General features: G+C 40.2%; 1 protein-coding gene and 1 long non-coding RNA gene across 2 annotated transcripts in view; one reads left to right on the top strand and one right to left on the bottom strand.

Moving 5' to 3' along the window:
- Positions 1–28,372: 28,372 nt before the first annotated feature.
- On the top strand, positions 28,373–52,276 carry LOC138150507 (uncharacterized). The gene is made up of 3 exons (XR_011165575.1): positions 28,373–28,608; positions 32,255–32,343; positions 52,146–52,276. It is a non-coding gene; the product is annotated as an uncharacterized lncRNA (long non-coding RNA).
- An 11,366-nt stretch (positions 52,277–63,642) lies between these two features.
- The window catches only part of NDUFA8 (NADH:ubiquinone oxidoreductase subunit A8), a 13,276-nt gene continuing 4,829 nt past the window's right edge, over positions 63,643–72,089 (bottom strand). Inside the window, exons 3-4 of the mRNA XM_069073754.1 lie at positions 66,925–67,090; positions 63,643–63,912 (exon numbers count right to left, since the gene is read on the bottom strand). Of these exons, the coding sequence (XP_068929855.1) occupies positions 63,775–63,912; positions 66,925–67,090 (304 nt within the window). The 3' untranslated portion in view covers positions 63,643–63,774. The remainder of the gene's footprint in view (positions 63,913–66,924; positions 67,091–72,089) is intronic.

The following is a 72,089-nucleotide window of genomic DNA, read 5'->3' as shown; positions in this document are numbered from 1 at the left end:
CACAGGGCCTGGGCTTCTGACACCCTGTCCTGTCCTACACAAACAGATGCACTCTGTTACAGTTAAACCATATTATTCCCATTCCTGTGGTCTCATCCCACCCCACCCCTTTTTTTTTATTTTTGGAGGGCAATTTGGGGTTAAGTGACTTGCCCAAACTCGCACGGCTAGTCTGTGTGTGTGTGTGTGTGTGTGTGTGTGTGTGTGTGTTAACTGTCTGAGGCCGAATTTGAACTCAGGTCCTCCTGACTCTAGGGCCAGTGCTCTATTCACTGTGCCACCTAGCCTCCCCTATCCCACCCTTTCTTAAAACCCTTTCTTTGCTTATAGCATCACATATAAAGTACATGAAATGGATTCCCCTCATATCACTTTCTATTCAAATCCTTTCATTTAAGGTCTGGTTCAGGTACCACCTCCTCCATGAAGCTTTCCTACTTACTTACACCCACATCCAATGGAAGGATTCTCTCTAAACAAATTTAATCAGAACATTTTATCTATTTTTCTCCTATTCTCCCATTATATTTTTCCTTATATGTATCTGGCACACAACCATATGCCCCCTGGTGGAGTATAAGCTCATTGAAGGCAAGAACTGTATCATTTTTTATCTCTGTATAGCACCTAATATGTATTTGTTAGATTGAATTGATAGAAATATTATGATACAAGTTAGACTGTAAGAGTAAGGAGAAGGCAGACATTGCCATGAGAACCCAGAGAAAGTCAAGATCACTTGGAGCTGGGGACAAGTTGGGGATGGGTGATGGGGGAAGACTGAGTAGGAGGAGTTACTTAGCTGGGCCTTGAAGGAAGGGATGGATTGTCAGCAGGCAGTGATGTCTAAAAAAAACCATTGCAGGCATGGGAGACGTCACAAGCAAAGACAAAGGAAGGACACAGGCAGTGTGCTGGAAGGGACCTCAGAGTCTGGCTAGTCCAAACCCCTTATCTTACAGATGAAGAAATCGAAGGGCAGATATCCAGGAACAACTTGTTTCAATGGAAAGTAAAGTGTGTGTGTGTGTGTGTGTGTGTGTGTGTGTGTGTGTGTGAAAGGGAATTAAGTTAATGATAGGTTGGAGCCATATTTAAAGAGCCTTGAATGCCAAGCTATTTTATTTGCCAGACCCCTAAAGCAGCTAGGTGGTGCCATTAACCCTATTTGCCTCAGTTTCCTCATCTGTAAAATGAGCTGGAGAAGGAAATGGCTAACCACTGCAATGTCTTTGCCAGGAAAACCCCAAATGGGGTCAGGGAGAGTTGGAGATGACTGAAATAGCGAGAAAAAGCTGCTGAAGGCTTCTGCTCAGAGGAGTACTGCTGTCAGATCTATGTAATACAAAGTTAGCATGGCATGGTACCACACAGATTCAGAATCCAAAGCCCTGGGTTCGATTTCAGCTTTACTACTTATTACATATTGTTACACCTTGTACAAGTTACAACTTCTCTGTTCCACAGTTTTCTCATCTATACGATGGACAAACTGAACCAGACAATTTCTAAGATCTCTCCAAGCTTTAAGATCATAAGATAACTCGGCCTTGTGAGATAGACTGTCAGGGGAGACGCTGCAGGCAAGGGCTAGCATGTGCATACACAGATGCTCGTGTAGGGGTGGGGAAGGATAGAGTGCACCTGTGGCTGGAGCTGAATATCCAGCACCTGCTGGTTCCTACCCTTCGATGCTTTCACAATCCAGGAAGCCGTGGGAGAGAAAGAGAGGGGAATGGGGTGGTGCCAGGCCCCAGGGAGAGGAGTCCCGCCTTCTACAGAGAGCCAGTCTTGTTTCCCACAAGGAAAAGTGACCACTGGGCAGGATGCTCCCCCCACCCCCAACCCTATCCAACAATCCTGGGCCTATTTCCCCTTGGATCTCACTGTGTCTCCCCAAAAGGTGGGGAATGATCTGGAAGGCCAGCTGACTGTATTGTGACCCCTGATCCTCCTTCCTACCCATTGCTTTCTTGGTTTCTCTCCAGGTGGGCCCACTGTGAATGGGGCGCTAACATGAGCTGAACCTTCAAGTGAATCAAACTAACATAAAGTATTAGAATGTTACAACATAGAACATAGCATGTTAGCCCTGGAAGGGACTTTAGAACATAAAATTATAGAACAAAGAATATTAGAACATAGAATGTTAGAACTGAAAGGAATCTTAGAACAAAGAACATTCGACATTGAATGTAAAGGACACTAGATTTAGATCAAAAATCCTGGATTTGAATCCTGACTCTGGTACTATTTACATAACTTTCCCTGAGCCACTCAGACTGTTTGGACCTCAGTTTCCTTCCCTGTAAAATGGGGGGATTAAACTAAGTGGTCTCTGCAGTGCCTTTCACATGTAAGTCCTATAATCCTAGAGATGATCTAATTTGACTCCATCATTTTACAGGGAGGATCCAAAGGTCAGAGAAGTCTATGTTGTTTGTCCTTTGTTTTGAAGAGGACCAATGACATCACAGGGTAATGTCTCGTCTTACTCCTGAATGGGATTTAAATGAGGCAGAATTGCACAAAACCATCAGTTTCACTCTCTTTTTTTGATGACTCCCGAGTCATCAAAGTCCAGTGGCTTGTTGTTATTTGTCCTTCATTCCCAAAGAGGACCATGACATCAGGGGGGTGATGCCATGACACGCAAGTGAATTGGATTTAAGTGAGGGAGGGCTGTGCAAAGTCACCAGCCTCACTTTCTCCTAGAGACATCTGGGTTCAATGGCCAGATATAGATCAGGACAACCAGAGGTGACTCTAGATGCAGTGGAAAACCTTGACCTTTTTAAGCTAAGGTCTTTCACAGAGAGGCAATACCCATTCAGTGATTAAGGCTAGGTAAGAAATGAGGCAGAGAATGGCCTCTTTACCTAGTTTAAAAAAAAAAAGTCCGTCTAGGAGGGGAAGACCATCAGGGTTTCTGGTCAAAAGAGAAACAACTGCTATTTACATTCACTCTGAGCCAATCAGGACCCAAACAGTGAACAAGTGGGACTTGGCCTGGGACCTGTTGTTGGCCAATCATTACCAGGATGCAACTGCTGTACATTCTATAGCTTCTTGGAGTCATAGATGAGAGTTGGATGACAGGTGGACATCAAAGGTGGAAGAGTAGCCCTGAGAAGGGCTTAGCAAGCCCCCACACCAGAAGCACTAGTCCTCTCTGAACACCCCATCCATCCCAAAGAAGTATAGTGATTTGCCCAAGGTCACATAGAAAGTTAATAGCATCACTAGGATTTGGACAGAGGTCTTCTGACCACCAGACCAGGACTCTTTCTAATAATAACTGACCTTTTTATACAGCACTTTAAAATTTGTGAAATGTTTCGTATGCTCTCTCTTGTGGTCCTCACAAAAACCCCTGAGAGGTAAGTAGTACAAGCATTACTGTCCTCAGTCTACAGAGGAAGATACTGAAGCTCAGGGAGGTTGACTTGTCCATGGTTATATAGCTAGAAAGTAAGTGTTGGAAGCCATATTTGGACTGAGTTCTTCCTGACTGCAGTCTTAGGGTTTTTTTTTTCTTAAAGCAATCGAGGTTAAGTAACTTGCTCAAGTTTACATGGCCAGTTATTTCTGGGTGTGGTGCTAAGTGTCTGAGCCTGGATTCGATCCCAGGTCATCCCGACTCTGGGGCAGGTGCTCTTACTCACTGTACTACCTGGCCACCCCCAGTCTTAGGGTTCTTTTCTGGTATGACACACTCCTTGCTTTAAGTCCCCACCAAAATCCCCCTTTTTACAGGAAATCTTTCCCAACCTCTCAACTCCTGAGTGCCTTTTCTCTGTTAATCATTTCCTATTTATCCTGTAAATAGCTTGCTTTGTCTATATTTGTTTGCTTGTTATATCCCCCTTTAAATTGTAAGCTCCTTCACTGTCTTCTCCCTCTTAGCACTGTTCCTGACACATAGTAGGCATTTAAGAAATGTTTATTGATTAATTGAGTGCCTTAGTCCCCTTTTAGCTGCCAACCTGTTTTTCTGGAGTACTGATAATGGGCCAGAACCTGGGCAAGCTTCAGTGAGAGACAGGGAAGGCATTCCTTGGTTCAGGAGCTCAGAGTCTAGTGAAGGACATAAGATTCTCACAGGGCCTGGGAGGGATCCCACCTTAACCAGACCCCCAGGAGCCAAATCTGAGATTGATGGAAATGGCAATGGTGTCATACTCAAATGAAAAAGGATCCCCTCCCTGATGGCTACGTGTTGATTTAGAAAACCATAAATTAGCATTATCTACATTGAAGATTTGCTGCAACAAGTTTGGTACCTCTGGTGTAGTGGAAACAATACTGATTTGCAGTCCAAAGACCTGCTTTCAATTCCCCATTCTGCCCCTTGGTGTCTGGTTTTCCCTTCTTTGGGCCTCAGTTTCTCTAGCAATAAAACAAAGAGAGTCGGAGTAAAAGTACAGTCCAGTTCTAACACAAATTAAAGTCCCTGGGATATTATTTCATTTCCACAAATAGCAGGCCCATTTTTCAGTTATAGGTAGTATCTGTAGGCAAGCCCCTCCCAGCCTCTGGAACTTCTCCACCTGATTGTCTCCAGCTCCCATACTCCTGCATTCTTTCCCCCTCAGTCTGCAAACCCCCAGTGATTTCAGCTCCATCCTTCTACACTGGGCAATAACAGACTAAAGGCCAAGTGATCTATTTTTAAGGCCCCTGAAAAGGATTTTATATTATGCAACCTCTTCATTTCACATATCGGGAAACTGAGGCTAGGTCTACTTGGTGTGAGGCCTTGGGACTCCAGTGATCAGACTCTGATAATGAGTCCAGCCCAGACAGGGGCAGTCACTTTAGGGACTACAGCCTCCTCTGGGTTGAATAAGACACTCCCCAGACAGCTCCAGCCTGCAGCTGGCCAGCAAACAGCCCTCAGCTTAATTATTTCCTGCTTGACTGCCTGGGCCACCCACAGGGTGAGTGCACAGGGCTCAGCTTGAGCAGGGGCCCTCTGAGCAGAAATGCCCTCCCAGGCCATCCTGAGGGGACCTTCCTGGGATCCAGGACAGGACTTAGCTGAGGGGGGCAATCCCATGCTCCAACCAGGCCAGCAATCTTAACAGTATTCTAATCAAGAGGTTGTTTTCGTCACAGAATTAGCACGGGAGCTGTCACTAGGAATTTTTGTGCCCAGGGCAAGTACCACAAACCATGTCCAGGGTAAGTGGTATGATGCATGCCTTCAATGGAGTGAAGGGACACTACCCTGTGGGAAACTGGCACAAAGTTACTGCTGGGAAAAGTGTGGGGGGTGCTATTTACTACCTCTCACCACCTGGTAGCTTCCTTGGTTTTTCTTGCTAAGTGCTAAGCTCTGTTGTTTCTAGGCTACTAAAGAATTACAAGTGTTTGTCTCAGTTTGGCACTTTAGGGCAAAGCCCTAGTTATACTCTAATTATAGTACCAGGGAGCATCACAGAAGAGCACACATTTACTTCTATCTAACTCCAACCCCAGCTTGTCAAGTCTTGATGCTAAATATTAGGGGAAGCAACATGATGTAATGGGAAAAACTGTGCTGGACTTTAAGGGCCCAGAGCACGGTTCAAGTCTTTCCTCTGCTTTTTCATAAGTTGTATGACTATAAACAGGTCACTATTGCTCAAGATCTGTTTCCTCATTAATAAAACTGAGATAAAAATAATTATGCGACCTACCTAACAGGGTTATAGGGAGAATGCTTTGTAACCTTTAAAGCCCTAAAGGAATGGGAAATATGATTGGGGGCTCAAGTCATTGAGAAGGTCCTCATGGCCCACCCTGTCCTGAACCCATGTAAGTCTTAATACCTGTAACTGCTACTTTTAAGAGCATTTTGGAGTTTACAGAATACTTTCCTTTTAATAGTCCTATAAGGTCAATAATAAAGAAAATGAGATTCTGAATCAGAAGGGACCTTAGAAATAGTCTAATCAAATCTCTTCACTTTGGAGATGAAGAAACTGAGGCCCCGAAAAGTCAAGTGACTGACCTCACTAAGGTCACAAGCAGCAGAACCAAGCTATGAACCCTATTTCCTGACTTTAAATCCAGCCTTATTTCCACCACATCATACTGAATAATAATAATGTAATGTTATAATCCTATAGTTCACAAAGTGCTCTATCACAACAATCCTATGAAGAAAGGTAGCACAAATAGTATTTTTGTTGTTCAGTCATTTTCAGTCATGTCTGACTTTATATGACCCCATTTGGGATTTTTTTTGGCAAAGATACTAGAATGGTTTACCATTTCCTTCCCCAGCTCATTTTACAGATGAGGAAACTGAGGCAAATAGGGTTAAGTGACTTGCCCAGGGTCACACAGTTTGTATCTGAGACAGGATTTGAGATCATGAAAATGAGTCTTTCTAGCTCCAGTGCTCAATCTATGTAGCTGCACAAATATTATTATTATTATCTCTATTTGACAGATAGACCAGAGAGTTTAAACAACTTGCCCAATATCCCCAAAGTAGTAGTTGCACAGGCAGAACTCAAACCCATGTTGACTCTGGATTCAAGATTTTCCATTTCAAGGCTTCAATGGCTTTATGATCTCATAGATGTGGGCACCCCTTCTCTCGAGGAAGATGGCAACAACCCTGCCCTTTCTCATCCTGTGTGATTCTCATCCATGCCTTTCCATCAATACTCTATCAAAGATCCATTCCACTCTCTGAAGGTCTTCCTCAGCACCTGTTAACCTTCTGTGGGGCCAGTTTATCTGTTGGCCCATCTACAAGTTATCTTTTATGAGTAGTACGTGACCAGTTACCTTTTCCAGATAATATCCCATTGGGAATATGCCATAATCTACTTAGAGCCCCCTTGGTGACTCCATTGTCTTTTCATTGACCAGAAAACCTTTGTGTGTAGAAGTCTCCACCCCACACCGAAAAAAATGCCAATAATAACAATGCTAATAAAAGCTCAGAAAGGGAAAGTGACTTAGTATAAATCTCGGATCCAGTTGAGCCAAGACTGGAGCCCAATTCTTCTGACTCTTCTGTACTTTCTATCATTCATGATGAAACAAAGGGAGAGAGATAACCCAGAAGATGGAAAGATAGAAAATCTGTCTCTTGCTCTATAGGGGAAAATAGGGACCATCAGAGCTCTAAGTTTCCCAGGAATACTCAGTCCTGAAGCCAAAGCTCTTAGAGCTGGCCTGGGTAGCTGATCATAGAGATGAGGGGCCTGACCAGCTTGCCTAGAAGGGCCCTGACCTTGGCGCCTGCCCAGCCAAACTCTGAATGACTGATCCCCACCCCTGCACTCCACAAACCCACTCGACTGTTAAATGTGTCAGGAAGGACTTAGTGATGAGGAGATAAAGGCCGGAGGCTCGTTAAACGTGTGTCCCATGTCCCATTAACTTCCCCAGCAGGGTCCCTGGAGGCCCAGGGAGAAGAGACAAAGAATATGTGGATGTTCCTGGAGCTCTGGCCTCCTGTCCCCAGGCCAGCCGGCCCTCCTTTCCACTCTCCCCAGCAGCTATCAATCTTCTCCCGGACACCCACTTCACAACTTGCTTCCCTGCCCGGATGCCCAACCGCCCACTGATTACCCCCCAGCGCCCTCAGCCAGGAAGGGAGGGGGCCTGAGGAAGAGGTGCTGATAACAAGAAAGGTTTTTTGTTTTGTTTTGTTTTTTAATGTAGTAAAGTACAGTGTGGACTAGAGAACAGGAGAAATACTTTATAGCCTGGAGACCCACAGCTCCCCGTGGGTTTGGCCTCTCCTTTGGAAAGGGCAATAAGCCCACAGCAAATCCTTTTGCTCCAGAGTCCAAACAATGCCCCAGGCCAGAATCCCCATCAGGATGGAGGATACAAAATTAGACAGGGCCCTTCATGGCCAATAAGACTTTAAGGTAGAAAAGCTCTTAGAAACTCTTACAATTCAAACCACTCATTTTACAAATGAAGAAACGAAAGTCAGAGAGAAGTGACTTGTCCAGAGTCACACAGGTAGAAAAGAGCAGATCCAGGACTTGAACCAAGGCTCCTAATTTGAAAGCCAGGGCTCTTTTTAACATCCCATCCTGCCTAAAGATGGGCCCCAGACAGAATAACTTCTAATTCAACCCTGATAGTTGAGGTCTCTGTTCTTAAAAGTTCTTTTTTTTTTAAGGTAATCTAAGTTAAGTGACTTGGCCAGGGTCACACAGCTAAGTAAGTATCTGAGGTCAGATTTTAATTTAGGTCCTCCTGACTCTAGGGCTGGTGCTCCATCCACTGTGTCACCTAGATGCTCCTCTTAAAAGTCTTAAAGTCTCTCTTCAGGACCATCTAAGGAGGTCTAACATAGAGATGCAGAATCCTAGAGGAGACCATGAAAGCATCATATTCTGGGCCTAGCTGCCAAAGTAGAAAATAAAAGTTCAACATTCTCCCTCAGTTTCCTACCTCAGTGTTCAATCCCACCAAAGATTAAGAAATTATTCTTTTTTCTCTAACTCAGATGTCTCCATTTTTAAAGCCCATTCCTTCAGTAGGCTGTCATGTCCTAAAACAGGGGTGGGGAACCTGTGACCTCAAGGCCACATATGACCTTCTAGGTCTTTGGGTGTGGCCTTTTGACTGAGTCTAAGTTTTACAGAACAAGTCTTTTTATTTAAGGGGATTTGTTCTGTCAAGTTTGGAGTCACTCAAAGGGCTGAACGCGAGGACCTAGAGGGCCACATGTGGCCTGGAGGCCGCAGGTTCCCCTGCTAAAATAATAGCAGCAACAACAAGAAGACGCTTAGACTCACAGACCATAGAATCACCTTGCTGAAAGGAGCTCTGAAGTCACCCAGTGCCACCTCCCAGCTGTGACGGGGCCCTCTCTACAGCATTCCTGACAGGGCACCCTTCCCTGACACCAAGAAAACAGCCAGCTCGCTAAGGACCCCTCCTCTCTTCTCCAACCCCTTCATCCCAGTCACAGCCCATCTCATGTATCAGGGCCAGTTTTGAGCTCACGTTTTTGGAGGAGTGTCTTCCATTATGAACAACATGTATAAACTAGAATTTATCCAGAGGATGTGTTTGTTCCTTAGCATTGGAGAGACTTTTTTTCCCAACTTGGTCTACCTATCCAAAGGGACTCTGGATTTATTATCAGGAGACTTGGGTTCAAATGAGAGCTTTGCTACTTTCTGATGTTTCTTCACTGCTTAACTGAGAGATAATAGAAATAGGATGAGAGTGTTGGACTTACCTACCTCGTAAGGCTATTGTGAGTATAAAGGGAGGCAGCGTATTTAAAATGCTTTGCAAACCCTAAAGAACTACAATGAATAGAAATATTAGCTACTATTGTGAATAGAGAAAAAAATGACCCTTTCACCTCCAGAAGAATGTTAGCCTCTTGAAGGCAGGGACTGGTCTTCATTTTGTCTTTGTGTCTCTGCCCAGCAGAGGTCCTTCCACCTAGTGGGTGTCCAATAAGAGCTGATTGAACAGAAATGGAACTGAATCAGTCAAAGAGTGATAATAACACTAACACTAAGTAAGTTGTTCTGAAGAAGGCCCTGTTGGGTTTCTTTCTCTGCCCTAGATCTGCCATTCATCAGCACCCCCCTTCCCAGGGCTCCTGCCTGTCTCCAAGGGCCCTCCAGCCCCACACAGTGGTTAATGAATAAATGGCCCCTTTTGCAGTGTTGCAAAACTTATTGTTTGGATAATACAGAGACTGAGGCAGCCTAATTACAGGTTAATCAGGAAATATTTGTTTTAGTGCAAAATGATTGTTCATGCTCATAGGAGATATTTTCATAAGAAGATGGGGTGGGGGTAGAAATGGGAAGGGTGGGAGAGTAGGGCTCAGGCTGGCAAGTCAGGAGACTTGGGTTCTACTCCTGGCTCAGCCTCAGTATGTGTGTCGCCTTGGACAAGTCACTTCCCTTCCTTGGGTCTGTTTTCTCACTTGTAAAATGTTAAACTAAAGGATTTTTAAAGGTCTCTCCAAGCTTTTACACTCTCCATTGCAGCCTAATATTCTTTGTTTGAGGGCTCCTTCCAGTTCTACCAAAAAATTTATATTCTTTTTTATTTTAAATATAAATGTCATAACTCCCATTGACAAATGCAGGTACTATAATTAAATACATACAAAAGCGTAAGAAAAGAAGAATGAACATATAAAATGAAATATTTTAAGCCCTAAGAGATTGTAAATGCCTATACATGTATCTGTGAACTGTTATTTGCCAGCTCTTAAGTTCACCCCAAAATGTGTATTATTGTCTTTAACCTAATAGTGCCCACATCACCTTTGTTTTGTGTTCTTTTCTGATCTCCCGTTCTGTGTAGTTAATGTCAGTCTATATTCTAAGCTCTCATCCAGCTCCAACCAACTCTAAGGTTCTAACATTATATATCCTTCGTTCTCATCTGAACCAGCTAGGTAGCAAAGTGGATAAAATACTAGGACTGGAGTTAGGAAAACCCAAGTTCAAATCCTGCCTCTGATACTAACCGTATGACCCTGGGCAAGTCACTTAACCTTTATCTGTCTCCGTTTTCTCAGTTGTACAACGGTGTTAAATAATAGCACCTACCTCTCGGGATTGTTGTGACGATCAAATTAAATAATATTTGTAAAGTGCTGGGCACATAGTAGGTGTTTAATGAGTGCTTGTTTCCTTCCTTCTGGCTCTGATGCTCTATGTCCAAACATTCTAAGGTCCCTTCCAGATTTAACATCCCATCCATTTAGTCATGAAATATTTTTCAAGTACCTACTATGTGAAAACCACTTCAACAAGCACTGGGTAGAGGAAAGATAGTTCAGATAAAAATAGTTCCTATTCCCATGGAAATTGCAGTATCCTAGGGAAATAAGATTAAGACATGGCAATACATAATATTTCATGACTAATACATCTGAGAAATACAAAACAAAATAACATATGAGGTTCATGGGGAAAAATCACTGCTGGAGACAGTGAAGGAAGAATCAGAGAAGGCTTCATGGAGGAGGAAGTACTGGTGTTACGATTTTAAAGATGGTTAGGCCTTTGACTCCATGCGGCTAGAGAAAGTCACATTTTACTACTATATGTACTGGGTACACTACAAGCTCATGGTATCCAGTCTCACTGGACCCTCCACTGCAGGGAAAAATATTTATCCTTCCTTGACTCTCTCCTCCATTCCCTTCTGTAGTTTCTCTCTTCAATTCCAGAATGCTTCCTCCACCCCCACTCTATCTCTCTTAACAGATGCCCCAGCCTTCTACTTTACTGAGAAAAGACAATCCATCTATTGGGAGTTCCAGCTTCTTTCCCCCTTCCCCCTCCCTCTAAATCTTCCTTCATGGGTAACTAAAGAAGTAGCTTTTCTCTTTGTCAAGGCTACTCCCTTTCTCTATCTGTGGTCTTCATCCCAGCCCTTCTGGTCTTTTAGGATAATAGATCCTGATCTGGAAGGGACCTCAGAGGCCATTTAATCTAACCTCTTCATTTTATAGATGAGGATACTGGGGCCAGAGAGGTTTAATCATTTGCCCAAGGTCACACGGGAAGTAAAAGATTACTCCACTAATTATTCCCTCCCTCTCATCTTCAATCTTTCCCAGCAACCTACAAATATGTTAATGTCCCCTCCATCCTTTAAAAACAAAAATAAAACCTCATTCTACCCTGCCTTCTTCTCAAGCTTTTGCCTTATATTTTTCTTCCTTTTCATTGCCAGACTCCTAGAAAGAGTCATTGAAACGTGTTTCTCTCACTTCCTCACCACCTGGTCACTTCTCATTCCTTTGTAAGCTGGCTTGATACCATTTCACTCAATTGAAACTACTCTCTCCAAAGTTATGAATTTTTTTCACATCAAAAAATGTATGTCCTATACTGTACCTTGAGTCTATTGCCCTTCTGGAAGAGGAAGTGTCGCATTCTTCATCACTGGTCCTCTGGAGTTATTAATGATTTCTTAACTGCTGAATGTAATGACCTTTTCCCAGTCCTCATCTTCCTTCATCACTCTGGAGTTTTTCTTTTTTTTTTTCATTTTTCATTTTCATTTTTGACCAGCCCCTAGTTTGGACAAATTTTCTTCACTTATTTCCATGACCCTGCTCTCCTGGTTCTTCTTCTTTCTATGCAAACCCTTCCCTCCTTCTTAGTCTCCATTGTGGTATCAGAGTCCCTCTCATACCCTATTAGTGTGGGTGTTCCCAAAATTCTGTTCAAGGTCCCTTTCTCTTTTATCTCTGAAACCTCTAGTTTGAATACCTCATCAGCTCCTATAGGTTCAAATGTGATTTCTAAGCAGATGAATCCCTGATCTATCTTTTTAGCCCTAATTTTTCTCAACTGAACCACAAATTCAGCAAGAAAGGAAGAAAGAGAGAGAGAGAGAAAGAAGGAAGGAAATAAAGAAAAAGAAAGGAAGTAAGGGAAAAATAAAGATGGAAAGAAGAAAGAAGGGAGGAAAGAAGGAAGGAAGGAAGGTTCATTCCTGTCCTCAGTTTGTTTATAGTCTTTTAAAGGTCTTACATTCTATGAGAAGTCTGAAGGTCTCCTCTTCTTTGAGCAGTAATTTTTCTCTACCAATTGTAGAGGCTTAGCTCAGGGGTATATAGGAGTCAGGGGGAAGGGGGGACCAGTTCTCTCTATAAGCCATAGAAACCTGTAGAACTAGCTCCCTACTCCAGTCAGGGGAATCCAAACTGCAGCTTCTCCTCCTCTTTACAGATCACCCACAGCCCAGTGTAGCTTATACATACACCACACAAAAGATACATATACAAACATGTTACATGCATAAGCACACATTGACACACATAATCATATTTACAAAGACACAAGAAACTCACATTCACATATACTGGCAACACAGTCACACAATATGGATATATGTCACATTCATATACACACATACTAGCACAAATTCAAGCATCTAAACATACACAATTACACTCATACACAATTTATTTACAATATACACTAAAATAGTTATACACAATTGCACACAGAAACACACAGAAAACACATACACATACAGGTACTGATCCCTGACCCACTGATGTGTACATGCTCCCACATATGCATATACTTTTTAAAAAATTATTTCCCCCAATTATATGTAAAAATAATTTTAATCTTTTTTTTAAATTTTGGATTCTAATACACATATACTTTTTTAAAAGCACATGTACACACACACAGGTTCTTTTTCTCCCCTTCCCCAGAGTCCCTGAATGTTTCCCTTGACCCCATTCTCCCCTCCAAATTATTTATTCGCCTGAAAGTCTGGACTCAACTACTACCCTTCATGCATACCCCTAACAGTCAGATTCATACTTTCATCTCCACTGAAAATAATTTCCAAATAATTCAAAGTAAAGCTGCCTGATTATACTTCAGAGCTCTAGAAACTTTCCCCTAACTTTCCTCCAGTACTTTATTTTTCTGGATTTCTTCTATACTTCCTCCCAGCCCCAGACTCCCCAGCTCTGTCCTTCCAGAGTGGGAGGGCCATCCAGATCTGAGCATGGTTGACCAGTTGGCCTTTCCCCACCCCTCACCCCCAAGGGAAACCTAGCAAAAGATAAAAGGCTTCCATTGGAGATCTAGAGTTAAAGGTGAGAGCATAACAAGAATTTTATAGCATAGTAGAAAGAACACTGCACTTGGAATCAGAAGAACTGGGTTTGAATCCTGGCTCTGCCACTGACTGCCTTTATGATCTTGGGCAAGTTGTTTTGACCTTTCTAGGTTTCAGTTTCCTTCTAAGTAAAATAAGGGACTTGAACTAGATAACATCCACCTACAAATCCTATAAAACTAGAGAAGGCTGTGGGATTCAGAAAGTCTTTTTGAAGGCATAAGGACTCATATCTTTAGATTAGGACCCAGTTTAGAAAGAGATCAACTTTTGGACAAGATAAATCCTCCAGAAGGTGGGTTAGGAGGGATGGTGAAAGGGATTCTGATGAGAAATGAGAAGAGATCATTCATGGAGAAGCCTGAAGTGTAAGAGGAAGGTTAAAATCAGAGACTTTTGAGAACTCCTACCGATCATTTTATCTGTCCTCTGCTTAGGGTTTCCTCTAATCACCAAGCTACATGGGTGGAAACCTAATGGTAATGATAATAAAAATGTTTTCAATTTCTATAGTACTTTAAGATACATGAATTTTTTTTTGCAACAATCATATGAGGCAACTATTATTAACTCTATTTTACAGATGAGGAAACTGAGGTTCAGAGAAGTGAAGTAATTTAGGATCATAGGACCTAGAGCCAAAAGAGATTTTAGAGATCATCTAATCCAATACATCCATTTTACAGATGATGAAACTGAGTTCACCATGGTGAAACGATTTACCTGAGGTCTCACAATTTATGAGTGTTAGAGCCAGGGCTTGAACTAAGGTCTTTTGATTTCAAATCCAATGTTCTTTCCACTACAACATGCCATGTGAATATCTCCATAATGCATGCCCATGTTATTGTGCAAACTACAACATGCCATGTGAATATCTCCATAATGCATGCCCATGTTATTGTGCAAATGCTTACCTTTGCAAATATTCATACAGACACACAGATACATGTCTGTATTTTGAGATCCATTGCCTTCTCTGCATTTTGTGTACCTATACAATTGATACATATGTACCCCTAAATAAACGTGTTTCCACCTACTTAGAAAAGTCATTCCCCCTCCTTGGATTTCAATGACCTCATTTATGAAATAGGTAGACTGGATTGAGGTCCTTTCTAGGTTAACATTTAGTGTCCTATGACTTTATGCCTGGACATATGCAATATCCTGACAGGTATGTGGGTGACCACATGAATATACTTACATATGTACTTAACCTCTAACCCCAAATTCTCATGGAATCTGTATTAAACCCATATTGCATAAGCCCACTTATATCATCAATTCATACTTTCCTCCCACCCCCAACCAGCTAGTTGGCATAGTAGAATGCTACTTGAATTCAAATCCTTCCTCAGACATTAACTAAATGTGTGACCATAGGAATCTTAACCTCTCTCAGTAGCAGCTTCCTCATCTGTAAAATGGGGCTAATAGCAGCCACCTCCTAGGCTTATTATGAGGATAAAAAAATAATATATGCAAACTTTAACAGGCTATTCTATGTTAGCTATTTTATTATGTGTCCACATTATTTATGCCCACATGTGTGGAATCATTTCATATGTACTCAAATCACTGGTATACATCTATGCTCTGACCACTCATGTGCATACACTCACAGATTAGATTTAGTTACATCTTTGCAAGCATACAGTGATAAGAGGATAGACTGGGATCATAGATGTAGAACCGAAAGGGACCACAGAAGCCATCTGGCCATAGGAAAGATTTTACAAATGAGGAAAATGGGCTTCAGAGAGCATGCACAATTTGTCCAAGGTCACAAAGGTAGTACAGTGCAAAGTCAAAGTTCCACTCTATTTTCAGACTCCAAATCTTGAGCTTTTTCCATTGCACTGCTCAGTACTGGAGGATTAATGTATATATGTGTCATGTTTGTGCATCCCACACAAATGTGCACATAACACAAAAGTCTGTATCTAGTCACTGATGCTTGCACATGTTATACCCACACATAATGCATGCCCTCCCATACATGCCTGTGTATGCCCAGCCACACATGTGTGGTCACCTATAGGTGCTAGCCCACTCCTACGGGCACGGTGCCCCCCACGGACATGGACAGACACGTGCCCCGCACAAGCCATCAGGGGAAGGCTGCTTCTGCAGTCCGGGGTGGTTGGAGTGGAGTGGGAAGGCAGCACACGCTGACCCCAGGTATGTTTTGCCTTTTAGAATCAGATGTAACAGGAGCAGCAATTCATGGAGTTACCATGGCAACGGCCGGAGCCGCATTTACATATTCCTCTTCCCGTAATCAGCAGCAGGGACAGCGCCGCCGACTCTCAGCCCGCCTTGTACATAATTCTTTGTTTAGTTTGCTAAACAAGAGCCCTAATTCCGGACTGCTTCCTACTGTCATTATCTCCCCGGGGCTGGCTCCCAGCGGCTCTCTAATTGGAATCCTCAGCTCCTCCCCCCAAGGAGCGGGAGGGAGGGAAATAGGCCTAGAGGAGGGGGCTCCCACCTCCCTTTCCTCCTCTTTTCCTCCAAACCGAACTTCACAAACTTCCCCCCTGGCTCCTTCCCCTTTCCATTCCCCCTCGCTTGCCACCCACTCTTCCAGGGCGACATAAGAATCAAAGGGATCAGATAACAGTCGTAGAATGTCGGGATTTAAAGAGACTCCAATTTCGAACATAGATCCTCGGAAATGCAAGGGGCCGTTAGGGATTACTGAATCCAGCGCTCTCATTTTGGAGCTGCGGACCTGAACCTAGATCTCCTGGCTCTTGGTCCCCCAGTCATTCCACTATGCAACATTTCAGAAATGAAATTACAGAAATATAAGACCATTTTTGGTTATAGATAAATCAAAAGTGGACAAAAATGAGATCTCTCTAGCATTGATTTAGGAAGTTCTACCAATTACCAGGTTTACAAGAGCCCTGCTAACCCTACTATCACCAGGGAACAGTGGCCCTGTTCTCCCCAAAACTCCTGAGTTAGCAGTAGGGACCACCCAACTGGGCACCCTGAATAAAGGCCATATAACCCCACCAACTTTCAGCCTTCTGCTCTCTGACTGGGAACAGGGACCCAATTCACACATTCCCATGAATCACTAATTCACTGCAGTCCAGCTGCAAGAAAGAGATGCAAGAACCAAACCAGAATATGTAACACAAGGCAATATGCTGAAAAGGGTACTGAGTCTGGAGTAGAGGTTCAAAACCCAGCTCTGATGCTTCCTATCTCTGTGACCTTCTTTTGGCTTCAGTTTCCTCATCTGTAAAATGAAGTGGTTGGACTCAATGATCTCTATAGTCCCATGTAGTATTTCAATAAAGCCTCATCTCATCTCATGTGGTTATTCCCTTGAAATGGTGATAATATCCCACCCACGCCTTCTCATCTCCAGTGATTCTTGTCCACATCCTCTCCTAAACTCTACCTAAAGGACCCACGGAACATTCTGAGGACCTTCCTGTAGGCCTTTCAGTGTTACCTGGGGACCAGGGCTGTGCTCAGATTATCTAGCTTGTATAAGACCTGAGTTCATCCTGTGGCTGGGTTTTCTTTTCAGGGTATGACTATATAATTATTTTCCTCTCAAAAATATCTCATTTGGGAGGTGTGACTTATATTTGGACCAGTATGGTACAGTTTTTGCATCACCTTAAAACATGAACAATAATAAGAGGTGACAGGAGTCACAGGAGTTTTAAGGCTTATAAGGTATTATTTCCCTTCATGTTCACAACAACCTTGAGAGGAAAGCAGTTTAAATATTATTGTCCCATTTTACAAATGAAGAAACTGAGCTCTAGATAGATTAGATGACTTCTTCAAGGCCATATAACTTATGAGTTAGAGAAGTAAGATTTGAATATTGAGTTTGTGATGACAAGTTCAATGCTTTTTCCAGTATACTTTGCTGCCTTCTCAAATGGGAGAGAGCAGAAAGGCCAGAGGGAAACTCTCCAGGGGACAGGGTATATATGTGTGTGTGTGTGTGTGTGTGTGTGTGTGTGTGCGCGCGCGCGTGCACACGCGAATGCACTCGTGTGTCTGTCTGTCTATCTGCCTGTCTAGCCACCCTCTACATACATAGCCAAATAAGAGTGCTTACCATTTCTTGAATGCAGACTGGGCTGCCTGGCTTCCCTACTTTTTTCCTTTCTCTGTGCCTGACACATTCTTCTCCCAAATTATATCCATCTACTCAACTTTTAGAAACCTAAGCATCCATCCTTTAAGGTTAGTTCTAATGACAGCTAATCATCAGATCATAGGGTCATAGATTTAGAGCTAGAAAGAACTCTAAAGGCCATCAAGTCTATCCCTTTCATTTTACAGATGAGGAAACTGAGGCATGGAGAGATTAAGTGACTTAATGCCTCATACCGATAGTAAGGGTCATACAACCAGTAAGTGTCTGAGACATTATTTGAATTCAGGTTGTTCTGACTCTAAATCCAGTACTCTGTCTTCTACTTACTAGCTATTCCAAGAAGTTTTCCCTGAAAAGCAATGTTTAAAAAAGATGCTCTAGAAACGATAACCAAAATTATTCTCTCTCTCTTCTCTGAACTTTTGTTCAAAAACACTTTGTTTCTTTCTTTTGGCATGGCCCTCCTTTTCTGCCATCATCGTGGAGAAAGAATGTGGAGGGAGGAAGAGAAGAAGAAGAGAGAGGCAACTGAAGGATAGAGAATGGAAGAGGAAAGAAAAGAGGAACAGAAGTGGGGAAGAGAAGGAAGACTAAGAAAAGGAGAGGGAGAGAAGGAGAGAAAGAAAAGGAGAGGAATCGAAAAAGGAATAGAAGGAGAGGAGAAGGAACAGGGAAAAGAGAAAAGGAAGGAAGAAAAGTGAAAGAAGGAAGAAAAATGAAGAAAGAAGGGAATAGGCAAAAGAGAGTGAATATAAATAAAGAGTAGAAGAAGGGGAAGAGAAAAAGAAAGAAGAGGGGAAAAGGAGGAAAAGGAAGAGGAAGGAGGAGGAGGAAGAACCAACCTCAGTTACTGACTTCCATTTCATGAAGATAGATGGGTTAAAAAATATGCTTGGAGATAACTCATTCACATTTCTATATTGTTCTTAGTATTTATGATAATATGTTATCTAATTTGATTCTCACAACAACCTTGGAAGATACATGCTTAAAGAGGTTAAGTGACTTGCCCAAGGTCACACAGCTAGCAAGTATTCAAAGTCAAATTTTAAATCCTGACCACGCCCAGTGCTCCAAGCACTGCTTCACGTAATTGCCTCTACATTTGAATATCTCACAGTAATCCTGTGAAATGTTGTTATCCTCATTTTACAGACTGGAGAAAGTGAGTCACAGAGTGTCTATACAAAGCTAGTAACAGAGCCAGGATTCAAGTCTATATCCTCTGGTTCCAAATCTGGTGCTCTACCTCTAGATCAAAGAGAACTGTTTTTTCCTCTATGTGATACTGCTCCTTTAATCCTGCCTATCACTTCCTCTCTGGTCTTCAATTTTTCCATCCCTACCTAGAATCCCTACCTTCTCCCTGGTCAGGCCAGGTGGATTGGAAGATGTGCTTGGAGATCCTCCAAAGAGAAGAAGCTCATCGGAAGGATTCTGGGCAAGAACCTTCAGGAAACATATCTACACATGGGTGATTTGAAAGAAGGACTCAAAGGATGGGAAACCCAGGGCCCTCTCTCCCAGGGGGCCACTTCCCCCCACAGCTGGAAGGTGAGCCCACCAGAGACCAGCTCGGCTGGAGCACAGGGCATATCAGCTGAAAGCAATTTACTCTGAACCCCAGCTGCCAGCAGGATAAGGTTTTCCTACGTCCATCCGTTTATTCCAAAATGCTTTGCTAAAAGCCAAAATACACAAGGCGGCCAAATTGCTGACATGTGTGTCTGCTTGTTGCTCAAAGCCCCCTGCATTCTTCTCTGCTCTCCTGGGCTGAGCTCCATGGCTGTTTATTTAGAGTACGGAGAACACTTTAGCGGGATCAAGAAAGCCCAGTTAAGAGTCCATGGAAAAAAAAATGCTTGGTGGGGGAAGGAAAGAAGAAATAATAGCTTGGATCCATTCTTGTTCATAAATGTGTTTTGCCTACAGTCTCCTGCCCACCAGCCCACACCCTCTCTTCCACTGCTTGACGACCCCACATGGGGTTAATGAGCCCTGGGACTTAAGCTGGCCTGTGGACCCCACAGAGTGGAGGGGGGGAGCACAGACCCCACGCAATGGTGGGGCTGCTTTCTCAAATCCCAGACCCTGATCTGTAACTAGGTACAGTCCCACTATTCTCTCAGAACAGGTCCCTACACTCATTCCTCTCTCTGGTCCCTTGAGATCTAGGGACTGTAATGTTAGAACTGGAAAGAATCTTAGAACATGGAATGTTAGAAGATAGAATGTTAGCATTAGAAAGGACCTGAGAACAATCTAGCACAATTTAAAACAAACAGCTATTAAGTATCTGTTGCTGGACTTGGTGTTAGTGACAAAAAAGAAAAATGAAAAAAATAAAACTTAGCTATTGACCTGAAGAGGCTTGAATCGGGTAGAGGGATGGTAGAGAGGAAGGAGAGGGAGATACAACATGTGAATTTATCCTATATGTGATGATGTAGGGAGAGAGAGAATGATCACTGACAACCATAGGAAACATAAAATTCAATTTTAATTTGGGCATTATTGAAAATCTACTATGTTCAAAGCACGGCACTATAGGCACTGAGTATGCAAAAAAAAAAAAAGGACAAATGCCTACCTTCAAAGAGCTTACTGTATCATATCTAAGGGATATGGGATTCACACAGATAAGCATAATATTCGACAGAGTGTGACATGAGCAAAAGAGAGATTCAGACTAAAAGCTGTTTCTATAATTCTTTATGTACATTATTCCATTTTCTGCTCACAACAATTATGTAAGGCCTTAGCAGTTATTATTATCCCCATTTAACAGAAGTAGAGTCTGAGATGGTGAAGTTAAATAGTTCACTCATGATCACACAGTTGAAGCAGAATTCAGACCTAAGGCTTCCTAACTTCAAGGCTAGTCACTCTGTCCATTTGGATGCATTGTCTCCAGGGATTTCAGGTAAATTTAAGGAGGAAGATAATATTATATTGAGCTGGAGGGATTAGGGAAGGCTTCATAAAGTAGGTGGCAAGGAAGCTGAGCTTTAAAGAAAGATAGTCTAAAAAGTAGAGATGAAAAAAGCGTTCAAGACATAGGGAAGAGCCTGTACAGGTACTTGTAAGGTGGAAGATGACATGTTGAGTTTGGTGAATAGCTTGTAGTTTAGTTAGGATGGAACATAAAATGCACAAAGGGATAGAATGAAATTGATTTGGAAAGGCTGGGGGAGAGTATGAAATAAGGCTAATTGGATCCAGGGCATGACAGACTTTAAATACTAAGTTAGGGAGTTTCCATCTTATCTTGGAGGCAATAGGGAGCCACTGAAGGTTTTTGAGCAGAAGAATAACAGACTTGGTACATTAGGAAGTTTCTTTCATGAAAAATGTGTTCAAAAAGGGAGAAAGCGAAGACAAGAATACCAACTAGAAAATTCTTAGTCCAGATGAAAGGTGAGGAGGACCTGAACTAGGATGGTTGTAGAGTAAGTGGACAGTGATGGATGCACAAGAAATTATAGAGGAGGGGCAGCTAGGTGGCGCAGTGAGTAAGAGCGCAGGCCCCAGAGTCGGGAGGACCCAGGATCAGTTCCAGCCTCCGATACTTAACACCCACACACACAAAAAAATGGCCATGTAACCTTGGGCAAGTTACTTAACCCCAACTGCTTTAAAAAAAAAAAGAAATTATAGAGGAAGACTCAACAAGACTTAGCACCTGATTGGACATGGGAGTGAGAGAAGGGGGAAGAGTCAAAGTAGACTCCCAGGTTTTGAGCCTGGGTGACTGGGAAGATGGTGATGTCATCTACAGAAACGAGGAAGTTGGGGCAAGTTTTAGAGGAAAAGATGAAGAATTCAGATTTGGACAAAGTAGTTGTATTTGAGGTGCTGGTGGAATATTGGTGTTAGAAAATGCGACAGTACAGAACTTAGAACGGAGTGCTGGAGGCCAGAAAAATATTCAGAGTGTAATGATAAAATGTAACACTACATTATTGTTGTGAGCATCCAATGAGATAATGTATGTAAAGAATTATAAGAATACTAGTTATTATTAGACCAATTCTTACCTTTGCAAACAGCACATTCTGCCTTGTGTGTTATTTATCTGTGTACCTGCTGTATGATACAGTAAGCTCTTTGAAGGCAGGCATTTGTAATCAGTCAGTTTTATTCCCTAAAGACTCAGAATATTTTAAAAGAGAATTGACACCTTTTTTCTAACTCAACCCAAGCTTATTTTCTTCCTGAAAGTTTTTCAATATTTCATTCCCCATATCTTGACTCTACTCTGAAAAGCCAACAGGATCCTAAACATTACAGAACTTTAGCCTATTATTTCTTTCTCTTTCTTTCTTCTCCTCTCTCCTCTTCTCTCTTCTCCTTTTCTCTCTTCTCCTCTCTTCTTTCCTTTTCTCTTCATTACTCTGTGTGTGTATGCTGTTCCCCACCACTATCACCAATGACTCCTCACTAAATTACAAGTCAGCATGGTAACCTGGTTTGACTTCTGGGAACTCTCACCATAGGAACCCTCGCTTCTGTCATTTACTCATCATGAGATGTAGCAAAAAGAGGGCAAGGCTTGAAGTCAAAGCTCCTGGGTCTGAGTCCTTGACCCTAGAAGAAAGGCTTTTTGAAGAAGGCGGAATTTCAGCTAACTCAATAATAACTAATATTTGTATCACACTTCACGATTTGTAAGGCACTTTATAAATGTTATGTCATTTTGACCTCACAATGACTATAGGAAGTAAGATACTATTATTAATCACATTTTACAGTTGAGGAAACCAAAGCAGCCAGAAGTTAGATGACTTATATAGAATCACACAGCTAGTAAAGTGTGAGAAATCAAATTTGAACTCTAGTCTTCCTGATCCCAGGTCTAGTGGTTAGATCCACTTTATACACTACAACACCTAACTGACTTGAAGGAAGCCAGGAGGCAGAGACTAGGAGGGAAGAGCATTCCAGGCATGACAGCCAGCCAGTGAAAAGGCAGAAAGTCAGGAGATGACAAGAAACTGCAAGGAGGCCAGTGTCCCTGGAGTAGGGGAGTAAAGTGTAAGAAGACTGGAAAAGTAGGAAGAGGAGAGGTTGTAAAGGGCTTTAAAAGTCAAAATGAGAATTTTAAATTTGATCCTAGAAGTTTACTGAGTGGGGAGGGTGAGGTGGAGGGGTGATATGATCAAACCTACACTTTAGGAAGATTAGCTGAATGGAGGATGGACTAAAGTGAGGAGAGTCTTGAGGCAAGGAGGCCAACCCAGAAAGCTATTGCAACAATGCCAGCATGCAATGATTAGGGCCTGCACCATAGCAGCAGATGGATGAGAGGAAAGAAGAAAGTAAAGAGGAGAGATGCTTTGAAGGTAGAATTAACAGAATTTGACAACAGGTTGGATCTGGGAGTTGAAAGAGAATGAAGAGTCAAGGATGCCATGTAGGTTTCAAACCTGAATGACTGAGAGATTGGTGGTACCCTTTACAGTAATAGGAAAGTTTGGAAGAGGGAAGAACTTACAGGAAAAGATGGATGAGTTCAATTTTAGACATAGTGAATTTAGGACATCTCTAGGACATCCAGTTTGAGATGTCCAATAGGCAGTTGGACACATGGGGCTGGAAGACAGGAGAGAATTTAGAGCTGGATAAATAGACATGAAAGTCATCTGCAAAGGGATAATAATTGAATCCATAAGAACTGATAAGATTACCAAGTGAAACAGAAGAGAGGGAAAAGAGAAGGCAGCCCAGGACAGAGCCTTGAGGGACACCCTTGCCTTCAATCAGGCATGACTTGATTGAAGATCCAGAAAAGAAAATTGACACTACATGTGTACCAATGGAGCACAGAGGTCAGCTCTTAATACATGACCGACCCATTCCTTTTCTGATTATGTTTCTTTTTAATGATTTTTTTTACTCTGCTCCTTGTCTGTAATTATTCAAAGATAATATACTGCAGCCTATTTGTGTCCCCCTTGTCTCCCTCAATCACCTCTTGGGAGAGCCATAATTTTGATTCTTCAGAGATTGAGATGTGACATGATTTGTAGCCCTACAATCTCACCAGAAGAATATCAGTATTAAAAAGATGAAGTTAATGTTTTAGGGATAAATTTGGGAATCATTAAAAGCACCATACAATTTTCCAGAGGCAGAATCTAGCCTCCTCTCTTCTTTCTATTTCTGGACAAAAGCCATTGTCCATCTGCAGTGTCTGCTCAAAATATATGTACTTATGGGTCATCCATCCAAATGCTTGTCGTGTTCTGGACAAAAGGCATTCTACATCCACTCAGTTTTTCCTGGTGGATAATTAGGGCTAATCCTTTTGAGTGATTATGGATTCCATCTAGGTGGCTCTGCATTGCTCCAGGGCTTTATTCAATCAGCACAATGTCAACCACAAATAGAGTCATTTAGAGGACCTCATCATTTTGAGGAATCTCTTTTCCAGTTGGACTTTATGTTAGACATTCTCCATGACAGCAGCAAAAAACTTGGCAAGCACAAGTACCTCAGTGATGAGACACATGTCTAATGATGAATTCATAATTTCTCTCTCAATCTGCTATGTATCCCGACTTTTCTATTTCTGTTGATGGTACACCATTCTTCCAGTCATTCAGGGTCAATACTTCAGTCATCTTTGACTCTTCCTTCTCCTTCACCACACCCATATCCACTCACCAAGTTCTATAAAATATGTCTCCACAAGATCTCTCAAACCCATTCACTTCTCTGCACACCCCTGTGACTACCCTAAAGTTCTCATCAGTTCTCTGGAATTTGATCTAAAATGTCAAAGGAAGAGATCAAAGGTAACTAGACTTACCTCCCTCAAACAAATCCACAGGAAAAATATAAATCAACAAAATTATAAATTAAAAAAGCAATAGAGTGCTAACACCCTGTCCCCCACTCCCATCGACTTAATCATGGAATAACTGAATTAGCCAGAGTATCAGGAGCAATGGAGACAGAAAAGAAACCGTACAGTTTATATCCTGAGAGAGATCCTCAAATGGAAAAAAAAGACAAATTCTCTCCTAAAGTAATTTCCACTTAATTGGTCTCTCTGCTGCCAGTCCTTTCCCCTCCCATTCATCCTATTCGTGATGCCCTTCCCTCATCCACTTGTACCTAGGAGAAATTATTTCTCCCTGCTTAGAATTCTTTAGCTCTTTGTTCACATTCCAAATGTATCACATCTTATTTTGCATTAGAGTTAACGGTGTACTTGTCTTATCCCTTCTCCCACTAGATTGTGAGCTCCATGGACACAGAGACAGGTTATTACCTTCATATTCCCCAGTGTCTTGCACACAGGAGGTTGTTTTTGTTTTTGTTTTGTTTCTGACAACCTGTGATCTCTTCAGGGTAGGGAGTTCCTCTGTGAGGTACTTCTCTCTCGGTGAGGGTCAGTACCTTCTCTGCAATTCTTAATCTTAGAGGATTGACTGGTAAACTGATAGGTTATGTGACTTGCCCAGGGTCACACAGCTAATCTATGTCAAATTCAAGATTTGAACATAGATCTTTCTGCCATTGAAGTCACCTCTCTACCCACTGTTCCACGCTGCCTCTGAGGTGTTTAATGAATGATTGCTTAATTGAATTGAGATAGCAACCAGGTTACTATCATGTACACCAGATTACTGTGAGGTAATCAGAATAAGTATTAGTATTTACATTTTGCAGATGAGAATAAAATAGAGACCATCTATCCAGAGCTCCTTCTTTTACACCTCAAACCCGCCTTTATTTATTCCCCATTCTCTTTTCCTTTGATCTGGTATCTAAGGAAGAGGTCAGTTTTCTCCTTGCCAAGGCTAACCCTTTCACTTGTACTCTTGATTCTCTTCCCTCCTTCCTCCTCTGGTAGCTTGCCCCTCAGTCATTCCTTTCCTTTCTCTTATCTCTGGTCTCTCCTTATCTACTGGCTCCTCCCCAGACACTTACAAACACATCTATATCCTCCTTAAGAAAGGATTTTAAATCTCTCTTTCCCTTAAGCTGTCATCCTATATCTCTTCTTCCATTCACAGCCAAAAATCCTAGAAAGGATTATCTACATTTATTTCATCCATTTTCTCACCTCTCAATCCTTTATAATCTGACTTCTGACCCTACCATCCTTTGGAAATGGTTTTCTCAAAGATTACCACTAATCTCTTAACTGCTAAATCCTATGACCTTTTTTAACCTCTCTGCAGCTTGTAACACGGTCAACTTCCTGGGTACTCTGTCCTTCCTTGGTTTCTGTGACATTGATTTCTCTTGGTTCCTACTGATTTGATCACTCCTCAGTTTCCTTTGCTGGTTCTTTCTTCCATCCACCACGTGTGAATGTCTACCAAGATCTGTCCTAGGCACTCTTATGTCTTTACACCTTCAGTTGGTGATTCCTTCCATTCCCAAGTATTCAATTAGTACCTGTTGGCAGATGACTGAAATCTAGGTATTCAACCCTAATCTCTCTCCTAAACTCCCATCCCATATTACCACTTCCTGCGGAACATCTTCACCCAGATGCCCCACAGAAATCTCAAACTTAGCATGTCCAAAAGAGGGCTTATTATCTTTCCCCACCTCCAAGAAAGTTAAAAAAAAAAAAAAAGAATCTCTGCTTCCTCCAACCTTCTCCATGTCTGCTAATGGCACAACCATCTTTCCAGTCATGAAGGTCCAAGACCTTTTGGAACCATCTTTGGCTCTTCCTTTTCTGTCATTTGTTGAGCCCTGTCAGTTGCCGTGCCACATTGGCTCTATTTCTATAATAACTCTCACATCTGTTTATTCACATAATCTATGTCCTAGTTCAGGGGATGATTTCTTTCCTGAACAATTTCAATAGCCTTCTACCTGATCTGGTCTTTCCCCTCTCTGATTCAGCTTCCACACAGCTTACCAAACTGCCGTTCCTAGAACACATATCTGACCATATCATCCTTTTACTCAAAGCTCTCCAATGACTCTCTATTGCCACAGAATAAAATACAAACTCCTCACCTCAGCCTTTATCCAGAATGCCATCTGCCTTGTGGCATCCCCAGTGTCCTTCAAAGCACGGCTCAGGGGCCACCTCCTATATGAGGCCTTTCCTGATCCCCACGTTATTAGCACTTCTCTCCGTTAAATTTTCTGCACTACTTTGTATATGCTTTCTTTTTTTGCTTTTTGGAGGGGGGAAGGCAGGGCAATTGGGGTTAATTGACTTGCCCAAGGTCACATGGCTAGTAAATGTTAAGTGTCTGAGTTAAGATTTGAACTCAGGTCCTCCTGACTCCAGGGCTGGTGCTCTATTCACTGCGCCACCTAGCCTCCTCTTTGTATGTGCTTTATGTTTACTCACTTGTGTATAGGTTGTGTCTCTCCAGTACAATGTAGGCTCCTTGCATCAGAGACTGTTTATTTTTTTTTCTTTTGCAGCCCATTGTCTAGTGACAGCTTATACAAAAGGTGAAACCTAATATACATATTTGTTGAATTGAATTGTTGAACGAGAAAGGTGCCCAGTTTGCCCAAAGTCACACAACCAGCTAGACACAGACAGAGCCATGATTCTGATCCAAGTTTTCTAACTCCCTGGAAGGAACAAGCAAAGTAATTCTGCTGCCATTGTGAGAACTTGTTCCCAAAAAAAGGAGCAGGAACTAGATAACCTCTGTGAGCTCCTCAAACTCTTTAGATTTTGTAATTCTTTGATTCTAAGAGGCAACATAATGTAGCAGGAAGAGCACTTAACTGAGCTCACAAACAAGAGACCTGGGGTCAAAGCCCAGTTGACATTTACTAGGGCAGGAGTCATGATCTCCCTGAGCCTCAGTTTCCTCACCTGTAAAATAGAAATAATAAAACATGTAGTAGCTACCTCACATGATTGTCATGGGAAAAGTGTTTTGTAACCCTGAAAAGTGCTATATAGATGCGCATTATTATTAAAAAATTAAAAGGGGGAAGGAAGGTCTATGAGAAGGGTAGGGGGACTAGTCTAATCTTGCCTCCCTAATGCCAATTCTCTATTGTGTGTCCCATCTCTTTGCCAAAATGTTCTTCCTGTTGAAACAGGATTTGAAGAAGGTGGCTCTAGACTCCCTCGGTCACCCCTCAGGGACAGCAGCACTTCAAGTTTCACTTTAAGTCAGATCCCGTTCCCCTCAGCCCCAGCCTAAGGTTAGGACAATCTTTCTGGGGACGTCCTGAGAATCAGGGTTAACTGGACTGAAACAATGAAGATAGTCACCAAGAGGTGGGATCCTAGGGAAGAGAATGGGAGCTGCTCTGAGCTATGTTCTAAACATTGAACCTAGAGGTTTTCTTTTTTTCTTTTTCTTTTTTTTGAAGAAGGAGAAGAAACAAGAATCATTGGATTTAGAGCTAAAAGGAACCTTAGAGTTCTTCTGTCTTAACCCCCTAATTTTTCAGAAGAGAAAACTGGCACTCAGAGAGAAGTCACTTGCTCAATGTAGCATTGTTTTGGTTACATCTACTCCAGATGCCAGCTTGATATCTGGATTCTAGAGATGGGTGCCTGCTGATTTGGGGCAGAAATCCCTCAGTCCTTCTCAATCCAAGCTTATCTGATTTTAATTTCCCCTGACTTTAGGACTGGAATTGGGGCTAACTTAGATTCAGAAGCTAGCTCAGGGGCAGCTAGGTGGTGCCCTAAGAGCGAAGGCCCCTGAGTCAGTCGGGAGGACCCAGGATCGTTCTGGCCTCAGATACTTCACACCCACACAAAAAAGAACTAGTTGTGCAACCTCGAGCAAGTTACTTAACCCCAATTGCTTAAAAAAAAAAAAAAGAAGCTAGTCCTTCCCATCCCATGGGTTTATGGGAAGGAAGAGGATTAAACAGAGAGTCAAGAAGGCAGAATCATTGAGGTGAGCAAATCAGATGGGGGCAGGATGGGGCTAGTTTGAAAGCAAAACCACTTCACAGGGGGGACCAAGGGAGAGGCTAGAGGGAAAGTCCTGCCCAAGGGGAGGAGTAGCTCTCACCAGAGAAAAATTAGATGGAGTATGAACAAGTGGCACTTGCCTGCCTATTCAGCAGCTCAGTGCTCAGCATTCACCATGGTTCCATCAAAGTAACAAAGGAAGGAAGAAACAGAGCCAGATTCTAACCCAACTCCCCTGATTCCAAAGTTAGCCTTCCTTGCTATCCCCATGTTGCTCTTATGCTAGCTGACTACAAGTGTTAGAAATGTGGGAGACAGATGAGACTTGTCCTGCTTGGTATCAGAAGCCAGAACTAGTATCAATGGGAGATAGGGAGGGAAGCTGTAAGGAACCAGATTTTGATTCAATGAAAAAAGAATAAATTCCCAAGAATTAGAGCTGTCTAATAATGGAATGGGCTGTTTTTGTAGATAGTGAACTTTCCATCATTAGTAGAACACTGAACCTGGAGTCAGGGAATCTTGAGTTCAAATACACTTACTAGCTATGTCACACTGGGTAAGTCTCTTAGCCTCTTTGTCTCAGTTTCCTCATCTGTAAAATGGAGATAATAATATATTCCTCTGGTTGTCAGATAAAATAATATTTGTAAAGAGTTTTGTAAACTTTAAAGTGCTATATAAATGCTAGCTATTAATTAATAAGACCTTGCCTCTTCCTTTACTGAAAACACTGAGAACATTCAATGTGAGCTCCCTCTTTTCCCATTCAATCTATCTCAAAAGCTCTTAACATCATTCTCCATTTTGTGCTTCTTTCCCCTAGCCTAGAGGTGGGGAACCTACAGCCTTTAGGCCACGCATGGCCCTCTAGATCCTCAAGTGTGGCCCTTTGACTGAATCCAAATCCCTATTCAGATTCTTGTTTAGGTCTTCTGCTGCTGGTCATTCTTGCTCCTTTCTCTACTAGTTCAGTACCTGATTCACAGTCTTCCCCTCTCTCCTAACCTCTTCTTCCATACTTAGTGGCTTGGAGGTTGCTGTCCATCAATCAGCCCTAATTCATTAAGTGTGCCAGGCACTGTTATAGGGACCATGGAAACAGCATCAAAAATGAACCATTCTCCTCCTGGCCCTGTTCCTGACATTCTCCGGACTTTAACACTATGCCTCCCTCTATTGCTGACTCACATTGGAACTTCCCCCAGTGCCTCAGGCCTCCTCAACTTGGAACAATCTACCATCCCTGCAGCACACTCATCATGGACTATCCCTCCATGAGACCTGTCTCCTTTCTCCCATTGGGCAGTTCCTCCTAGAATCTCTATTTTTTGGAGGCACCAAGGCCAGCCTGCCTCTATTCTCCTCCTAGACCTATTCTGACTTCCTCTGGATTTCAAAAACCAAGCTCCCAAGTCTGGTGCTTTCATCCCCTCCTCACTCCTTTCCAGCTGTCTCTTATATATTGTCTTTTCCATTAGATTGTAAGCTCTTTGAGGGAGGGACTATCTTTCTTTTTGCTTGCATTTGTATCCTTTGCATTTAGTGAAGGTGCCTGGACACATTAAGTCCTTAATAAATGCTTTTTCCTTCCTTTTTCCTCCACTCCCTGCTCTAAAGCAGCATTTCTTAAGCAGTGGGTCACAACCCCATATTGGGTCACTTAACTGAATGCTGGAGTTTTGAAAAATTTGGCAACAGTAAAAGGTTTCTGAACTTACAACGATTGAAAATTAATTCAAAATCAAATGTGTAATGAATCCTGAGTGCTTGCCCATGTTGTATCATATAACTTCATTACAGCCTTGGTTCTGAGCACACAACATGTACACTTTTCACTGCACATGTTGTCATGCCACACAACACTGATGAACATTGCCGGAAACACCTCGGCTCAGATTCAAGACTATTATTATGTTATAAATTATAGTCTTTTTACTGTACATACAAAATTGCTAAAGGAATTTTGGTTTGGAATTAGGATAGAATTTCCAATAATTTCTGAAATGGCCCTAAACATACTTCTACCATTTTATACTACATATTTCTGAGAAGCGGAATTCTCAGCATTGATGATTATAAAATCAAAGTATCGATCCACTCAGAAAAATGTTGAAGATGCTCTATGTCCTGCAGTATCAAATATTCCACCAAGATTTAATTCTTTATGTAAAAATAAATGAGCACATCCATCTCATTATGATGCAAATTTGCTTTCATTTTTAATAAATGGAAAAATTATATGTATACCAAAGAATTGTTTTAAAATATATTTCTTTATGATTTATTATCAGTGAATATTTGATTTGTATACCTATATCCCAGGGGTCTCATAAAATTTTCTCAGGCAAAAAGGGGTCACAAGGGAAAAAAGTTTAAGAAAGCCCACTCTAAAGAACCTTACTGGGGAAGGGGGGAGAAAGCAAGGGGGAAGAAGGACAATATGTGCACATAACTATCCACAAAATACATACAAGGGAACTTTGGAAAGGAGGTGCTAGTAGCTGTGGGGTGAGGTTAAATCAGGAAAGATCCTGTATAGGTGTGGCACCTGAACTGAGCTCCAAAGGAAGCTAAGGATTCTAAGGAGTGGTAGAAAGGAAGGGGTACATTTCAGGCATTTGGGGGGACTGTATGTACAGAGGTACAAAAACAGTAGATGAAATACCATGTTAGAGTAACAATAAAAGGCTCAATTTGACTGGACCATAGAGTTACATAAGGCCTGCAAAGGTAAACTGGAGCTAGGTTCGAGGCCTTTAAATGCCAAATAGAGGAATTTGTATTTGTTCCTAGAGGCAAAAGAGACTGACTAGGGCTTCCTAAGCAAGGGAGTGTCATGGTCAGAGCTATATTGTATGAATACCACTCTCTAAGCAGTGTGTAGGATGATGGAGACCTGAAGTAGGAAGATGAATTAGGCTATTGAAATAGTTCAGGTGAGATGATGAGGGTCTGACCTAGAATAGTGGCCGTGTGTTATAGGAGAAAAGGGGTAGTGTGGAGATAGAATGGATATGACTGGGCAATTGATTAATTAAAATTGTGGGAGAGGATTTGAAGTCTAGAGAAAGGGGGGGGGAGTGAGGGATAAGTTGGCATCAACTTCAAGGATGACCCCACAGTGGATATGAAGGATAGTGATACCCTCAACAAAAGTTAGGAAGAGGGGTGGGTTTGTGGGAAAAGATAAGGAGGGGTTTTTGGCTGTGTAGAGCTTGAATGATAATCCAACACAGAAGGAATGATCAGGTAGGTAGAAGAACCCAGAAAGAGCGTGAAAACTCAAAGAGGAGGGAATATTCAAGAAGAAAAAGAAGTCAATAGGACTAAATGCTAAAGAGACAAAAAGAATGAGAATTGAGTAAAGGACCAATATTGGATTTAACAATTAAGAGATCACTGATAACTTTGGAGAAAACATTTCATTGAGTGATATAGAGGAAAGCCAGATTTCTAATGGTTGAAGAGTTAGAGACAAGGAATTGGAGACAATAAGTGTAGACAGCTTCTTCTTCTTCAATTCTTCTTCATTGTTCTTAAGAATTTGACTATTAAGTGGAGGATCACAACAGAAGGATACTGTAAGGGAATGGTAGGATCATGTGAGGTATGGTTTTGTTTTACAGATGAGTGAGACCTGAGCATCCCCTCAGATACTCTGGCCCCCATTTCATCAACCTCAACTGCACCTTTATTTATTCCACTTCAATTGCAGGTATGTGAAACGGGGTTGGGCATAACCTTGGTCTTACCATCAGCCATAATTCTTCTATTTATGGGATCCAGAGATCTAAAATTCCTCTCTAGTCACAATTTTCCATACTATCTTTGATCTGGGCTTACTCCTATTTAATTTATTCTTTGACTTAAGAGCATTCTATGCCTCTTCTGACTTCCTTCAAAACTCTGCTCAAATCCTACCTTCTGAATGAGGCCTTTCCTGCCCCACCCAGCTCCAACTTCTAAGGCCTTCTGCTTTCAGATCACCTTCATTTACTTACTGTATATAATGAGTAGGTACCTATTTATTTACACCCTGAATTTCCATTGAAATTGGAAATTGGTCCCTAATAAAAAGGACCAAATTTCTGCTATTCTTTGTAACCCCAGGGCTTAGCACAGTGACTAGCAAGTAAGTGCTTAATAAATGTTTATTGTTTGACTGGCCTAATCCTAACCATCCTGCCCTTCTCAGACTTGACCCTACAGCTGAACAGTTCAACTTTGCCCTCTACACTCAAATTTGGCATTGCACAGGTTCCCAAATCCCCAACATACTTTCTCCTAAGCTCAGTTTTGTGAATCCCTTTCTTTCTTTCAAGGTTCAGCTTAGGTGCCAACTCCTCTGGTAGACTTTTTCTGATCTTCCTAGCTATTTGTTAGTGCCCCTTCTTTCTTTAAATTATCTAGTATTTACTTATTTGTTTCCTTGTTATATCTCCCAGTACAAGACATATTTTCTGAAGGCAGGGATTTACTTTTAGCCCTGCTCTCACCAACAATGCTTTGCACATAGATGTCTAATAAAAAATATGTTGAATTGAATCTAATTGATGTATTCAGAGAATGGATAGCTATCTGTCAGTAATGTTGTAGAGAAAGTGGAAGGTTGCACCAAATGACCTTTAAAAACTGAATATATGATTCTAAGATTGAACTGGGAATCATTAGATCTGGGTTCTGGGCCCAGCCCAGTCACTGCATAAGTTTGAGCTTTTGATCTATTTCTTCTTTAGTAAAATTTAAATGATACCCTCACTCTCTCTATCACAGGGTGGTGAAATGAGATAAAGTACTTTGTACTCATAAAGGGCTACAAAAATGTGAGCTGTTGTTATCACTGATCAAATAAATTTCACCAGTATTGACTGATTATCAACTTTATATCAAGCCTGCCCTCAAGGAGCCCACAGTTTATAGTTGAATGTGAATTCATTCATTCATTTATTCAACAAATGTCTTGCTATGTGTTAGGTACTAGAGGAAATAGAGAGTTTAATAATAATAATAATAGTATGTATATAAAGCTTACTATGTGCTAAGTTCTTTACAATTATTGAGTTTAGATAAGACATGGTATCTACTCTCTTAGAGCTTACAATCTAGCAGAGGGACAAGAGACCAACACAGATAACAGCAATGTATAATAATTAATAAATGATAAGGACATCAGAAAGGTGAAAAACAAAGGGTTATGGGGATCAGAGAAATCATTCCCAGCCAGAGCTATTTGAGATTCCCAGAAGGAGGAAGTCTTTGAGTTGAGATCTAAACAATGGGTAGGAACTCAAAAAAGCAAAAGTAAAAAAGGAAGCATTTTAGGCACAAAGAACTACTGTGAGTAAAGGGATGGAGGCCTTGTAGAGGATGCGCTGGTGAGTCAGGGACCTGTCCACTTGGATGAAAAAGAATAACATAAATTGGGAACATGGGTGGCACCAAATTGTGGAGAGCCTTGAATGTCAGGCAAAGGACTAAACTTAACTTGTGGGCAACTGAGCCATTGACGATTTTTAAGCAGAACTTCGCTCCAACTCTACCTTTCCAGTCTCCTTACACCTTGTGCTCTCCCAAGTACTCTGAGAGCCAGTGACACTGACCCCTTGGCTGCTCCTTGAACAAGACACATCCCCCAACTCTGAGCATTTTCACTGGTTATGCCCCATACCTGGAATATTCTCTTTCCTCATCTCCTCCTAGTGCCTTCCCTGGCTTCCTTCAGGTCTCTGACTTTCTCCAAGAAGCCTTTCCCAATCCCTGTTAATTCTAGTGCCTTCCTTTGTTGATTATTTCCAGTTCATCCTATACAGAGTTGGTACATAGTTGCTTGTATATTGTCTCCCCTCAGTAGACTGGGAGTTCTCTGAGGGCTGAGACTGCTTCTTACTTTTTCTTTGTATTCCTAGAGTTGCACAGCTCACATCAAAATGCTTAATAAATGTTCACTGAATGACTGGCTGAGACTGGCTGTCTGTGGAGGATGAATTGGAATGGGAAGAAGATGGAGGAGGAGAAATAGAACTGTCAGGAGGTGATTACAATAGTCCAGGAAGGTGATAGTGAGGGCTCATATTAGGGAAGAGGAAGTGAGGAAAGGGAGGAGGAGATAGATGTGAGAGACTTTATACAGATGGAACTCATAAGGCTTGGTATCTGGACATAAGGCATACATGCATGAAATAGTTAAAGATGAATAATAACTCATACTTTAAGCACTTTAAAATCTGTAAAGCAAAACCTTATGAGGTAGGTAGTGCAATTATTATCAGTTCTGTTTTACAGATGAGGAAACGGAGGTTCAGAGAAATGAAGTAACTATCCCAACGTTCATATGAATGAATAAACAAAGAATGAATGAGAATTTATTCATTAAATACTTACTATAAGCAAAGCACAGGGAAAATAAATAGAAAGATAAGACAGGCCCCACTCTCAACGGTCGCACATTCTTTTTTTTTTTCCTTGCTTTTTGGAGGAGGGAGGGCAGGGCAATTGGGGTTAAGTGACTTGCCCAAGGTTACACGGCTAGTAAGTGTTAAGTGTCTGAGGCCAGATTTCAACTCAGGTCCTCTTGACTCCAGGGTCGGTGATCTATTCACTGTGCCACCTAGCTACCCCCATGGGTCTCACATTCTAACAACATATATAAGAGGTATATTCCTGTGACAAATTAGTGGCAAGACCAACATTTAAACCCAGTTCCTCTGATTTCAAATCCACTGCTGCCTACAGTAAAACCTTACACTTCTAAAATTGAGCACCAGACTGGAAGTTCAATGAGAGATAAGGAAGGAGAGAGATCCCTATGGGCTGGGGGTTGGAGAGTTGAGGTCAGAGTTCAGAGGTAAGACTAGAACAGGGTCCTGAGGGACAGACAGGATGAGATAAACAGAAAGGTGGGGAGCCCATTCTGAGGTAGAGGGATGAGCAGAAGTGTAGAGGTGAGAATTAGTCCAGTTTATGTTGCCCCACCTGCCACCCCCATGGAGCTCTAGTCTGGAATGAATGGGGCCCCACTGGAAAATCCAAACAGTTTCCTTTCCTTTGTAGATAGCAATTTCACCTATTTCCTGGCCATCCCATGAATTGGTCTCAAACAATAACAGCATCAGGAAAACCAGAAAAGGCTGTCCACTGCCCTGAATTTTCCCACCCCCAAGAGACCAGGTCTTGGTATTCTCCTCAGTAGCCAAATGCTTCCCTGCTTCTCTCTTCCTGGTAGAGTTCTTTTCTCCACCAAAAAGCTATTGTTGAAAGAGATAGAGGCAGAGACAAACATACAGGGAAAGAGAGACAGAGAGAAGTACAAAGTTTAGATAAGAATGCTAGAATTGGAGAGACTTTAGAACATGGGGAGACAGAGAGAGGGAGGGAAGGAGAGAGAGAGAATAGTATAGGAAAAGTAGTAAAGTAAACTTTGGTTCAAACTTTGGTTCAAATTCTAGGTCTTCTAAATCATTTCCACCATCACTATAAAAGGGGACAAGTCATTTGACCTCTCTGAGACTCAGTTTCCTCTTCTGTAAAATCCATTAGACTATCTTGCATAGACTATCTTGGAAGTCATTCTCAATTCTAACATTTTGTGGTCTAAGGTTCCTCCCAGCTTGGATTTAGAGCTGGAAGGGGCCTTAAGGATCATTTATAGAGGAGGAAACTCACAGCTAAGGAGGCTAGGTGACTTGCCCAAAGTCGAGCAGTTTGTAAGTGGGAGAACCAGGGTTTAAATGGAGATTGTGTGACTTCAAATCCAACAGTGTTTCCACTGCACCGAAGGGTCTGACATTCAGCCTCCAAAAATCCCTTCTGGCTTTAATGTGTAATGGTTTGAGGTCCCATTCACATCTATTATTCAGTGACTGTGCCTTAGTATAGGGCTTAGCAAATAGTGGTTATATAACAAATGACTGTTGAATTGAATTAAATTAATTCCCTTTCTCAGGCTGTTTTCCTGGCCCACTCCCTTCAATTTATCCAAATCCTACAAGGTCAAGTCTCAAGGGAAATACGGACTTACTGAAAAACCACTGAGAAGGAATTGTCAGGTTTGAGTTCCCATTGCAGCTTTTCCAGTGACTGTGTCCCTCAGTTAATTTGCTTCGATTCCCATTTGCAAAATTATGTGATTAGACTAGAGACCTCTAAGATCTTTTCTAAGTGTATAGTTTGCTATGCTCCAAAGTCCCTCCAACTCTAACATTCTTATTTTAACTTTGTATCTTCCTTCTCCTCACCCCACTCCAATCCCATCCCAGCATCTAAACTCTGTATGCTCAGAGATGTTTACACCTTGCCCGAAAATGTTTGCTTTTAATTTAGCCCTACTAAAGTAAAGGTACGTCCTCATCCTAGATCTGGGAGAGATGAGCCTTTGATGCTGAGATGTTCAAGCCCCAAGCAGGCACTAGAGGGAGTCGGTATCTGAGATTTCCAAAAGAAACAAAAGCCACAGGAGCTGTCTCAGGTCTTCAGAAATGGGTGGCTGCTGCTTTTACCATGAATAAAACCCAAGCCTTTTAATTAGCATCATTGTTCACTCATTACCATTGATCCATACCCATTGGACTCAATGAGTACATAGCAAGGGACGGGCGGTGCTCATAGAGGTAGCTTGTGGCTGGAGGCAGTTTGTGGCTGGAGTTTGTATTCCATTTGACTGTGATCTTCCTTGGAAAGACAATACTTTAGCCTGGGCTCCTACCTTTTGTCTCCTGCTGAGAAGTGCCCCTGTCCACACGCGGCTTACACTTCCAGCCTAGAAAAGAAGATTCATCAGGAGATTGCCTCCAGACTCCCCAGGATGTCTCAGCTTCCAGAGGTCACCTAGTCCATCCTGGAGGGACAGAGATTTAGAATCTTACCTACCTCCTTAATTTGCCAGATGAGTAAACTTCAGAAGCCCAAAGAGGTTAAGTGATGGTCACTATGGCTAGTAAGTAGCAAAGTTGGTACTTGACCTAGTCTTCTGTCTCCAAATCTGCTATTCTTCCCACTATATTATGGTATCATCAGTGTAGAGGTGGCAGAGACATCTGAAACTATCTAGTACAATGCCCTCATTTAACAGATGAAGAGACTGATTAAATTACTAGGTTAAAGAGTAAGAGTCAGCAAGATTTGAACCCAAGTCCTTTGACTTCAGACCCAGGGCTATTTCCATTTTATCATGTTTCCTCCTTACTATTGACATATAGAGGAGGAAATTCACAACTAAGGAGAAGAGGTCACTTGCCTAAAGTTGAACAGCTTGTACAGGACTATGCATGCCTATCCCAGTCTGGAGAGCTGGTCAAAGTTAAGAAACCAGAAGAGTACTCAGTTATCATCCAGGACCCTAAGCAGAGGCAACTGGTGGCCCAATGGATAAAGCGGCTGAAAGACCTGAGTTCAAATTTGACCTCAGATATTTACTAAATGACTTAAGTGGCCCTAGGAAAATCACTTAAGCTCTTTTTGCCTCAGTTTCCTCAACATAAAATGGGGATAATAATAGCATTTGTCTCATAGGGCTGTTGTGAGGATCAAATGAGATTATTTGTAAAAAGAGCTTAGCATGATAATGAGTCTGTCACATAATAGGCTCTATATAAATGCTTATTCCCTTCCCTAGTCCAAAGGAGAAGACTAAGGAGCAATAGTAACATACCATGGAATAGATGGCAAATTAACAGACTCCCAGACTAGAACTCTTTCCATCCTTCCCATGAGCCTTACTATTTTGGTAGGAGTTGGATGGGTGGGATGGTGCAAAGCAGGGGAGAGCCTAAGCAAGGGAAGGAATTCAATCTGATAGTTCAATTTAACAACATGCCTTAGAGCACCTATCATGTTCAAGGTTCCATGCAAAGTATGGTCATAGAGCATCTAAGAGCTAGAATAGGCCTAGTGTATCGTCCACTTATGAGGGCTTCAGTTTCCGCTTCCTTAAAATGAAAGACTTGAACCAGGTGATCTCTAAATTCCATTCTGGTCCTATATACTAGGCCTGTTGTAGCTCTATACCAGACTGCATCTCTTGGAATACTTCCATATGTGAAGGATCTGCTATTTCCTATGTGAGTATTCCCTTCACTAACATAGATCATGGTCTCTCTTTCTTTGAAAGATGGTCTTGAAACAATGCTGAGGGGTTTTTAGTTGAAGATAGAAATACAGATATGCAGATATACCACTTTTTGCATGGCTAATAAATTCCCTTTTCCTAATTCACTGGGAGCAAAAAAAAAAAGCTAATAAAAAAGAATTTTTTTTGCCTGAATCAACAATTTCATCCTTGTGGGGAATTTCTAAGGTGGAAACTCCCCTCTGCCATTGCAATTGGGCAGCTCATGACCTTTGAGAATTGCCTGGGGGCACTGTTAAGGTTCAGTGTCACATAGTTAATATGTATCTGAGGCAGGATTTGAACTTGGGTCTTCTTGATTTCAAGGTCACTCTTCTATTAATTACAATGTGCTATTTCTTACTGATGCAAATTTAGACTACATTAATAGAAGCTTAGCATCCAGAGAAAGGAATAGCTCTGCCGTATTCTGTTCTACTCAGACACATGTAGAACTAGAATGTTCAGCTCTGGGTGCCACATTCTAGAAGACTACTGATAAGCAGAGTTAGAGCATGTCCAGACATGGGTGACCAGAATGGTCTAGAAGCCCTTGAAGATCAATGGAAGAAACTGGGAATATTTAATTTGAAAAGAGAGCCCCTGGAGATGGGGTGGGAAAGAGAGGACATGATAGCTACCTTCAAATAGAGGGCTGTTAGTTAGAAGAGGAATTCAACTTCTCTATGTTGGCCCAGAGGTTAGAACTAAGAGCAGCAAGTAGAAGTGAAAAAAGGAACAGACCTTTAAGTTCAATAGAAGGAGAATTTCCCTTCCATGGGGATGATTGTATCCTATGACCATTCTCAGTGACTGCTAAGTCCCTGCCTGTAACCACCATATCATGAGACGACCTTACCACACTGCTCACCTCTCCAGGCAAAGGACCTCCCAGCACTTTTCACATGACTAATAATGTTGTCCGGCTTTTGCTTCAGTCTTCTCACCCCACATTCCAATGCCTTCCCTCTGTTACTTCAGATTTATCTTGTAGGAGCTTCACTGTACATAGTTTTTTTATGTCACCTCCATTAGACTATAAGCTACTTGAGAGCAAGCACTGTCTTTTATTTTTCTTTGTATCCCCAGCATTTAGCACTGTGCCTGGCACTTAGGAGGTGCTCAGAAAGTGTTTATTGACTGACTGTGCCCCTGGGGACAGATTCCCTTTATAGTTTGTCTTTCCCTATTAGAATATAAACTTCTTGAGAGTAAGGACCTTCTTGGTTTTTTGTATACCCAGTGCTTAGTACAGTGCCTAGCAATAATAATAGCTAACGTTTATATTTACTGTAAGCCAGGCACTGTGCTAAGTGCTTTACAATGACAATATCAGAAACTAGATGACCAGTTGTCAGGGATATTATAGAAAAAATATGCCTTGGTTAAAAAGAAGTGGGGAGGGGAAGGACCTACAAGTACAAAAAATATAGCAGCTCTTTTTGTGGTGACAAAGAAATGGAAATTGAGGGGATGCCCATCAATTGGGGAATAGCTAAACAAGTTGTGGCATATGAATTTCATGGAATACTATCATGCTATAAGAAATGATGAGCAGGCAGATTTCAGGAAAAAAAAAACCTGGAAAGACATATGAACTGATACAAAGTGAAATGAGAAGAACCAGGAGAACATTGTACACAGTAACAACAACATTGTAAAATGATCAACTATGGTAGACTTAGTTCTTCTCAGCATTACAATGATCCAAGACAATTCCAAGCAGCTCATGATGGAAAATGCTATCCACAACCAGAGAAAGAACTATGGAATCTGAATGCAGATTTAAGCATACAATTTTCACCTCTTTTTTTGTCTGTTTTCTTTCACAACATGACTAATGTGAAAATATGTTTAACATGATTGCACATGTATAACCTATATCAGATTTCTTGGCATCTTAGGGAAGGGGGGAGGAAGGAGGGAGGGGAGTAAAGGAGGAGGAGAATTTTAGAACTCAAAATATAAAAAAAATTAATGTTGAAAACTATCTTAACATGTAATTGGAAAAAGTACTATTTTTTTTAAAAGAAAAGATATGCTTTGAATAGGAGTTAGACTAGACCATAGGATGATAGATTTGGAACTGCAAAGTACCTTAGAGGCCATCTCTGAGTCTACTCCTATTATTTTACAGATAAGGAACTGAGCCCATAGAGATTAAGTGACTAGCTCAAGGTCATGCTGGTAGCATTTCCCCTGAGTGCAAAGGTTATGCACTCACATTCATTAAAAAATCTCAGAAAAGCACCAACATTGCAAAAGAGAAAAAAAAATCCTGCTAGAGTCATATAATGCATTCTAAAGCCAAGTAAAAATTACTTTTGGATCATACCCTTGTATAGACAATGAGACTATTAATATGCTTCATTTTATGCAATAGATGTATTCCTAAAATTTTGGCATCAATAATATCATAACTTTATAATCAAATAATTTGAAGTTTCTGATAGAGGAAGACAAGACAGTTCTGACTTGTCCCCATAGAGATTTTTAAAAGTCCAAAGGTAGAAGCCTATGAACTATGAATTCTAGAAAGGAAAGGAGCTTGGAAGGAATAGAAAACTCTCAAGAATAAAATTCTTGAGACACAAAGAGAAAATTCCAACTAGGAAAAGGGGGAGTTGTTTCAATAGACTGATGCTAATACACAGAGAACTCAAACAACCTTGTTGTTGTTGTTCAACTGAGTCTGATTCTTCATGATCCATTTGGGGTTTTCTTGGCAGAGATACTGGAGTAGTTTGCCATTTCATTCTTCACCTCATTTTATAGACGAGGAACTGAGGCAAACAGGGTAAAGTGACTTGCCCAGGGTCACACAGCAAGTGCCTGAGGTCAAATTCAAACTCAGGGAGATGAGTCTTCTTGATTCTGGGCTTGGTGCTCTATCCATTGCACCACCTAGCTTCCCCCCAATCAACCTAGATCTTTTAAAAGGCAAAATACAGAAGTAAGGACAGATAATAGAGGAAAAATACAAAAGAATGGCATTGTCCTGTAAGAACATTGTTTGGACTTATGAATCTCATAGCTGAGGTTGAATAGTTGAGGCTGGGAAGAAAAGCTAAGGGAAAAACAGAGGCTTGTTGTGTTTTTTTTTTGTTTGTTTGTTTTTTGTTATCTTGAGGAAAAGAAGAGAATCAAAAATGAGATAATACTTCTCAGGACATATGGGATAAAAACAGATGACAGAATGAAGGCAGGAACCACTGCGTTTCTCTCTGTCTCCCTCTCCTTTCTCTGTCTCTTTGTTATGTGTATATGTTTGTGTAGTATATATACACACACACACATATATATATATATATGAGACATACATATATATACACATGAAAGATACTCATATCATACTTATATGTGTATCTGTATATTTATATTATACATAATATCTATAGGTGTTTGTGTATGTATATATAGAAAGAGATACCCACACATACATATATATACACACAGAGACAAAGAAAGAGTCAGAAAAGCTTCTGCTCAAGTACTGCCTCAGACACATTCTAGGTATGTGACCTTGGGTAAGTCATTAACCTCTCAGTTCCTCAGGTAACTCTTTAAAACTAAAAATTTCTGAGTAGTTGATGATCTAGATTGGTAGAGGGAATTTCTTCATGAAGCATTCCTACCCTGATGAGATCACAGGTCAACCTCCATATCCCATCCTGCAGCCCCCCAAAATATATTTTTTGCATATACAGATTTGTTGCTTACACCATAGAATGCAAACTCTCTAAAGGCAGTGATATTTCATTTTTTGTCTTTGGATCCCCAATGCCTGGCATATTGGAGGAGGCACATAATACATGTTTGTTGATTGATTCAATGAGAAGAAAGGGGAAATAACTTGCCTAAGGGCCACCCAAGCAGTAAGTAGCAGAGTAGGGGTTGGAACCCAGGTCGCCTGGCTCCAAAGCTGGCTTTCTTTCTCTTGCACCACTTTGTCCTTTCAAGCTTTAAGATGCTATGAGTGCATACAAACAGGCACTAGCTACCCCTCCCATTAACTAACTATTCTTACTTTTCCCACAATCTTGGCTTCAGCCTCCTGGCTCAAGCTGAGGGAAGGAAAGGAAGATTGAATTAGCAACCTCAGAGCAGAGTACTCTGGGGATCCTGATCAACAGGCACAGCCCAGAAACCACAAGTCCCCTGGGCCAGGTCATGCTGAAGGGGAAAGACTGGGGCACTTAGCAAATGTCTGCACACCCCACAGCTAGTTAATGGCTGTTCTGTCTAGCAACTAATAAAATGATGAAATAGGCTGAAAAAACTTAAGTTGCATGACATCAACTTCCAGTATCTATAGAAGTATATTTACTAAAGTCTACACTTACTCTCATCTTAGATCCTTCTACCATTTTCCCCTTTTAAAAAACTTTAATTTCATTATTTTTTTTCTGATTAGCAAGCATTTATTTTCTTTCCCTCCCATCCCACCCCTAACTGAACAATGAAAGAAAAAGAAAACCCTCATAATAAATATGCATACTTGGACAACACACATTCCCACATTGGCCATGTCCAAAAACTTACATCTTATTCTGCATTTTCAGTCCATCCTGGCAGGAGATGGGTGGCATGCTTCATCTTCAGTTCTCTGGAATCTCTACTACTATTTTTTTTAAGTTTTAGTGGTATTTTTTTGTTTTGTTTTGGTTTTTACATCACAGTCATTTTCTGATATACTTTCCTCCCACAACTGCCATTGCTCCACCAACCCTGACACAATGAACTTTCCCTTGTGACAAAGACAAACAATTCAGCAACATGAACTGGCTCAAGGACCAAATCTAATAGCATATGCCAAACTTCATGTCCACAATCCTATACTCCTCTAAGTCTAGGTCCTCCCATCACTTTTCACAGACTTTTTTTTCACATCCCTCTTTCCTAATTCACTGCATCCAAACTGACAACTAAACACAAACCACTAGTATATGGTAATAAGAAATGTAATCATGACATAGCATTCCTTTAAGGGCCTTTAAGTTCCATTCCATTCTAACATGCCGTGCTCTAAATTCCATTCCAGCTCTGGCATCCTATGTTAAAAGGTCCCTTCTAGATCAGTCCTATCTTGCCCCTTAGAATACAAGTTTATAGAGAGGGGACTGTTTTTGACTTTCTTTATATTCTCAATGCTTAGTTCTGTGTCTAGAAAACAGTATGTGCCTAATAAATGCTTGATGTTCTGTCTTACATCATGTATTCTAAGCACGTTTCTAGATCTAACATACTACGTTTTAGGATCCTTTACTGCATTCTACATTCTAGGCTCACTTCCAGTTTTTACATTCTATATCCCAACCTTTCTCCTCATTCTTACTTTCTATGTTCCAACCTTCCTCCTAGCTCTAACATTCTATGTTCTAGGACCCTTTCTAGCTCTAACAATCTATTTTCATGAAAGTCTAAGATGTCAGAGAGTTTCTTTTGCTCTGCATTTACAGGAGATTGGAAATAGCTTCCCTCTGCTCCCACAGTGACCTCTCTTCCCTAAATTGGGGGATTAGGACTCACACCAGAACCTTAACTTCCCCCACTTTGCCAAATTCTCAAGTAGCACAGCAGGTTCTACTTACTACATTCCCCAGTGTGGCAAGCGCCCATGACATTGGCCTGCAATTTTCTGACACTAATTGTTAATTTCATGCACGTGATTACAAGCTTGGGCAAAGCTGAGGGCTCAGACTCTACCAAATAATGCTTTTCTTGCTGCCAGCAAAGAACCTCTGGGTTGAATTTTTGAGTGTCTGCTCTCTATCTGCCAAGGAACCGTCAAGATAAATTCCTTAGAAATGGTTTTATGGTTTTAACTGAAACTTGACATTGGCTTGTTCTAAAATTTCCAAGAAAACATTACAGTTCCATGTGAGCATTGTGGATTGACTAAAGCAATGCTCTAATAGTGAACAGATATGTCTGCATATTGAACATTAATCCTTAGGGGCCCTCAGAGGGACACTAATAAGATGCAGAGCTGGACCACAGCAATCCCAGAGCAACTCAGGTAGGGAGTAGTCTCCCAAGAGGTTTCTTCTCCTTTCAGTCAAAAGCAATCAGAATAGTCTTTTGAATAAGACCAGCTCCTGATGAAGGGTACAACAAAGGTGGAAGAAAAGGGGAGTAGAAGAAGAATAGATGGGAATCATGACACTGGAGTTCAAGTCCATGGGACATAATCTGGACATTCAGTGTTGTTTTATCTGAGCTCATATTATCTGTTAAATGTCTGTATGACCTCGTTTAACCTCTTTGGGGCTCAGTTTCCTCATCTGTAAAATTGCAGGATTGCAATAGATGATTTTTAAGGTTGTTTCCAGCTCAGATATTCAATGTTCAAAGGTGGGTGGTGATGGTGATAGTGGTGCAGAAAATCCCATAATCATTTCCACATCTAGCTAGACTACAAAATTATAGTTTTGGCTCTTGTATCCCCTTTCCATTTAAAACCAATTCCCAAAGTAATCTTGGTTAAGCAAATCTCTTTACTAAAATCTTCCCTACTCCCCTCACCCTGAAAAAGATTGATAAGAAAATCCCAACAATTGAGTAATATGCTATATTTTTTAAAATTATAGGATATTAATGTTGAAAGAAACTCCAGAACATAGAATGTGAAAGCGGAAAGGAGCATGAGAGAATAGGATGATGAAGTCTGAAAAAAACCTAGAACATAGAACGGGGGGGGGGGAACCTGGGCCACATGTAGCTTTTGAGGACCTTGGGTACAGCCTTTTGAATGAGTCCAAGATTTACAGAACAAGTCTTTTTATTAAGGTGACTTGTTCTGTGAAGTTTCTATTCAGTCAAAGAGTTGCACTTAATGACCTATGCCCCTGGCATAGAATATTAGAACTTAGAATATAGAATGTTAGAGGGGCAAAAGACTTGAGAAATCATCTTAGTCCACTTCCTTCATTTTATAGATGAGGAAACTGGAGGGTTTGAAAAATGGAAGTGACTTGCCCAAGGTCACAGGGCAAGTTAATAATGGAGCCAGAACTAGAACCCAGGTTTCCTGGGCCAATGCTATTTCCATTTTACCTTACTGACTTCTATGTTGGTGTACAAAAGAATGATTTCAAACACTTTCCCAAGGATGCTTAAGAATTTTGCTGAAAATCTTATGGCTTCGAGTCACTAGAATCACATTTACAGAATGTTGGCATTAGAAGGAAACTTAGAGATGATAAAATCAAACCCTCTCATTTTATAAAGGAGGAATGGAAGCCCACAGAGGCCCACCTTCCTAGCTGATGTGATTTGCCCCAAATCACCTAAGCTAACAAGAGGCAAAGGGAAGACTCAAACCCAGGTCTTTTAACTCAAAGTCCACTGGTTTTTGCACTATACCATACTTATTATAAGGAACATAAAAATTTCTTGGAAATTCCAATTCCAGCTCAATAATATATATGTTGAATATTTTCTAATACTATAGATTTTAAAACCATTTAATACAATAGAAGTTTCTGTACCTTTAACTCCAGATACTAACCATTTTTCTTTTCCTTTTCAACCCTTTTTACTGGAGATGCAGAATTCATTAAAACAAATCTTACAGAAAGGGCATGACTGGCTAATTTGCATTATGCTCTCAAATTAAAGGAATACCATTCCGTAATTATATTTCTTATTTACCATTCCCTAACCTGACCTTTTCTTTTTTTCCCCCCACAGCTCTCAGATGGTATGTTTACTGAGAATGCTACAGGGAAACCACAGGGATTTCAGTAAGATTTGTTTGCTTTTTTCCAGATCAAAAGAAAAACTGTGAAAGCATTCTCCCTCCCCTTTCACTGTTTCCTCCATCAAGGTAGAAAGAGAAGTCTTCTCTGAATAGAAAAATAACCTTTTATTCATTCTAAAAGGAAGATTGCATATTTAATTCTTAACTCAGTCTATAATCTTCTGGGGAAATAGAGACATAGAGAAACCAATAGTGTCAGAGCTGGAATGTACTTCAGAATTTCTATATGACCTTGTGAAAGTCATTTGACCTCTCTAGACATCAATTTTATTATATGTAAAATAATGGAGTTTTATTACATGATTCCACATTCCCTTCCAAGTTCTAACTCCTGTGACTATGGAATATTACCAATGGAACATAAAGTAGAGCTGATCTTAGAACATAACAGCTGATAATTCACAAGATCCTTTATATACATGATTTCATTTGATCCTCACAACCATACCATGGAAAAGATGTTATTATGCCTATTTTTCAGATGAGGAAACTGAGGTAAGCAATTTCCCCATTGTCGTACAGCTAGTGAATTTCAGAGGGAAGATCTGAACCCATGACTTTCCAAATTCCAAATCCAATGCTCTTACCATTGGATACAATATTCTCTCATTTTGGAGAATGATTGGACAATCTATGTTTACATAGATTTTACATCTTTGAATCTCAGGTTAAAGAGGGTGATAATACTTGCACTCCCTACTCACTGGGCTATTGTGAGGATCAATTAAGATAATAAAACATACCGGAAAACCACAAAGTTTTATAAAATAAAAAGCGAATGTCAGAACGACAAGTATCTTTGCAATGTAAGCCCAACCAACAATCAATCAATAAGGATCTATTAGGCACTTTCTCTAAAACTGGCAAAGTCCTAGGTTCTGTGAAACCAAAGACAAAAATGAAATCATTAATGTTCTCGAGGAGCTTACATAATATTGGAAGAGCCAGCACAAATAAGTATAAACAGAGTTGAAATAAAATAAATACAATTTAGTTTAGAGAAAGAGGACACTAACAGTCAGTGAAGTTTTGTTTTTTTTTTGGGGGGGTTAGGCTTCATGTAGAAGGTATTGCTTAAGTTGGCTCTTGAAGAAAGTGAGGGGGGCAGCTAGGTGGCACTTCGAAAACAGCACCAGCCCTGGAGTCAGGGGACCTGAGTTCAAATTTGGCCTCAGACACTTGACACTTAACCAGCTGTGTGACCTTGGGCAAGTCACTTAACCCCAATTGCCTTGTCTTCCCCCCTCCAAAAAAAAAGTGAGGGATTCATTAGGCAGCATAGTAAATAGAGTACTATTCTTGGAGTGAGGAAGACAAGAGTTCAAATCATCAATCCAATAGAGGCATATCAGAATTTTTTATTATAGGATCATAGATCTAGAATTTGAAGGGACCTTAGAGGATATCTAGTGCAATTTTTTTCCTTTTTTTTTTTTCCACAGATGAGGAAACTGAGAACTGAGATCCAGAGAGGTTAAATGGTTTATCCAAAGCACACAAATAGCAAAATGAAAGATTGGGGTTGAACACTGCTTCTCTGGATCCAGAGTTAGTGCTCTTTCCATTTATGGAAAGGATGAAATGTAGGTTAGAACCATCTCCTGTGTGTGGAGGAGAATCGTGGCATTTGAGGAGGTTGAGGAACTGGGAGGTTAGGGTGTTTTAGGCGCATGAATATGTATGTGAAGTTTCTTAGAATTAGTACCCTAATAATAGCAGGAATAGAAAGGAATGGAAGTCAGCTAGCCCTGTAGGTAATGAACTTCTCGACAACAGAGGAAGATTACAATAGCCACCATGATCTGCTTTGGGTGATCAATTCTGATAGAGTGAATTTCAAAAGAGGAATCATTGCTGAGTGATGACGGCAAAGGATGAGACTGGAAGAGGCAATGAGGATGATGTATTCCACCTATAAGGATCAGTGTGATGGCTGCCAGGTGCGTTAGAAAAGATGAACGAGGATGTAGTGTCATCTGAGGGAAATAAGATCTCTGTAAGTATCCCAGGGCAGCTAGGTGTGAAGTGGATAAAGTGGTGGCTCTGGAGTCAGGAAATTTCTCTTCCTGAGTCCAAATCTGGCCTCAGATAGTTACTAGCTGGGCAATTCACTTAACCCTGTTTGCCTCATTTTTCTTATTTGTCACATGGTGTAATGTAATGCCAAAAGAAAGGCAACTTCCCAGGTTCAAAATACCAGCATAGGTGCTCTCCATTTTATTCAGTAACAAACCCAGAACAGAGAAGATCAAAACATGACATCATTCAAAATACAGCATTTACTAAGTGTGATTAAATAATCTCCAAGTACTACCCCACCCCAGGACCTTCCAATCATTCAATCAATTACAAAGTCCCTGTTCTAAATACTTCTCCACCCCTAGGCTATACCTTCATTTGGTCCACCACAAAACCCCTCTTCTCAAATGGAGATTAGTTTCCAAACATAAGTAAAGTACCTTCATTTGTCAATCACAGAGCACAATAAGGTCAAAAGTTCCCCACCCCTGGATCACAATTGAATCTACCCCAGAGTTACATCAAGTTTAAACACAGCACTTAATACCCAAATGGAGGTCTTTTCTTCATCTTGACACGAGGCAAGTTCTCAGCAATCTTAGTTCCTGGGGAGACAAGGCTTAGCAAGGCCATAAGATACATTGCCAGTCCCTTCATGAATTTATCCTCTGTCTGTAGAACAGTCCTAGAACCCCTGAACACATTAGCAAAGCCCTCTCCCAGGATTTCTGTAAACATACAACAAGAAAATCCTTCTTCAGGGCTTCTGAACCAACAGAAAGGCTCCCAGACCCCTGCAACAACAGCACTGTCCTTCACCAGTGGACAGTATTCATTCTGTCTGCAGGACAGTCTCCAGACCCCTGCAACAACAGCACTGTCCCTCACCAGTGGACAGTATTCACTCTCTGTCTGCAGGACAGTCTCAGGGCTTCTTAGCGAACAGCCAGGTTCCAGGACTTCTTCAACAAAAGGACTGTCTTTCACCAGTGGACAAATCTGGCAAAACAACATCAAAACAGACAAAGTACCAGCAAAACAGCCATGTCTCCTCAGTCCTTGGCAGCTCAGGGGGCAGGTCTCAAAAGTCCAGGGCAATTCAAAGCGGCCACCAGCAATTCTCTTAGTCTCTCTCTCTCCACGAGGTGCTGCTTCCAAAAAGATCTTCCGCCTCTCTCTTGTGTCTCCAAATCTACGTCACCAGCTCCTCCCAGTTCAGGACTTTCTTTTCACATCAAAAAGTCCATCCCACAGGTGGGATTAACAAGCTCTGGGTTTTAACACAATCAATTTGAAAACCAAGCCAATACAGGGGAATCTTTAACTGCCATTACTATCACACATGGAGAACGGAATGACAAACCACTCTAGTATCTTTGCCAAGAAAACTCCAAATGGGGTCACAAAGAGTTGGACATTACTGAAAATGACTAAACAACAACAAGGGGCATGAGATAGAAAGGTTCAAAATGAAAGGAAGTATGTTAGTTATGGAATGGGAATTCCAGAGGGCACAATGGGAAGGGGTGAGTAGAATTGAAACAGGGAATGTGAAAAGTAAAACCAAAGAGAATGGTGATAAGACAAGGAAAGGTAGGGCTGGGGAGGAGGGTAGTTTACTGCTTTGTTCAAGAGTCAAACTATATTTTTCTAGTCTAGATATGGAAATGATTACGGGATTTTCTGCAGAACTATCATCATCACCACCCATTTTCGAACATCAAATATTTGAGCAGAAAGCAACTTCAAAAATCTTCTACTTTCATCCTGCAATTTTACAGATGAGGAAACTGATCGCCCAATATGTCAGACAAGGTCACAGATTTTATCTGAGTTCAGATAAAACGGATCTATCCCTTGAACTCCAGGGTCATAATTCCTATACTCTACTGTTCTTCCACTCCCCTTTTCTTCCTCTTTTGTTATAGCCTTTATCAGGAGCTGGTCTTATGCAAAAGACCGTCCTTATTGCTTTTAACTGAAAAAAGAAACCTCTTGGGAGTTGCCCTGGAATTGTTGTGGTCTAGCTCTGCATCTTATTAGTGTCCCTCTGAGGGTCCCTAAGGATTAGGGTAGCTTGGGGGAGAGGATTTTCAGAAGCAAAACACTTTAGAGGAGGGACAGAGTAAAAGGAGAAAGGGAGAGAAGGATAAACAGGGGGGAAATAAGATAGTGATAATAACTCTAAGTGCGACTGGAATGAACTCACCCATAAAATAGAAGTAGATAGCAGAGCAGATTAAAAACTAGAAACTGACCTTATTTTGTTTACAAGAAACATACTTGAAGCAGAGAGACACACACACAAAGTAAAGGTTAGGTACTGGAGAGTTACAGGGTACAGGGGGTAAAAATATGCTAGCCATAGCAGGTAGCAATGGGTGGGAGCAGTTTCAATGAAAATGACAGATTTAAAGACTAGAATGCTCCCACTCTCAATAACTCTGTCTCAGAAATGTTAGAGGTGCAAGACGTCTTAGAACATAGAATACTAGAGCTGAAAGTAACCTTAGAACATGAAATTTTTAGAACAATGGATTATAGAATGTTAAAAGTGAAAGGGAAATTACAGGTGATCTAATCCAACCTTCTCGTTTTTTAAGAGAGAAAAACTGATGACTAGAGAGGAGAAGTGATGTCCCAAAGGTCATACAGCTAGTTAGTAGAAGAGCCAGGAAATGAATAAGTATTTTGATACAATTCATGTGACCAATATATTTTGAGGGGAAAGACACAATAGACTATACACCAAATGTTTTTTTTTAAAGATTTCATAGCTTAAATAAAGGTCAAAAAGTAGCAGGTATTAGGGGTAAGCCTGGAAATACTTTGAAAAGTTTAAAAATACTACCTAAATATCAGATAATATTAACATGATGTCCTGGAAAAAGTACTGAACTGGGAGTCAGAAGTTTTGAGTTTTACTCACAGTCCTAGCTCTGGTGTGACTTTGGAAAAAGTTATTTTCCCTCTCTGAGCCTCGGTTTCCTTATTAATAAAATGATGGAGGTGAAGCTTCCTCCAGCTTTAACATTCTATATTCAAAAGTTCCTTCCAGCTCTAACAGACTATGATTCTATTGTTATTCTCAAACCATTGGTTTCCAAAACCTCCAGGGAAACTTTTTGCCCAATCTTTGAAGTCTAATTCAATTGACTTATTCAAAGGGATCCTTGCACACTAGCTCCCTATAATCTAAGACCTTCTACCTATTGAAACAAAGGGATTCATTTGCTGAGACTTAATTCAGAAATTGTGTCTTTAATTACTTAGACAAAAAAGGAAATATGTCAGTACAAAAGCCAAAGGCAGACTCCTTTGTTAAATCCATTCAAAGCAAGACTATGGGGAGAGAACAACTATCCAACTTGTCGAAAAGTTAGGATATCCCACAACTCCTTAAAGAGTTATTAGTTGGACCCAGTGTGATGTGGTGGAAAGTATGATATATTTGAAATCAGAGGAACTGGGTTCACATTTTGGCTCTGCCACTACCTGAGTGAACTTGGGCAAAATTACTTCCTTTTAAGGTTGATATTGTATTTGATGATCACTGAGGTAGGCAGGCCAGTTTCTCCATTTGACACATGAGGAAATTGAATCTCAGAGAAGTTTACTTTCTTCTTTTTTATAGGCTATCTATTCACTTCAGCAAACATTTAAGCACCTAGCATTTCTAGAACATCATTCTGGACCCTGGAGATGCAAAGATGAAAAATGACGAAGTCTCTCAAGGAGCTAACAGTCTAGGAAAAAGTAGAGGTGAGACAGGACTTAATATAGGGATAATAACTATGATACAAGTTAGATTGTAATGGAGTCAAAGGAAAGCCTATCAAATTGCTATGGAGAGAGGCAGAGCCCAGATGGAAGAGTAAAGGAAGGAACTTACTTGTACTCTCCCAAATTCTCCCTCTGAACAACTTTAGAGTAACACCTCAAAATGAATTCCGGAGTGGCAAAGCCAACAAAAGGAAGGGGTAAAACAATTGTCCAACCCAAGACAACTTAGAAGGTTAACAGGAAAGGTCTGTCTCATTGGGGTGAGAGTGGAGAACAGTCCAGTACAGGTTGGCCTTGTCAAACCAGCAGCAGGCTTTGAGGGGTGACTGAATCAGTATCTGCAGCTCTGGGAACTCTCAAACTACAGAAAACTGGTCAGAAGACTGCAGGGGACACTTTGCTGGCACAGGGTACAGGACTCTGCTGGATTGGCCCATAAGGGTCACAAGCCCAAGTTGCAATTCCAGGGCAAGAACTAGAACTCACCATTGAAGTGTAGCAGGGACCCTGGTCACAGTTCCAGGGTGGAAAAAAGTGCTTGTGGTCACTCACAGACCAGAGCACTGGATAAAAGAGTAGTAAACACAAATCTCCTTAGATCATGCCACTTTGGAAACACTGAAAATTTACAGGTAACTAGAATTAGCTCTGAAAACATCAACATAAAAAACAAGAAGCTTGGGACAGTGCCCCCTACACCCTGGGAGCAGAGTCAAACTTCAACATAAAGTTAAAATACAAGAAATAGGCTTGACAAATGGGGAAAAAAAGGAATTTGATCATAGAAAGTTACTATAGTTATAGAGAAAATCAAAATTCAAACTCAGAAGAGGACAATAATTTCAAAAGAGCTACTTGCAAAATCTCAGAAAAAAAGTGAATTCATGTCAGGCTCAAGAAGATTTCCTGGAAGAGCTCAAAAAGGATTTTAAAAATCAAATAAGAGAGATGGAGAAAAAATTGTGTAAAGAAATGAGAGTGATGCAAGAGAATCATGAAAAAAAGAGTCAACACCTTAGAAAAGAAAGCATAAAAAATGGAAAAAGATGTGCAAATATTCATTTAAAAAAAGAACTCCTTAAAAAGTAGAAGTGGCCAAAGGGAAAAGGAGATACAAAAGCTCTCTGAAGAAAATAATTCCTTAGAAATTAGAATTGGGCAAGTGGAAGCTAATGACTCCATGAGACATCAAGCATCAATAAAACAAAATTGAAAGAATGAAACAATAGAAGAAAATGTATACTATCTCATTGAAAAAGCAACTGACCTGGAAAATAGATCCAGGAGAGATAATTTAAGAATGATTGGACTACCTGAAAGCCAAGATAAAAAAAAGAGCTTAGATACCATAATTCAAGAAATTATTAAAGAAAACTACCCTGATATCCTAGAACCAGAGGATAAAATAGAAATTAAAAGAAGCCACTGATCACTTCATGAAAGAGATCCCTAAATGAAAACTTCCAGGAATATAATAGACAAATTCCAGAGCTCCCAGGTCAAGGAGAAAATATTGCAAGTAACCAGAAAGAAACAATTCAAATGTCATGGAGCCACAGTCAGGATAACACAGGATTTAGCAACTTCTATGTTAAAGGATCAGAGAGCCTGAAATATGATATTGCAGAGAGCAAAGGAGCTAGGAAAACAATCAAGAATTACCTACCCAGCAAAACTGTATAGAATCCTTCACGGGGGGGAAATGGATATTTAATGAAGTAGAGGACTTTCAAGCATTCTTGATGAAAGGATCAGAACTGAACAGAAAATTTGACATTCAAAGACAAGACTCAAGAAAAATATTAAAAGGTACACAGGAAAGAAAAATCATAAGGAATTCAATAAAATTAAACTGTTTACTTTCCTACATGGGAAGATGTACTTGTAATTCCTAAGAACTTTACCATTATTATACAGTATGCATAGACAGAGGGTGCAGGTGTGAATTGACTATGATGAGATGATATCTAAAAATAAAAATTAAATGATAAGAAAGAGGGGTGCACTGGGATAAGGGGGGAGAGATAGAATGGGTTAAATCATCTCACATAAAGAGGCATGAAAGAAGTTTTATAGTGGAGAAGAAGATGATGGGGATCAGGCAATGCTGAAACCTTACTCTCATCAGCATTGATTCAAAGAGACAATAACATATATACTCAGTTGCGTATAAAAATCTATCTTACTTCACAAGGAAGTAGAAGGGGAAGGGGATGCAGGAAGGGGGAGAGAGTGCTGATAAAAGGGAGGATTGGGGGAAAGGGCAGTCAGAAACAAAACACTTTAGAAGAGAGAAAGGATGAAAGGAGAAAGAAAGAAAAGGTGGACAAGGGAAAATAGGATGGAAGGAAATATACAGTTAATAATCATAACTGTGAATGTGAATGGGATAAACTCATCCATAAAATAGAAGCAGATACAGAGGAGATTAAAAACCAGAATCTGACAATATGCTATTTTTTTTACAAGAAGCATTGTATATATGTATGTACGTATGTATGTATGTATGTATGTATGTATATGAAATATTCTACATAATTAGCTCCTGTAGCATCTGCATTGGTAGCTTTGAATCAAATCACTTCATATTTTCAGTTTCACATGTATGGGATAAATGGTCACACACTTGAAACAGAGACACACACACACACACACACACAGATAAAAAAGATTAAGTGCTGGACCAGAAACTATTCTGTTTCAGTTGAAGTATTAAAAAAAAAAAAAAGAGTAAGGGTAGCGATCATGATCTCAGACAAAGAGAAAGTAAAAATAGTTTCAATTCAGAGAGATAGGCAAGGGAACTACATCTTACTAAAAGGTACCATAGACAATGAAGTACTATCAATAGTGAACATATATGCACCAAATGGTATAGTATCCAAATTCTTAAAGGAAAAGTTAAATGAGTTACAGGAGGAACTAGACAATAAAACTATACTAGTGGGGGGAACTTTAAATTTTCCCTCCCAGAACTAGATAACTATAATTTTAAAAAAGAAAGAAGCTAAGGAGATGAATAGAATTTTAGAAAAAATGAGATGTGATCTCTGAAGAAAATTGAATAAGAATAGAAAGAAATATACCTTTTTCTTAGTGGTATATGACTACAAAATATAAACACAAAAATAGACCATGTCTTAGGGCATAAAAACCTTAAAATCAAATGCAAAAAAGCAGAAATAGTAAATGCATCCTTTTTGTATCATAATAAAACTAGGATCTGGCTTTATGTAAAAAAAAAACACAATAATATAAACAAATCATTGGTTAACCTGGAAATACCTACATGAATTGACCAAAAGGGAAGTGAGCAGAACCAGGAGAACACCATACACAGTAACAGCAATATTGTATGATGAAGAATTGTGAATGACTTAGCTACTCTCAGAAATACAATGATCCACGACAATCCCAAAGGACTTATGATGAAAAATGCTATCTGTCTCCAGAGAAAAAACTGATGTTTGAATGCAAACTGAAGCATATGATTTTTCACCTTCTTTTTCCCTCCCTCCCTCCCTTCCTTCCTTCCTTCCTTCCTTCCTTCCTTCCTTCCTTCCTTCCTTCCTTCCTTTCTGTCTTCTTGTACAAAATGACTAATTTTGTATATGATTGGACAAGTATAACCTATGTTCGATTGCTTACTATCTCAGGGAGGGGGGAAGAAAGGGAAAGAGAGATAGAATTTGGAACTCAAAACTTAAAAAAAATGTTTCTACATGAAATGGGGGGGTTGAATATTATTTTAGAAAATGAAAAGGTTGAATTCACCACCAATGAAGAGGAAATTAAAACAATTATTAAAAATACAAATTTCCCAGATTAACAGGAAATAATGAAACCAATGACAGGCCTCAGGCATAACCAAATCAGTGGTGGCAGCTACAACTTCCAGACCTCTAGGCCCACAGATGGTAAGGGTCAGTAAGAGATTACAGGGGTCCCTTTGCTGGTATTTTGTTGCACTGCCTCTACGTGGATTCAGGTTGCAGTCCTGAGTCACAGTCCCAGGGTGAGAAGGAGTGCTAGCACACCAGAGCTTGCAACTATAGGGGAGTGGGGAGGCCAGTGGTGGGTTGAAGGGTGGAAAAGAGTGCTTGTGGTCACTCACAGACCAGAGCACAGAATAGAAGGGTAGTAAACACAACTCTCCTCAGATGATAACATCTTGAAAGAATTGAAAACCTACAAACACCTAGAACTAGCTCTGAAAATAGCTGCATAAAAATTGAAGCTTGAGACAATGCCCTTTCACCCTAGGAGCAGAGTCCAACTTTAACATAGAGTTAAAAATCAAGAAATAGACTGAAAAAATGAACAAACAACAGCAAAAAAGAACCTGACCATAGGAAGTTACTATGGTAACAGGGAAAATAAAAACAAACTCAGAAGAAGACAACAAAATCAAAACTACGACATCCAAAGCCTCAAAGAAAATGCAATTTGGTTTCAGGCACAAAAAGAATTCCTGAAAGAGTTCAAAAAGGAGTTTAAAAATCAAATAAGAGAGGTAGAAGAAAAACTGAGAAAAGAAATGAGAGTGATGCAAGAAAATTTTAAAAAAAAGTTAACAACTTGGCAAAGGAGGCACAAAAATACTGAACAAAATAGCACCTTAAAAAACAGAATAGGACAAATAGTAAAAGAGGCACAACGATCCACTGAAGAGAACTCCTTAAAAAGCAAAATTGGCCAAATGGAAAATGATGTACAAAAGCTCTCTACAGAAAATAATTCCTTAAAAACTAGAACTGGGCAAATGAAATAACTCCACAAGATAACAAGAAACAATAAAACAAAATCAAAAGAATGAAACAATAGAAGAAAATGTGTACTATCTCATTGGGAAAAACAGTTGACCTGGAAATAGGTCAAAGAGAGATAATTTAAAAATTATTAGATGACCTGAAAGCCATGAAAAAAAATTGGCTCAAAATGGCATACACACTCGGGTACAGAAATCAATCTCATCCTACAGGAAAACAGGATAAGAAGGGGATAAGAAGGGGATAAGGACAAGGTGATGAGGGTATTGTTGACACAAGGGAGGGCAAATTGTTAGAGGAAATAGAAGCAAAACACTTTGAGAATGACAGGGTAAAAGTAGGACAAATGGGGAAAAATGTGATGGAGGGAAATAGCAATAATAACTGTGAAAAAATTTTATAGCAGGTTTCCCTGATAAGGCCTCATTTCCCAAGTATATAGAAAAATGAGTCAAATTTATAAGAATTCAAGTCATTTCCCAATGGATAAATGGTCAAGGAATATGAACATGCAGTTTTCAGATAAAGAAATCAAAGCTATCTATAATCATATGAAAATGCTCTAAATCACTATTGTTTAGAGAAATGCAAATTAAAACAACTCTGAGATACCACTTCACACCATCAGATTGGCTAATGTGACAGAAAAGGAAAATAACAAATGTTGGAGGGGATGTGGGAAAACTGGAATGCTAATGTACTGTTGATGGAGCTGTGAAGTGATTCAACCATTCTGTTTTGTTTTGATGTTTTTGTGGAGGGGGGATGTTGAGGAGTCCAGGCCAGTGGGACTCTAACCCTGATGGCTGAACAAGTCCTCTCAGGTGTTTGGCCTGCTGATGGACCTGGATTGGTTCCCCATCCCCCAGGAAAACACAGGTGTGAGGATTAGGTCCTCAAGATAAGCATGGCATTTACTCCCACTGCCTGGAACAGAGAAGTTCGCAGTGTCCTCAGGGGGAAGACAATTAGGGAGGAGGATTATGGCTCTGTAAAGTTGTGCCTGGAACAATAAACATTGGCTCTTTACTTTCACCATTTCTAGAGTCTTGTCTCTTTTTATGCACCCACTAGCAACCTCTGGATCAATGATTCTTTCTCAGCCCTTCTTGGGGACCGAAGGGCTCCCACACTTTTTCAGTCCTGCTTTGGGTCAGCAGGGCTCCCAAACTTGGCTCTCCACAGGGGGAGGCAAGGTGATTGGGGATAAGTGACTTGCCCAATGTCACACAGTAAGTGTCAAGTGTCTGAGCTTGAATTTGAATTCAGGTCCTTCTGACTGCAGGGCTGGTGTTCTATTCACTGTACCACCTAGCTGTCCCAATGATTCAACATTCTGGGGAGTAATTTGGAACTATGTCCAAAAAGTGTAAAGCTATGTATACTCTTTGACCCAGAAATACCACTATTAGGTCTGTACCTGACAGAGACAGAGATAAAAAGACACACACACACACAAACACACACACACACACACACACAGAGAGAGAGAGAGAGAGAGAGAGAGAGAGAGAGAGAGAGAGAGAGAGAGAGGCTTATATGTACCAAAATTTTTAGTTGTTATTTGTGGCAAAATATTGGAAATTAAGGGGATGCCCATCAATTAGGGAATGGCTAAACAAGTTGTGGCATATGAATGTCATAGAATACTATTGTGCTATAAGAAATGATGAGCAGAATGGTTTCAGAAAAACCTGGAAAGACTTACATGAACTGATACAAAGTGAATTGAGCAAAACTGGGAGGGCATTGTACACAGTAACAGTAATGTTGTACAATGATCAGCTGTGAATGACTTAGTTATTCTTAACAACCCAATGATCCAAGACAATTCAGAAAGACTTGTGATGAAAAATGCTATCCACCTCCAGAGAAAGAACTAATGGAGTCTGAATGCAGATCAAAGCATACGATTTCTTTTGGGGGGGAGGTTTGGTTTTTTTTGGGGGGGGTCTTTGTTTTCTTTTACAACATGACAAATATGGAAATATGTTTTGCATGTAAAACCTATATCAAATTGCTTGCCTTTTCAATGAAGAGGTAGAGGAAGGAGAGGGGGAATTTGGAACTAAACTTTTTTTAAATTTATGTTAAAAATTGTTTTTACATGTAATTGGAAAAACTAAAATATTTAAAATTAAAAAGATATTATAGAGATCATTTAGTGATTTTCCTCTCTTCAAATTTCTCAAAGTACTTGGTGAGTAGAGGGTACGGTGGTCCAAGTAAGACTTCAAGGAGGGGGAGGCATCTGAATTAGATCTTGAAGAGAAGGACTTTAAGAGGTCAGAAACCTCCAGTGGCTCCCCATTGCCTACTGAACAGAAGTTTTTATTTTATTCAGTAGGGAAAAGGGAACCACTGAGGGTTTCTGAATATAAAATTAACATGCTTAAAGAAGTATGTGATACAGTAAAAGTAGCTTCTTGCTGTTCCTCCTACTCAGCTCTCTGGCTCTCACCTCCAGGATTTCCCACTGGCTGCCCCTCAGGCCCGCAAAGCATTGATTCTTCTCTCTCTTGGAATCCCTCATTTTCTGCAAAGCTGCACTGAAGTGCTTGCTATCTTTTATGTGAGATTTTTTTTCCTTGTCTCCCCCCGCCAATAATGCATTCCTCTCAAAATTATACCTAGACTATGGTGAGGTTATAAACTTGTCAAGGGAAAGGGTCTGCTTCACTTTAGTCTATCTACACTAACAGCCTAATAACTGCTTGTTAATGGACTGATTGAATAGAGTTCGAAGGGATTTTAGAAGATAAAATATCAGTACAATTATAGCATGCTATAGGTAAAAGAAACCTTGTAAAAGTAAACTCCTTGAGGAGAGGGGGTTGCATAATTTTTTCTTTCTTATCACCACTGCCTATTTGAATGCCTTGCATATATCAGCTGCTTAATATTTGTTGAATGGAATTGAAACTTAGAATATAAGGATGTTACAGCATATACATATAAAATGCTAGCAGTAGAAGAGACTTCAGACATTGTAAGAACATAGAGCAAAATGTTATAGCTGGAAGCACTTTAAAACATTGAATGTTAAGAGCATTTAGCCCAACCCCTCACTGAGGCCCAGAAAAGTGAAATGATTTGTCCAAGGTCACGTAGCCAGTTAGTGGCAGTGCCAAAAAGTGTAAGTATTAAAGAGGGAGGTGTAGCTGGTAGAATTGGTGCATTAAGGTCACTGTGAATTTTTAAAAGACATTGTAACAGTGCTTTGAACTAAAAAGTTTTATAAACACACATCTATAACCTGCCCAAGAGGTAGATAAGCACTTGTCCTTTTATTTGTCCTCAATTTCCACTTCTTATAGAGGTTAAGGAACACACCCAGGGTTGGAATTGACACTCAGACCTCCCAGCTTCCGGGCTTTGGAGTTGGGAGTTCAGACTACACCTCCTGTGTCTATCAGGAAAAACATCTGGTGAGCAATGCCTGAAAATGGGATGTAAAGGGGAAGTGGTGGAAACTAATTTCTTTAGACTTAGAGCCAGACTGGACAAGTTGTGGGAGGGTGGAACCCTCCTAGTTCCCAGTTCCTTGTTATTGAAATAGGTTATAGGACAAGACACCTTGATAATTTTTCTCAGCCTAGGAATGTTCACAGTCTATTTAGTACTAGAAGCTTCAACTCAGCGGACCTTCAGGGAAATCTATTGTCTACTAGCTAGTGATGTCAGAAAATAAAGCTGAGAATCTAAATTCTAGGAAGTTATTTGGGAACAAAGGAGTCAATTCATTAATAACTCCAATTTATATAATACTTTTAAGGTCTACAAAACACCTTTCTCACAACTACCCTGTGAGGTAGGTAGTGCAAATATTTATAGCACTAGAAAGTTTATAAAATGCGCCTCACCACAGTCCTGAGTCAAATGTTAAGAGTTTATATCTCCATTTTATTAATAAAGAAAATGAAGCTCAGAAGGTTGAATGATTTGTCCCAAGTCACATGGCTAGTTGTACTGGGAGTCAGAATTTGAACCCACGTCTCTCTGACTCAGTCTGACTATTCTCCCTTATGCCCCATGCTACTTCCAAAATATTTTCTCACATAGCATTTTCTTTCAAGCCCTTATATTGGCTCTCCAACATTGTAGGATGCCTTAAAGGTCTCCAATTTTACATATATATATATATATATATTTTTTTTTTTTTTTGAGGGGGATAAGGCAAGGCACTTGGGGGTAAGTGACTTGCCCAAACTCACACAGTTAATAAATGTCAATGTCTGAGGCCAGATTTGAACTTAGGTCCCCCTGACTCCAGGGTTGCTGCTCTACTCACTTCGCCACCTAGCTGCCCCCTCCAATGCTATACTTTGAAAGAACCATGCTCATAAAACCACAGATTAGGAGAGCTAGACAAGATCTTGGGAAATCTTTTAGTTTAGTTTCACTTAACAAATAAGAAAGCAAGCCCAGAGAGGGGAAATGATTTGCCCAAGACATACTATAACTAAGTGGTAAGGCTAGAACTCAAACTCCTGACTCCAGGAGTGTACTGGTAAATGTTTAACAACTGATTCTTGGCGGGGGGGAATGTATGTAAAAGATTTTTAAAGTTTAATCTGCATTAACATTTTCTCCATTATTTTTATTTGCTTTTTGGAGGACAGGGCAATTGGGGTTAAATGACTTGCCCAAGGTCACACGACTAGTGTTGTGTCTGAGGCCGGATTTGAACTCAGGTCCTCCTGACTCCAGGGCTGGTGCTCTATTCACTGTGCCACCTAGCCACCCCTCTCTATCATTTTTAAGTATGAACAATCAACAAAACAATAAATCAAGTATCAATTTCTAGCATTTGCCAATTTCTGAGGCATAAATTTTAACACTGAAAATCTCTTGTGAGCTGGGTCAAGCTGGTTCCTAATTCAATGTTCTTTTCTACTTATGAGTCCTTCCTTTACCAATGTAGATCACACTTCTTTAAGAGTATCAGACAAGGCAGCTAGGTGGCATAGTGGATAGAACACAGGCCCTAGAATCTCCAGTGTTAGACACTTAACATGTATTAGCTGTGACCCTGGGCAAGTCACTTAACCCCAAACAACAAAAAAGTATGAGTCTTCAACTTATATGAATTGATGCAAAGTGATGCTGTAACAGCAATATTGTATGATGAACTGTGAATGACTTAGCTATTCTCAGAAACACAATGATCTGAGAAAATCCCAAAGGGCTCATGATAAAAATATACTATCTCCAGGGAAAGAACTGATACTGTCTGAATAGACTAAAGGATACTATTTTTCCCTTTCTTTTTTGTTTGAGCCTTCTTGTACAAGGGTGAAAATAATAGAATCTGAAACTCAAAACTTTTTTTTAATTAATTGTTTTAACATGTAATTGGGGGAAAATTTTTTTAAAAAAGAGTATGTCTCCACAAATTGCCATGTTAAAAAAAAAAATCACCAGTTGGCCTGCCTTTTGTTGATAAGCTTCTCTGCACTTATTTTCAATCCCTCACCAACCCTTTCCCCAACTACCACTGCATATGATGAAAAGAAATACTTTAATTCATCTATAATTTTGGTCAATGTGGGTCCTTTCTTAACCTCTGAAACATAACTCTCCCTCAACTTAGGACGGGTTCTTCATGAGCTGGCTACACCAACAGTCATTGACAGAGTGGTTAAAGTTCCAGTGGTAGACCTCTCTGTATGTATATTCAATTGTCTGCTCTGTATTTGGAGCTTCTCCACCTAGTAGGGATTGTCAGAACCTTTGAGAACCCAGTTATCTCTATCACAATAAGGTGTCAGGTCTCTTCCAGAACACTTCAAGCACAAATTGGAACCAAATGGCAGTTTGAGTTCAATATTCATGTAGCATGTTATTTACTTATACTTTCACAGAAAGTATAAATGTGAATTCATCATTTGGATGAATTCCAGGCAAAAATCAAAGAACCAAGACCCACCTGAATTAACACTGTAAAACATTATTGTGAAGGCACACAACAGTTACACAACCACACCAAAAGGTCAGCTCCTCATCCATGTTTTTATAATGTGGTGATGGAAGTACAAGCCCTAATATTTCTTCACTTCAAGTCTTACTTTCCCCATAACCCATTAATAACGTTAGGTGGGATATTCCTGTATTCAGAATAGGGGTCAGCTTCAAGTGGTGTTGTGACTCTTGGCAACCAGGAATGCAAATATGGTACAATGAACAAAGTACTGTATTTTTGTATCAAAGAAACTAGGTTCAAATCCTGATGATGGCACTTGCAATCATGTAACATTTGGCAAGTCACCTTATCTCTCTGCACCTGAGAGAGGGGAAGAGACATAACCAGAGATAGTGAAAGCAATGAGACTCAAACTCAGGTTTCTTCAGTCATAGCCCAGTGAACTTTTGAATGCATGACCATGGCCTCCACTATCTGAAAGAGAAATACAAATAGCAGTACTCCAGAAGCCTAAAAAAAAGAAAGGGAAATCAACTTAAAAGGTCGGAAGGTTAAATAAAATATAAAATAAAGTGATTTCCTTTAAAGCTTTACTAAATAGCTAGTTTGCCCTAAGAATCAGGAAACAGTATAAAATAAGTGCCAAGCCACATAAATTAGGTTTTCTTTTTTTATTTTCCTGGAAAGGACCCACTGGTCCTGCAGAGAAGCTGGACAAGAGTCTTAATTCTGTACTCCTTGCTTGAGGCTGTCTTCAAGTTTGAGCTCCCTAGATATAGCTCTTTCGTCTACCAGTTCCAGAAATAGAATCGACTGCCATGTTTTGCAGGCTTCAAATCTCCCTCATAAGCAGGACCTGGATCTGGTCTTGGTCTAGAATGATAGGGATTCTCTGGTAGAGGTCTAGTCGTGCTCACTTTTGTAACCTGGAAAGGGGAAGAAGAGAAGCAAAGGACAGTTTTAGGAGAAAGGTGTGTAGTAGCAGGCATTTCCATTTTTGCAGGGCTTTAAAAATTACAAAGTAATTTCTTCACAGTATTGTCTGAAGCAGGCAATGCAAGAGTTAGCACAGAAAAGGGAACTCAGGTTGAACTGCCCATGGTCACACAACAGTCAGTGTGAGAACCAGATCTGAACAAGAGTTTCTCCTGACTGAGCTTTGCACAGAATAACAGAAGTGGTAGATACCTTACTGTCTAGGCCAATCTCCTTATTACATAGACAACTAAGGCTTAAAGAGATAAATGAATTGCCCATAAATACACAGCCGATATTCAAAAGAATCCAGGTATTCTGACCAGTGCCTTTTCTACTACAACAAGCTATCTCTGGGAAAAACTACTGATTCTTCTCCGTCCTCACTCCACAGTTCCACTCCTAGTTTATACCTTGTGAATGTCCTAGTGTGTCAGCAGGAGACCTGCACATGAAGTCTAAAGAAGTGAGATGGAAGGGGCGGCTAGGTGGCACAGTAAATAGAGCACCAGCCCTGGAGTCAGGAGTACCTGAGTTCAAATTCAGACTCAGACACTTAACACTTACTAGCTATGTGACCTTGGGCAAGTCACTTAACCCCAACTGCCCTGCCTTCCCCCTCCAAAAAGCAAAAAAAAAAAAAAAAAAAAAAGTGGGGTGGAGCTCTACCTACCGGTGGGCCCCTCAGGCAGGTAACTTCCCTTCTCTGATACTCCCTCAATGAGAAAGAAAAAGGGGAGTTGCCTGACATGGCTGATGTGGATATATGGAGAACTCAACTAACTTAAGTAAAAAAAAAAAAACACATACAGAAGAGGGAAGAAAGGGAAGATGACAGAGGAAGAATCATGGTCCTGTAAGAACAGAGTAAGGAGTGAAAAAAAAAAAGCTGAGGTTAACATAGAAAGCTGAAGACTACAAAAGGGAGTTGGTTTTGTTTTGTTTTTTTTACATCTATATTGACAGAAAGAAGGGAATAAAAAAAAAAGACAGGACTACTGTTCAGGGCAGATAAAATGATGGTAGGGTAGTAAATAAAGTATGGTTAGGTGGGATAGTGAATGGAGTACAGCCCTTAGATCAGGAAGATGAGTTCAAATTCTGCCTCAGACACATACTAGCTATGACCTTGGGCAAATCATTTACCTCTCTCATTTATTCTTTTTTTTTTTAGTCTCTTCTGGGTTCAAAGATTCTACATTTATGTGTAAGATTCTACATTTATCTCCATTTAGCTTACATGTTTCCATCCTTTCTACAATAATAACATGAAAGTTTTTATCACATGTTTTGCTGAAATCCAGATAAAATATTACCTATTGCATTTCGTGCTCTAGTAGCTTAGTAAAAAAAAAAAAAGAAATGATGTTAGTTTAGTATGATCTGCTCTTAATGAAGTCTTGCTGGCTCTTTGCAGTCACTTCTTTTTCTATATGTTTATTAACCATTCCTTTAATAATACTTTCTAGAATCTTGTCAGTAATTAAAGTCAAGATCACCGGCCCAAAGTTAATGGGATCATTTTCTTCTCTTTTCTGAGAAGTGGAACAACATTTATACTTCTTCATTACTATGGTCTTTTCTCTTAAAGATCGTTAATAGTTCACAATCACACCTGCAGTTCTTTCAGAATATATGATGTGTTTCAAGTAGGCCAGGTAACCTGAGTTTCTCAAGGGTAGCTAGAGTCTTTCTTACTGTGTCCTCATTCATCCTGGAATTCAATTCCTTATTAGTCTTATTTGTTACGTCTTCTAGTCCTAAAATCATTCATTCAAGAAACATTTATTAAGCACCTATAATTATCTAAATACTGTGCTAGATGCTGTTTGATTCTTCTCCTTGTGAGAGAAAAGAGAATCAAATGAGAACTGAGTGGTTCTGTCATCTGTTATAATCAGAAAATAGCTAATTTTTATATAAGACTTAAGGTTCTTAGAGCTCTTTATAGATGTTATCTCATTTGATCCTTGAAGCAACCTTGTGCCCTAGGTGATATTATTATCTCATTTAAAAAAAAATGGAAACTGAGATGCGAATTTAAGCTTGATATAAGGAATAACTTTCCAAAAATCAGAGGAATGGGCTAAATCAGGAAATAATAAGTTCCGAGGTCTGCATACAATGACTGGATAAGCTGTTCTGGGGTGTTTTAGAGGGAATTCTTTTTCCAGTATTGGTAAAGCTAGATGGCCATTTAGATCCTGAAATTCATGACAGGAAAAGATACTTAGAGTAGGGAATATTAGAGCTGGAAATGATTCTTTTTTTTTTTTTAAAGCAATCGGGGTTAATTAAGTAACTTGCTCAAGGTTACACAGCCAGTTATTATTTCTGGGTGTGGTGCTAAATATCAGGGCCCGGATTCGATCCCAGGTCATCCCGACTCTGGGGCTGGTGCTCTTACTCACTGAGCCACTTGGCCGCCCCTGGAAATGATTCTAAAAACACAATGGTAGAGCTAGAAGGGGTCTTAGAATGGGCAGTAATGGAGAGAATGTTAGCATTTATTTAATCTAACTCCCTCATTTTAGAGAATGGGAAACTGAGTCTCAGAGAGTTATTTGCTAGTAGCAAAATCTCCAAGCCTTCTGATTTTCCATACACCAAGCTATTATTTTCCCTACTGATTTATATCACAATCTTATTAATGCTTTATTTTTCTTTTCTTCCCTTTTTCTCTTCCCTTTAAATCCTCTCCTCTCCCCCATTCCCAAAATGATCTGAGAACAAGCACTCTAGGGAAGGGATATTTCTATAAAACAAAATTCTTTCTTAAATATGAGTAATCATCCAATCTCATTTTTCTGTTTTGCAAACTTGGATTTCAGGAAGCCCACCATATTTACAGTGACGATTAAAGGCTAACCTCAATGAGCATACTCCCCTACTTCCCTCCAAGTGCTCCTCCTGCCTTTACCCAACTATTGCTTCAAGAACAAGATAATCTATAAGTCTTTTACCTTTGACAGTTCTCCCAAGTCAGGGCGCACCCAACCCAGTTTGTCCAGGACACAGTTGTCAAATTTTGCCTGTTCTTTGCGACATCGGCGAAGCTCTTGAAGATCAGAATAATCAAGACAGGTCCAATACTCAGTAAAGGGCTCAGCACAGTGTGTCTTTATAGTCCTGAAAGGCAGGAACTAGGAAGTTAGCTTACTGGGAAGCAAAATAGGGAGGAAAAAAGATGAATGTGAGAAAAAGCACAGAGGCAATATAGTGAAACATAAAGGCTATTGGATTTGAAATCAGGAAACTCGGATTCAAAGTTAGGCTTTGTTATCTGTGTATCTCTGTTAATCATATAACTGTAATCTGCCAGCACATCACTTAATTTCTATGGACCTCAATTTCCTCATCTATAAACTTAAGTGGGAGAAAAAACCTTTGTGATATCTAAGGTCACTTCCAATTCTAAATTCTAGCATAGTACATCCTAGGATAAAACTCAAATGATAGTTTCTCTCCTCAATCTATCCCCCACACAGCTGACAAATTTGATGTTCCAAAAGCAGAGATCTGACTATACCACTCTCCTGCTCAAGAAACTCCAATGTTCCAAACTATGTCTTTAAAAAAAGGGAAAATTTCTTTCCTTGGCACTTAAGTTCTTCACAATCTAGTTTCAGCTTCACTTTCCAGGTTTACTGCATGTTAAACCTTCACATATTCTCCGCTCTAGCCAGGATGACCTACACAATATTCTGTCTCCATCTGGAGACGGAGCCTTTACACAGACCTGGAATGCACGACTTCTGCACCTCTCCCCCACAGGACTCCTGAGCTTCCTTCATGACTCAATTAAAGTTCCGCCTCCTCCAAGAGAAGTATTGATTCTCCCTCTTGCTATTTTCTCTCCCTACTCATCCCCAGAATTGACTCTATTTAATCATCTGTAAACATCATCCTCCCTGACAGCATGTGAGCTCCATGAGGGCAGAAACGGTTTCATTTTTGTTTTGTTTTGTTTTTTTTATCCCTAGCATAGGGATAGCTTAGAAAACAGCAGGCACTGAATTAGTGCTTATTACATAAATCAAAGGGATAAAAGTGGTAAGTAATAACAACAATAATAGTATTGATGACGATGATCCTCAAGTGTCTATATGTACAAAATATTTCCAAAGTACTTTACTTACATTATCTCAATTAGTGTTCACAATAAACTTAGAAAGTAAGTAGGACAAGTATCATTCCCTTTTTTAAAATGAGGAAACAAAGAATGAGAGATGTGAAGAGATTAAAATGTAGACCTTCTGATTCCAAATCTAGCATTCTTTTTATTATGTCAATGTTTTTACAAAAATCTTCATTATAAGTAAGGTTTATTATTGAAAAGATACCTAAGAACCAGAAAATTGGCCCTAAAAGCCACAGAGAAGTCAAAACAGATATCATAGAGTTAAATAAAGCCCCAACTCTCTCTCCCTGATAAGGAGCCTATTTAATACACTTTGTACACCCAATTCAAATAAGTTAATTTGATTCCTAAAACCAGAGCAGATTAGAAGCAAATTAAGAAGTGGTAAGGAGGGAATTTGAAGAACTGTAGTAGCAGCAGGCAATGACTAGGAGAAATGACAATGACTATGAGAGAGAAGACAGGAATATTCCAAAAAGCTGACACAAGAAGTCAAAAGCACAAAGTACATTCTAAGACCTCTAAGCAGTGTTTTACAGAACACTACATCAACTAATATACATAATGACAGCTCTGGATCATCAAGAGATGGTTACGCTATATCAAGTATTCTCTGTTTATAAGAAAATGTGTACTTCAATTTAGAAAGACTTCCATCCTGATGAAGGAAAACTGTTTTGGTGCTTAAAACTTAAGACCACTGAAAAAGTCTTTATTGTAAATTCCTCCTCCCCCCTTACCACATAACAGTGTTGCTAACAATGCTAGATATACAAAGTGTTAACTATAGTAAATGAGACAGTATTGATTATTAGCTGGTCCTAGAAAAATTCAAGTCTCAGATTTGCATGCAATGCAACTGCATGTCCCACTGACTATCAAACTCACATGTCCAAAATCTGCTCCTTCTGAGTTCCCTAACTCCTCAGCAGCATCATTCACCTGCTCTCATTCTGAAAAAAGAGAAACTGAAGATACTCAATAGAGGAAAGGCACTACTAGGATTAAAGGGATTGGAAACACTTCCTGTAGAAGTTGTGATTTTAGCTGAGATTTGAAGCAAGCCAGGGAAGCCTGAAGGCAGAAATGGGAAGGATGAGAATCCCAAGCATGACAGCCAGCCAGTGTCAGAACATGGATTACCTTGTTCCAGGAATAGCAAGGATGTCAGTATTGCTAGGAGGGGGCCAGGTTATAAAAGGCTTTGAAAACCAAAAAGAAGATTTCATATTTGATCCTAGGGGTCATGAGAAGCCACTAGCTCTGAATAGAGCAGTGACATAGTCAGATCTATTCTTTAGGAAGATCAATGTGACAGCTGAGTGTAGGATGGACTGAAATGGGGAGAGACTTGAGATTCTCTCTTGTTTATAATCTAGGTTTATCTTCAACTCTTCCCTTTCACTTCACTTTCATGTCTAATCAGTTAGCAAGTTTTCAACACATCTCACAATCATTTCCTCTCAATTCCCACTACCATCACTTTAGTAAAAGATTTTATTACACTCACATGGACTACCAAAATAACTTATAGTTAATTTGCATAAATTCTTAAAGTCTATAAAATGCTGAGTATTTTATTTGACTCTATAAGGTAATTACTACAGGTATTTTCATCCCTATTTTATATAGATGAGGAAATTGAGGTTTAGAAATGTTAAGTAACTTGCTTTTGGTCACAAAGCTACCAAATGTCAGAGGCAGGATGTGGCCATTCCTCCCTCTAAGGCCAGCACTCCATGCATGCTATCATGTTGCCTTTCCTAACAACTAGAGCTTCCTAATAGGTCTTCCTGTCTTCAATCCCCCTCTCTCCAATCCATCTTTTTACTGCTACAAAAATTATCATTCTTAAGCAGAGATGTAGTCAAGTCACTCTTCTGCTCAGAAATCTTAAGTGTGACTTCCTATTGCCTGACAAGTGAAGTTAGAAATTTAAATGATAGACAAAACTGACTGTAAAGGGCTTGGTATATAATCACGATACCTCGGAGATGGAATGGATCAGACCGGAATAAAAAGCTTCTCCACCACATAACTAGCAAGTATGGCACCATTCCTCCTTTTTAGCCCTCTTTCTTATGCTGTTCCCTTACATGCACCCAAACTGAATTATTCTCGATGCTCTGAACCTACCCTGGGCTTTCTACTTGACACTAGGGATGGTGCTCTGCACTATCTAATTGATTGTTGAACATGATATGAGGTAAAACTGCAGCTAGAAGAGGGGGATTTATTTCTTAAGACAACTTCCAACTGAAATGGCAAGCAGACCAGAGGTCCTTGGAAGAGTTACTCCAAATAGGGATCAAGGACTCTCTTAGATTGTGGTTAACTGTCAGGTTTCTATCTTAGGTAAGCAGTTAAATGAAGGTATATAATGTAGAATTTAGTTATATTCTATTTAAATTTATTTTTAACTTATTTCAACTAACAAAATTTGTCCTTTCTTCCTCCTACCTCCCCTCCTCACAATGAAAAGGAAAGAAAAAAATTTCTTTTAACAAATATGCATTCAAAACCAAATTCAGTTACAATGTATTAATGACCTTTTTACAAAACAAGTTTAATAGAAAGTATGCCTCTATACAGCAAGATGATGATGACAGAGGTCAATTCAGGGTGCCCCTCCCCCTGAAAAAATGAAATCTAGTGTATTTTTTTTTTAACTTTTTTTGCCTTTTTGGAGGGCAATTGGGGTTAAGTAACTTGCCCAAGGTTACACGGCTAGTTTTTTGTGTGTGTGTGTGTGTGTGTGTGGGTGTTAAGTGTCTGAGGCCGGAACCAAACTAAGGTTCTCCTGACTCCGCGGACGGCACTTTACTCACTGCGACACCTAGCCACCGCTCTAGTGTAGTTTTTAATCCAGACATTCATAATATAGTAGAAGGAGTACTGGGCTAAGAATCAGGACACCAGGCTTCAAGTCCTGGCTCTGCCACTAATTTATTGTAAGGGAGTGGTTAAGTCAATATGGGGTCTCATTTTTTTTTACTTGTTAAATGAGAAGACTACACTAAATAGTCTCTAAGTTTCCTTCTGACACTAATATTCTACAGTTCCATGATTTGTGACAGCTTTAACCGGTTATTCATGAGGTTATTTATCACTTCAAGCTCATCACCTTTCACCTTTCAACCTAACTCTGCCCTGACATTCTCCCAAAGAAGCTTTCAGGCACCACAGGACAAAGTTAGAAAGAAATTTTTACAATGGGAACACAGTATACCTAAACCATAAAATTTATGATGTTAAGAATCTCCTTTAAAAAATTAAAAGTTCCAGTTTCTGAAGTCTTATTTTGAGCTTTTCCTAAATTAATTCTATTATTATTATTATCCATGTTTCACAAATGAATATATTAGAATGGAAAAAGCCATTGAATCAGTATTAGGAGACAGGTGTGAGCCATGAACAAATCACCTCTCTACATCACGGTTTCCTCACCAATGAGACCATTACTTGCACTACATACTTCCTGGAGTTGCAGTAATGAAAGAATTTGGAAACTGCTAAGCCCAATGAGCTACTATTTATATAATAAAGTTAGTGTAATATCACATATCAATCAATAATATCATAAATCAATTAAACAATAATTCCTCTTATTATAAAGAGCACAGACAATACAATGGGAAAATACATATATTGCTATGTATGTCTCATATCTGAAGTCCTTCACCCATTTTAAAACTTGTCTCTGCAGCTTCCTTCTCTGAGTGTTATTGCGAATATGCAGCAAGACAACAATTTTAAAGTCTTATTTCACATTAAATTTTCTATCTCTCAACTCTATGAATTTGTACAAATTGTTCCTAATGCCCGAAATGCCATATCTTCTTCATTTCTGTCTATCAGAATAGTCTTGGGCTTAGAGTGAGAAGGTCTAGGTTCAAATCCCAGGACTACTGTGCATTCTTGGGCAAGTTATTTAACATCACCTCAGTTATCCTATATGCAAAATAAGGAGGTTGGGCTAGATAAGTG

The sequence above is a fragment of the Petaurus breviceps genome, unplaced genomic scaffold (assembly GCF_028583685.1).
Source record: "Petaurus breviceps papuanus isolate PSGF00001 unplaced genomic scaffold, PetGlider_PUasm1.0 90879, whole genome shotgun sequence".
In the NCBI taxonomy this organism is placed as follows: Eukaryota; Metazoa; Chordata; class Mammalia; order Diprotodontia; family Petauridae; genus Petaurus; species Petaurus breviceps.
Note: the sequence above shows the minus strand (reverse complement) of the source record. Positions and strands in the feature narration are given on the sequence as shown.